The sequence below is a fragment of the Lactuca serriola genome, chromosome 2 (assembly GCF_051521515.1).
Source record: "Lactuca serriola cultivar US96UC23 chromosome 2, Lser_US96UC23_V15, whole genome shotgun sequence".
Taxonomy (NCBI): domain Eukaryota; kingdom Viridiplantae; phylum Streptophyta; class Magnoliopsida; order Asterales; family Asteraceae; genus Lactuca; species Lactuca serriola.
Window position 1 is genome coordinate 154,787,482 of NC_136409.1, and position 72,089 is coordinate 154,859,570.

The following is a 72,089-nucleotide window of genomic DNA, read 5'->3' on the forward strand; positions in this document are numbered from 1 at the left end:
ATGAACATAAGTTTGGATGGACACAGGATGAGACCCGATGCCATCCTTCCTCCCGTTCTCATTATTCGATCCTAACCCTAGGGCACCATTCAGCAGCCGCCACCCCTCATGAGAAGCTCCCTCAGCCGCCACTCGCATCGTCGGTCCGACAGCCTCCTCTCCGCTTTCCGCCTCGCTAACGAACACCACCACAACAATCCTTGATTCCTGAGACATCACATGTATCGCCGAAGACCTGCCAATGGAGTCGAAGCGCTGTTCATCGTTGCGTGGGTCGCGAATTTCTGAGGAAACGCCTAGTATGACCATCTACCACTTCCCTTCCTCCCCTCCTTCGTTCAGTTTGACGGTTTGTCTTCGGGTTTGTCGGCTGTGGTTACCGCCGCCCGATTGGCTACCGTTTTTGCTGTAACTCGCTGCCACCAGCCACCGTCGGAGGTGGCTATGTGTGCGTTTATAAGTGTATGTTCATATGTGAATGCTGCTACTGGTTTTATCGGGTTATATGTATGCTTTAGTGGCAGGAAAACCCACTACCACCACCTCACGGTGGTGGTTGCCACCCATTGACCTTTTCTGCCACCCTTGGCCACCACTAGTCACCATAGGAGGTGGGTGGTGCACGGCCTAGTAGGACCCTAAGGGACCTAAAAGCCTAATGTTGGACTTGGTTGGTTCGTTATTTGGCTAAAAACCCTAATTAGGGTTTAGAAAACCCTAATTGTGAAATTGTTGGATTGGGCCTATTGGGACTCGCGTTTGGACTAGAGGACTGAAGTTATGACTCATGCCAATTCCATTGTGTGATGACTTACTAGAATAATGGACATAATGGGTTTAGTGAGAACACTTAACCCTAATCATCATTTCATGTGAAAACCCTAATTTGTTAGGTTTGGAGTTAGGCCTAGATGTTTTTGGGCTATTAATGGACCATCCAGGAACAAGTATAAGGACTAGAGTATTGGACTGGGCTACAAGATAAGGCCCATTGGTCAGGCTTGGGCCCAATTTGGAAAATTGGGTCATAACTAGGCCTTGAAGATTATGAGGTATTGGACTATTGGATGGCCAAGTGTTTGGACCAAATAAATGGTAGGGCCTTTTAAGTAAGACTATGTGAGGGATTTGGGCCCAATATAGAAAATTAGGCCATAGTTGGGCTTTAGTTGATTATAAGACTATTGGGCCTTTGGATTGGGCCATGGGCTTGAATCAAGTTAAGTTAGGGGTAAAGTAGTCTTTTACCCAAGCAAGGACTTATGGATATATATTTGGGATCGAATTACTAATTGGGATGTTTGGATGTTGACAGCTTGATGATCTGTCAGCCAGCAGCCGAGATTTATTCGCGGGACTTCAGTAGTGCGAGGTGAGTCCTCTTCCAATAGGAACGGGTCTAAGGCACCAAGGTCGGCCCGTATATGAGATATGTTAGTAGCCGAGTGTGGTCGGGGCCTGTATCTCATTATTATCTGAGTATAGATATTAGTCAGATTATTGGATTGCTATACTTGTTGTCTATGTGATGCTTGTATATGTTGTTAGGAATGCGAGTGTGGGCGGGGCTCATATCTCATAGTAGCTGAGTGTGGGCGAGGCCTATATCTCATAGATATATGATATGGTATATATTTATATGCTAGTGATATTTGTTGTTCGTTTAGAGCTTGTATGTATCTTCATGACTAGTGAGGGTGGGCAGGGCCTGTATCTCATAGTAACGGAATATGGGCGAGGCCCGTATCTTTTATTAGTCGAGTGTGGGTGGGGCCCGTATCTCATAGTTGTACTTGATTATAATATATGATATATGACTGAACGATATATTAGTTATACATGTTGTCTGTGTGATACTTGTATGTTTTTGCATAGCAGCTGAGTGTGGGTGAGGCCCGTATCGCACAGTAGTCGAGGGTGGGTGGGGCCCGTATCTCAGAGAGAGCGGAGTGTGGGCGGGGCCCGTGTCTCCTAGATAGCGGAGTGTGGGCGGAGCCCGAATCTCCATGAGTGTGGGCGAGGCCCGTATCTCCTAGTTGCATGTTATATGTGGATGGTATGTGGTAGTTTGTGGAGACTCGCTAAGCTTCGTGCTTACGGTTTTTAGTTTTGGTTTAAGGTACTCAATTTTCAAAAGAGGAGCCCGAAAAGATTGCGGTGCACACACCATTTGTTCAGCCTGGGATGTTTATACTCTGATATACTTTGACATGTGAATTTGATACATGACTTATGATTTTCATATGATGAGTATATTTATGGTTTTACTAATGGTTTAAAACGAAATTTTTGGACTGTATTTTTGGGATGTTACAATAATGCTTTTTATATAAGGATTTTGATTGCCAATTTATATAAAATAAAGTCATATCACATCTTGTTAAAACATAAAATGGCCAACTGTACTATAGAAATATTGTACAAACGTTTGTATAGTTTATATGTAAAACTCATAAGTTTCGAATTTATAAACTTTATAAAATTGTGTCGTAGTATTATTTATGTATTATTTTACTTAATTTAAGAACTGACACTTAACCAGTGGGGAAAACTCCTCCCACATACATAGTGCGTTTTCGCACAAGAACAAATGGTTTAAATAAATAACTTATTAGTTGTAAGTTATTAAATCTTAAACAATCGTGTCATGATATTAATTAAATGTTATATAACTTAATTTATGGTATTAAAACTTATCGTTTTGGGTCACAAACTATTCCACTACCTACAGTCTCTTTCAACTACTATTAGTGAACAAAACTCCCGTATAAACCAAATGTCGATTTTATACGATAACAAAACAAAACTGGGATTTTATGATGAAATCATAACCGAAATTATGACACCACATTTTTACACCGACATCATAGTAGGGCCTACTTATATACCTTACCCTGTTATAACACGTGGTTATATACAATGGTACTAACGTCAACGCCAAAATCCGTCTCATCAGATGTAGTTATAACTAGCAACTCTCAGGCGGATGGTCGAACCGTACAAGATCAATAGTATGACACATATACATGTTGTTAGTCGTTCTATGAGGATTAACGGTTATGAAAATAAACAGTTTTCCCACTAAGACACATAGTCTTCGTATACCCAACAACATAGCTCAAACGGCTTAGGAAACGAACCTAACTCATATGGCTTTAGAAACAACATGACACCAATAGGGAGGCCCTGGAGTATTGGATCCTAACCATGTATCTAGGCATCCTAGTACTAAACTTCCCGTTATAAGATTATTGAATATTTATGATTTTGTTATTTAAGAATAATATTTTATTGAAGTCTTTTACTATTAAGATACGCAAGACTTAATGGATTTCCAAAATTTCTATTGTCTTTTATGATAAAATTTGGGCAGTATGACGGCTACTTTTATGATATTTTCTAGGTTTTAACTAATGTAAACCAACAATTTCCATGATATTCACGTGATTAATACTATACAATATTTCGCAAATAACAATTCTTAAGTCGTGAAGTCGATCATGTTAAATATTGCAACAAAAATCCATAACTTAGTCAATTTAGTTATATTTTTTATAATTGGTATTAAAATATATTAATGAATTTTCCATTCATTTTTACATAACCTTATATACTAAAAGTTAAATTTTATAATTTTAACTAATAATCATACAATTTCATAAACTGGGTCTTTCCATCAAATATGACAACGTACTTTCGTTTTATACACGAATAATATTTTTGGTCATTTTTATATCTTTTCATGCTTCTATGGATACTTTAACTTATACATATAAAATCATCATTTTTGTGAATTATAATATCAACTTGTGTTATTATAGCAATCTACTTATAATCTTGTGATTTTTCTTAATAATTCTATGCATATTTCAGATAAGGTATAAACATATCATCTTTTAATAATCTACTTTAACTTAATAGATTTACTAGTGATTTATCACATTTTTTATTGCTATTTCATAAACTTATGACCAATAATAAAGTATGATGCTATTTTATATATAAAACTTGAAAATCATTACAACTTTAATAGACATGCATATATTCCCCTCTAAGTATTAAAACCGTCAAAGAGGGGTTGTAGAAACTCACATTCGATGTGTGATCTCGATCTAGGTTCGTTTTGGCGAAGCTTTTCGTGAACAACCGCATCTTGACGTTTTTTTAAGTTAAAACAAAGTTCAGGACTATCTTTAGTAATGTTTTAACCAAAGAGACTTGTATTTAAATATTCTACATTTGAAAATTGTTGTTTTGTAATTTATTTAACACCAAGGGACCGTTTTTGTAATAGATTAATCAAACGGGACCATTTTTGGAAATGACTATTTCAAATGGGACTTGTTTTGATTAAATATCAAAACAAGGTTTGTTGTGTTTAATTTTTAGAAACCGTAGGGACTGATTTGGTCTTTCGTTACAAAATGGGGCTATTTAACCAGCAAATACAAATGAGGGTCATTAATGTTCTTTTAAAATTAATGGAGGGACTAGTTTGGTCCAACACGCAAACAATGGGAGAAGGGTCGTCCTCTTCGTCTCTTCAACTTATCAGGAACGAAAAACATGAAGGCAGTCGATGGGGAACTCCGATGTGGCTGAGAAATCGTGAGGATGGGCAGGCGTTGATCTCCGACAACCCTCGTGGTTTCGATCTATTTCTGATCGGGAAGGAGAAGCACGAACGGAAGTAGTCAGTTGAGTAGCACCTATCGTAGCTACATAAAAATCGTGAGCAGGGGAGGGGCAACCAACCTCCGGCGAGCTCCTCCTCGGTCCAATTGCTTCATCACCGGCGGTCACAAATCAAGAGGAAGAAGAACAGAACGACTGAAAATGGAGAGAGGGTCGTCTTATCGTGTTTGATCGAGGAAGGAAGAGAGGAAATAGGAGGTATCAGTCGGGTGGTTGTCGTCGACAGTGGTGGGGGTGATGGATTGTTCTGACAGTCTCTTGATCGTTCCTTTTCCGATCCGGTAGTAAAACACCAAGGGAGGCAAAGTAAATTGTAAAACATCGAGTGGGGTACTCGGTTGTTGCTATTCAACGAGGGAAAGGCAGAAGCATGTGCCAAGTATATCTAAAATTTAATGGATAAATCATCATTCGTGTTCTCGATTATCATGTTATCACACCATCTTATAAAATTTCTCTTTAAGTGCCTACTTATTGTCTCGGTGGCGGTGATTTCAAAAATGCACATGGAATTCAATTCGTCGTGATTAATTGTATCCGATTCGACAAATATTATGAATTTGATTTTGTTTAAGATTAAAAACGCGATAAAAATATAATAAAGTAATATAACATAAACTAAATTCAAAAACATGCTCAAAAATAGTTCATGAGACTCGTTGCTATTCCAAACGATGCAACGCACTGTTTGTTTCGGAAAAATCAGGTAAATATTGATTTTTACAACTTAAAAGAGGCGTAACTTCTTCATATGATCTCCGTTTTGGCTGTTCTTTATATCCACGGAACCAGGAGAACGTAATCTACTCAAAAATCTTATATATAACTCTCAGATACACTTACTACAAAAATTTTATTTTTAACGTCACAAATAAATTTAATATTTGGTGACTTTCGATTCGATCTTCAACCATAGAAGTTTTGAACATTTTGAGATGTTCTAAAAGTATACCTTTAATATAGATTATAAACACATAATTACACACAATTGGTCCTTAACAAATAGCGGTTCGCAATGGTTTGACCACCAAACACTAACCAATTTTTACCAATTGATCCCCCCGTTGAAAGGAATTTCATCCCGAAATTCAATGTGTAGATATAATATTATAAAATAATTGGTGGATTTTTCATTTTGCTTGATCCAAACATGATTCTTCTGTATCCGTTTTAAGTCACATAACTCAAGATTGGGTACTCAGTCGAAAGATGGCTCTATTCTAATCCCACTAAAAGAAAGGAATATGGAATTAGATTGAATTCACTATTTTAAAGGTTATTAAATCTTATATACAATTTTATTGCGTATACTTTCACAAATATGAAACGTTAGCATTATTTCTTAATACACTTCATTGAAAGATATAACCAGCGTGTTATCAGACAAACACTCTTTAAGATTTGGTGCAAGAAAAATGTCGTACAAGCTGCTTAGTTCTCAAGATAACTTGATATAAATATTATGACCAAATTTTGTTAAGAATTTCGAAGGTTCTTTGAGTCATGGTTTAACTTGACTCGTTCTCTAAGTCGAATCATTCCTCTTAAATGGGAAGGCTTTTAAAGCTATACAGTCTCTGATGTACATATTGAAAGACTTATGTTTTTCGTTTACACAGCTCTCTTGTCATTCGTGTACATTTTGTAATCGTTATCAGGTTCACATAATCTATTATGTAATCTCATGAGTGATTCTTGGATCAAAATGTAGCGTATCACATGCATGCTCTTTGTTCAGTTTCGTATCTCCAACAGTTGCTCAACATATCGAGTATTGGCGCTCACATACGTATAAGAACTTAAAGGTATAGCCTTTATGTTGGCGTGACAACTATTATCGTGGGAAAACTCAATTAACATCCATGAGTACCTTATGAAATATTCAAGTCCATCATACATGTTCAGAGCATATTACTCATGTTGAGATAGTTTTCTCGTTCTGACCATTGGAGATGATAAGTTATACTTATGTCTGAGCACGTACCTAATGATTTTTAATGACTTTCAAGATTGTTAGGTGAATCTACTATCTTAGTAAGAGATGATAGAGATTGGCACCTCGCGCAGTCTGACGATTTCTTTGGCAAGTTCTGGTCAGGTTTTCCATTTCGTTCGTTCCTTCTATTAGTGTGAAGTGGGAGGACTTAGTCAATATGTGAACCACTACCTGAATAGAATCAAAACCATTAGGTTTCTTGGGTAGCTTTGGTATAAAGTCCATTGATATTAGTTCCCACTTTTACTTAGGTATTTCTTTATCATTACCCTAGTCCTAGTGTTTCTAACATTCTATATTTGGTATAAGCTTGTTATTCGCCAACTTAAGTGGTATTCTTTTCTTTCGTGCATGATCACCATTTCAATTTCTTTAGATATAAGAACATTCATGTGTTTTATTATTTTACATGTTTGGATCTATCGATCTTATTAGTTTTAATCTTATCAATTGGTATCAGAGCAGGAGACTGTGTAAACTATACGCATCTCTTCTGTTAAAGAGCTATTAGGGTTTCCACTTTTATTGGATCTATTCTCTATTGGCTTCATCGTTTTTAACGACTGTTGACGTTGGATCTAGATCTTGATTCTACCCTAAACTCGATTTAAGTTTTACACATCTAGTTCATTACAGGTTTTTATTGAATCGACATCATGCACTCAAAAGATTCTCATACTCTTTCATTCAACCTATCCAAAGTATTGGTTCTACAACAAGAATCTCGATTCTTTTTCCACATGAATATGAGGTGTGGGCGTTACACTTCGAGGATTACGTTCTAGGGCTTAAAGATAATGGTTCCCTGATATGGGAATCCATGATCATTCAGACGTTTACGCATACTAGTACAAGAAGAACTATTAAAACTCAAGCCGATTATGACAAGCTTCTTATTGAAGTCATAGACATTCCACGGGATGAAAAAGACAAATTAATTAGTAATATAAAGGCAATGAGAATAATCAGATTCGCTTTGCCTCCAGACACGTTCCATCTGGTGAGTTCCTGTGAGACAGCAAAAGAGATATGGGACAGGCTAAAAGAACTCTATTGTAGTGATGCTTATCTTGAGCATTCTATTCAGACGCTGCTTATCTATGAGTTTGGAGCCTTTATCCAGAAGCCTGAGGAGGAACTTGATGAAACGTTCAACCAATACAACCATATTTTAAGTAGGATGGTGAAAAATAAGATTGAACAGGAACTGATTGAACAAAAGGTCACGTTCATGAACGGTTTGATGCCTGAATAGAAAGTTGTGGTATCAATAGTTAAAGCACACGAGCAGTTTAAAACCTATTCTTTAGAGAAGCTTGTGGAAATTCTTAGGTCACACAAGGATGAAGTTATAAAAGAAACAAATATTTTTTTGGGATGGGTTCTTTGGCCCTAGTTGCAAAGAGCAAGCAGGTTATAGAAGAAGAAGGTTCGGAGACTGATCTCTCGGATTGTGAACTCTCAAAGGAGGATTATGCACTGATGGTGTCAAACCCTAGGAAGTTTGCCTAAAAGAACTTTGGACGGAACAAAAATAGAAACTGGCAAGGAAGTTACAGCTCTGAGAAGACGAAGGGTGAGAGTGTCAACAACTCTCAAAAGGAAGAAGTGAAGAAAGATAGCAAGCTGGTGGGAGATTCTGGATATGACTGTAATTACTGTCATGGAAAGAATCATTACGCAAAAGAGTGTATGTTGAAAAGGCTCAATAAGAAGAAGGATGAAGGAGAAGAAAAAGATGAAGCTTACTATCTTCGGAAGATAAAGGAGCTCAAGAAAAAGAAGAATGCTGATAATGCTAAAACTGCTTTGATTGTGCAGGAAAATGACGACGAATTTCGAAGAGTTGAAATTTGGTCAACTGACTCGGAGGATGACGAGGTTCGTAGACTGACACATGGCAAATGCTTTGTTGTGAAGGATGGTGCTTCGGAGTACAAGAGAAAATGCTTCATGGTCAAGAATGATGTCTCGGGAGAAAAGGGGATATACTTTGGACAGTTGCTTCGCTGCGAAACCAGTCACAGAGCAAATCAGTGAGTGTGAGTAGATGATAAGCAAGGTAAACTATATTCTCAAATATTTGAATATTTTTGTCTCTTGGTATGAAATTGAACTAGAAGATTCAGAATTTATAGTTTCTAGTTTAAGTGATAGTTTAAAGAGAACCCGTTTAAGTAATACTAACTTAATTGATCAAATCAGCAGGGTAACATCAAAAAGTGAAGAGAGGCAGATGTGGATTGAGAAGTTAGAGTTGGAGTTATTGAGATCTAGGGATGATTTAATTTATTCGCAAAGAGACAACTTAGGGTTTTTGAAACAACGGAATATTTTTTGTTTAATTGCTGAATGTTTTTATTTTAATATCACTTAGTTGTAGATTGACTTTGAAATAGGGAAGAAAATCGATAAAATGATTTTGCCCTTTCTAGAAATGAGAGAGGACGAAATTAGTGCGGATTGTTATAGGTGTGAATCCATTGTCTCTTCTGATAATATATCTGATGCTTACAAAGTTGGACTGGATAAAATCAAAGCTTACATACAGTCCAAAGAAAATAAAGAAATGCTAGAACAACTTTTGAGTGAAGAAGATAAAGAACATATTAAATCTTATTTAATCAGGAAAAAATGGTAGAATAGGTAACGTAATGTGAGAGAGTGGGGTTGAGGGTGTGTTTATTTAAATAAATTGAAAAATAAAGGGCAAAATAGCCTTTTTAGTTAAGATAGGAACCAAACGTGTAACAAAAACAAACAGTAGGGACCTTCGAAGTTAAAAAATAAGTTAGGGACCAAACGTGCAAATTACCCTAAACCATAAGGACCATTTGTGTAATTAGTCAAAGTAAAATCCTTTTTATCACAAAAAATCGTCGCTAATACCCATCTAACCACTCATTCCGCGGAGAGGTTAATGCCTCTGCAGAGCCCTCGTCACAAGCTCCGCTTAGGTCCAAATTGTTGAATGTCACTGCGGAGGTAGCTCTGCGAAGAATCTTTATTTTGTACGTTATCGTACAAAAGTCATTGATCCGCAGAGATTTCGTCAATCCGCGGAGCCCATAGACTGGTTCTCTGCGAAATGCATGTCTGTAGCTGGAATTTTGGATTTTTGTGACTAAATTTTTGAAATACACCCCCAAGTGCAAGAAATAACAATGCACTTTGGTATTTCTTGTATTTAAGGTTCTTTAGCACAAAATAAGTAAATTGTTTTATTTCAAAATCTCATATATCTATATAATGATCAATAAATGTATGTTCATTTGGTAATTGTGATTGTAATCTTGTTTATGTTTCGAGTGCAAGAAATAACAATGTACTTTGGTTTTTTGTCCCTAGTCTAAAAATAATAGTGTATCTGAATAAATACATGTTGATTTAGTAATTGTCTCTATGTTCCAAGTGCAAGAAATAGCAATGTACTTTAGTTTTTTGTCCATAGTTTAAAAATAACAATGTACTTTGGCATCAATAAATGCATGTTGTTTTTGTATTTGTGTTTATTTCCCAAGTGCAAGAAATAACAATGCATTTTTGGTATTTATTGTATTTAAGTGTATGAAATAGCAATGTAGTTTGGTAGTTCTTGTTTATGTTGATAGTTCAACTTATAAGTTTATGTATGTTGTTATTTATTATGTAGTTGGAAAAATCTTCGTGCAATGCTTAATGATCCGGCATATAGGGAGGAACTTCATAAGTTTTTTTATTCGAGGAAACCAAGTGATGATCAAGGAGATGATGACGATGGTTCATCGGATGATTAGTTTGTGTTTTGTACGTTAAACTTGTTGTGACACTTTGGTATTTGTTGGAATTATAACACTTTGGTTGTTTATTTGGGTATGAAATTATAACACTTTGGTTGTTTATTTGGGTATGAAATTATAACACTATGTGGTACCTAATCGGTTGTCGTTATGTAATTTTTTCCCCGCATTTAAAGTTGTTGAGTATCGATTTTTTTGCACCCAAAAGTGTTGATTTAAAAAAAAAATGAAAAATGTTATTACCGGCGACAGGAGGAATTACCGGCGGCATTGTTATTACCAGCAACAAGAGCATTAACGGAGACAAATATCTTTACCGGCGGCACTTTGAGCAATAGTAATAGAGCAGTGCCGACGGCTTTTTAGCGGCGGCACATCGCTGCTATTGCCTTTACCGACGACATCAATGAGAAACCATAACATCTCTTTAAAATTATAAAATTAAGAAAAATAAACTCTTTGGTGCTATATAATTTGGGTCGTAAGGGTGTTTTTTGGGTTTGGGTTGTTAGCGATGGTAGCAAGCAGCAACGACACCATTGTACGAAAGTAGAAAAATGGGGGCGTGTTGAGTCGGGTTGGAATGACAGATGAGGTTGGTTGAATATACATTGAAATAATAATTGTTAAAATAAAAGCAAATATGTTAGAGGTAAGATAATATTTTTCATAGATTCAAGACGAAAATCTAAATTTTTGATGATATGGACTTGTGCTATTGATTTTTCACAAAAGTTAGATTAGAAGTATCAAATTGACTAAAAAAAAACATAAATTTAAAAATATTTCATCATTTCAATGGAAATGATATATATTGGAAATGAGATACAAAATCACGTTAGGTAAAGAGATTAGGTGTAGGCATGCATATGTATTACAAAAGAAAAGGAAGAAACAGCCCTTGTAAATTTTAAAACTAAGGGGCAACAATGTAAATACATATATTCAAGAAAAGCAAAAGCATGCAGTACCAGGTTCTCTCTCTTGGACAACTTTTTCTCTGACAAAATCGTCGCACAGAATCTTCTTATTCCTTTGGCAAGTTATCACACTACACCATTTTATAGGGTTTGTACTCATTGTATTCATCTGTTGCAGTTGCGCCCGTTATCGTATAAACTTATAAGCCAGGTATGTAAACTGTTCTTCATTCTGTGGGCTACGAAGGAAATCATGAATATTGAAGTGTTTGTGTTCTTTGTTATATGTATGATCTGTTCTGTTTTTTTATATTCTGTTCTTCTTTTCTTTCTATGTTTGATTCAACGGTCAAACGCGTAACCCACCTTCATGCGCTAAGTTCTTCATATTCTGTGTGTACGGACTAATTGAGTTCTTTGTTATATGTATGATCTGTTTGTGTATATTCTGTTCTGCTCCTTTTTTTTGTTGCTTGATTAGAGTTTTCGATGCGTGTTTAAGTATGTGTATATGTCTATATGATGTTTATTATCTTTATTTTCCTTGATCATTATACAATATTTGATTTAACGGTCAAACACGGAACCCACCTTCATACGCTAAACAATCTTTGATTCAAGCCACCTCCATGTGCTATAAACCTAACGAAATGTCCAAATCTGGAGTAAGGCAAACGTAAGTGACGGTCACTACTAGAAAAAAGGTCTTTTACGACGCTCATTGCGCGTCGTAAAACGCTCAGACGACGCGCAAATGCGTGTCAAGGAAGGCCCTGTCATAAAGAGAGACGACGCGCATTTATGACGCGCATTTACGACGCGCATTTACGACGCGCGGTTATGACACGCAATGCGTATCAAGGAAGGCCCTGTCATAAAGAAAGACGACACGCATTTGCGTGTCGTAACCTTACGACGCGCGTGTTTATGATACGCAATGCGTATCAAGGAAGCCCCTGTCAAGAAAGGCCATGTCATAAATAAAGATGGCACTCATTTTTGCGTATCGTAATTTTAAATGTTAAAAAAAATATTATTTATAGATTTACTAATTTTCAAATTAAATTTGCATTTAATACTAAATGCAAATTTAATTTGAAAATTAGTAAATCTATAAATAATATTTTTTAACAACATATTGAAATTATCATAAGAACGATAATTCATTTCAAAAAAATATCACATGTCAAACAAGTTACCTAAGCATTACATGTCAAACAACACTACATGTCAACACTAATAACACTTAAAAACATGTTTTTTCCTGCATTTGGAGCATCCACAATTCCTATATCAGCAACCAACTTTAGGTCCAATTCTAACCACCTGTAAAAGAACAACATTGTAAAAGAACATTAGAAGATCAACATTTGCTTGATTTGACGATTCAACATTACTTGCCCTTGGACCAATTTTAGGTGTAGAGTGTGGTGTAGCAAGTTTTGAAGGGTACCTTTTTGATGAGAACGCCCTTGCATTTTCGTTCCCCCTAAAGATAAACATGAAGCACAAACTAAGTTTGCTCTTGTCAGAAGCTGCAATTTCTGCTGTCATGAGTTTGTATAAGTTTTGAAGGGTACCCTGAGACATACAATCTCCTCCATCAGACCATCTCTTGTCCATTCTAAAAAAGAGATAATTCCAGTGAAATTCCTTCAACTATGCCCATGTAACTTATAATTCCAATGCAATTACTTCAACTATGGGTGTTTTAGTCTCGGGTGTCAGGTTCACTATTGGGGCATGTGTATCTGTGTTGGTTAATACCCGGGCAGATAGATCGGGTAGTTGTGATTCATTAGTTCCAAAAGTGGCAATTGGGCTGTGGCAAACTGGATACCACCTGAACACTATCACCGCATTCTTATCCTAATAAATATCAATCAGAAACTTATCAATAAGCCTAATCATTATCATTAAAGAGGGATAAAAGGAGGGAGGGGTAATTAAGTAAATAAACCTGGCACCAGTTGAAACTTATCAATAAGCCTAATCAGTGGCAGACCCTACAACACCATAACTGCCTTTTCCAACCATGTCTTGAACTTCATATCTTCCTGCCTCTCCATATTCGGTGAAGAACTCTCTTTCGAGCTGCATACAAGAAACAATTACTTGGTTTTTGTCAACAGTAACAGTCTTTAGTAAACAGTAACTTTAATTTTAAAATTAAATTTCACATTAGAAATAAAGAGATTTTACATCTTAAATGGGGTTGATTCAATATTCAAGATTCAAGGAATGGGGTTGATCTTACATTCTAAGGTGAAAAAGTTAATATTTTCAAAACATAATGGTTGTTTTCACATATAGGGTTGATTCAAAATTCAAGATTCTCTCTCTGCTCAGATTTATATTTACTTTTACTACTATAAAAACTTGTAAAATGTTTCTAAGAAGATAGTGTATGTGTGTATCAATCATTACTTTCCATGGATTCTTTCAGCAGAGAGACTATAAAATGTTTCCACCAATAGTAAATTGGGACAACATGGATTAGTCTACCAGGAGACCACAAATGGATTTCCCTGTTCAGGTATTGCACACTATATATATATATATATATATATATATATATATATATATATATATATATATATAGAATATAAGAAAACCATACCTCTTCAAGAAATCTAAATCGATGATAGCATGCAAAACGAACATTTCCAACAAAGATTATTTTGAGAATGTGATGCATGTCAATGAAAAAAGTTTTTGCACTGCTTGCAACAGGAAAGAGATCAACAGAATCTGAGAGTTGAAAACAAATGATTAGTATAAGTGTAAAATCATAATTTAATTTACAGACTTACCCTTTTCACTTAAACATGTATAACTCCATCTTCCATCTTGAAATGAGAGTTTGCAATCAAGTCCCATACAAGAATATTTCCATTTTGATCATCATATATCAGCTCAGTCTGCACACCCAAAAACAAACCAATAAACCAAATTATATATAGGTACATGGCCAAAAAAACAAATCTAATTTTCACAAGGAACAGAATCATGGACACCTGATTTGGATACAAAACCATAGTGTTAAAAGATTCAAAACTAGTAGAATTCAGCCAAACCTCTTCACCATCGAAGGCCAAACCAATAAACCAAATGAAACATATGGGATATGAAAAGCCATCGACTATTGTCTTAAAAGTTATAAGGGAACAAGTGGAAGGATCTGATCCCAGCTCAGAAACTAGGTCAAAAATTGCTGATTTGTTAAGCTTAAGAACAAATCAAGAACTTCTAATCGAAGCTGTTGCACTTGAAAACTTGAAGGAGAATGCTGAACAAGCAGAAAAGATTGGGGATTTGGAGTATATTGAAGAAATGATTGCTCTTGTTACACACATGCATGATTGCTTTGTGCAGGGCCGGTCCATAGGTTTTCCATGCCCTGGGCAAAAAGATTAATAATGCCCTTCTTTTATACCTTAAAATGCACAATAGACTTAAGTCATATACATCATATACTTATAAAAGAAAGGTGAAACCAATTTTTTATTTAAAAAAGCAAGGCATATACACACTAACACTTCCAAACATTATCTAATCAGTATCTATATATAGTCATTTGCAAAAAATCAATTACCCATAACAAAAACTCAATTGTAGGCAAGAAGTACAAAAAATCAATATATAAAATGAGTACTTGAGTGTTTACTTATCATAAAAGCTCATTGGTTTCAGGCATGTATCAAAAACAATGTATCTAGAAATATGCATAACTTACAAACTAAATCATAAAAAATCAAGAGGCACTACTTATGACATACTAAGATGGAACAAACACTAAAAGCTCTTAAGTGTATGTATGAAATTTTTAATACCCCATGGGATCTCCATCATATTCTCTTACACAGCCTGCTAATTACAAAAGGAAGTCGTTAAAACAACTGAATAACAAAAAATAAGGTATGGCGTTCTCTTTCTAGCCATATATTGAGTAAAAATCAATGGTACTCAAACAAACAAACGTCAAAATCTCAACTTTCTCATTGATATATTTGGTAAAAATCAATGGATATTCAATGATTTGGAGGGTAATAATAGAATATTCTCCTAGAATGACATAATCATACAATTAAAATAACTAAACAAAACAAAGAGATTTTACTATGTTGGATTTTTTTTTAATGAGAAGCAAATCATTAGAATAAAAATCACCTGCAGCTGCAGGAAGATGGAAAAGAGTACAAACACAAGGCTACTACCAACAAAACTACAAACGAGGGAAGCTACACAAAAGCAACAGAACACTAAAAATATATGATTTCAAATGAAGAGATAAAAGCGTCAAAATCCCTGAAACAGCAACACAATAGTAAGACAAAGCAAATGCATCATGTCAAAAAAAACCATGTGGACCTTCAAAATAGTTGTAGAGACTTGAAAGAGCCTATGGGCAAATCTGTCAAAAACCCAAAAAAACACTCACGAAATAAAACAATCAGAAAGCTCTAACCTTGTTCCAATTCCTCCAGACTTCTGTTGTCCACTGTCACTTGAATTGATGACAGACCATGTGATTGTAGCTTCTAGGCAGACATATGAGCGGGGGTATATTCGTAATTGGATCGATCTTGGACTCAATGTTTGCCCTAAAACAATGCAAACTCTTGTTCATAATAATTTGATTCCTAATTACACTGTGAAAGCATTGATTGCTAATTGGTGTGAATCCCACAATGTTAAACTCCCAGATCCTGTAAAGCAGCCATTAAGGTTAACCTTGAATCAACCTACTTCACCTAGATCGAATGGAATCCATCAGGAAGAAGCTTCTTCTCCAGTGCATCGTCATGTTCATTCATCTTCAGAAGATTCTGGAAAGGGGAATGAGTTTAATACGGTTGAATCCGGTGAGAAAAGTTTGGATTCTGGTGGACCTGGACCTGGACCATCTGGAGTGGATGAAGGATCACCACCGGAGGCACCTGCAATTGAGTCGTCTTCTTCAGCTCCGGCAACCGCTTACAACAGTGATGCTTCAGGGGAGCTGGCGGCAGAGCCTCAGGCTGCCATTGCTGCTTCCCAGCATGCAGTTTCACCTCGATTTGGAAACAGAGCACGAAACCAAATATGGCGGAGATCATCTTTTGGGCCGAGAGTTGTTTCTTCTGCTACTGAAGCGAGAACTGATCTCACGGAACTCGAAACGCAGGTGAAGAAATTGGTCAGCGACTTGAGCAGTGCTTCCATTGATACAGTCAGGAACGCCACCGGTGAACTCAGATTACTTGCGAGACAAATGAAATTGAAAGGTGAACTCAGATTACTTGCGGGATCAAAGATTTGGTGATATCGCGATTTTGTTGTGGGAGAAAAGAGGATTTGTGATGATATTAGGGTTTTTTTTTGGGTATTAGAGTAAGAGAGATAGAGAAAGAGAGAGAGTGAGTGAGAGAGAGAGAGAGAGAGAAGAAAGATGGAAATAAGATAGAGGATAACAATGGCGGCATTTCAAACTTTTGGGATTTTCTTTCCCCCCAGCTGCAAAAAAAGAGAACGCGCCTTTCATTCAAAAAATATAAAGCGACATTTCTAGACGACGCCCATTTTTAATTAAGTGCCCTCCGTGTTTTTAATTTTTTTTCTTGGACATTAATTTTAGGGCACGCACAAAAGCGTGACCTCTATCCTTCAAAAGTTTGAAGAGATGACATTATTTTTAGAGCGCGCGCTTTTGCGTATCGTAAATCACGGCGTGTCATTGTTTACGCGTCATTAAAGGCTGTTTTTCTAGTAGTGGGTGTACGGAAGCAGAAAACGTAACAAGAAAAGAGGGCAAAATGTTTTTTCGATTGTTACAATTTCGATTTTGAAGAGGGAGGAGGAAAATGGTTGATTAGGGTACAAATAGGTTTCTGGTTTGAAGGAGAGTGAGGAGTTTTCACAACTGAAAAATTGGTTATTCTATGGTACCCATCTATGTACAGAAACCAACATCAACAATTTAAGTCTTGGGAAGCTGATTATAAAGGGGTGGGCTTAAACTGCTGGACCTCGGAATGCCTTGGAAAACAAGGAGATTAATCAAAAGACGATGAAAGGGAGATTCGTCACTGAGAGTTCGTTCGGTATTAATTTTTGAAAGAGGGACTGTGATGATGTTGTATACACATGGGGACAAGATAGCTAAGCGTAACTCACTCTTTTTTTTTTTTTCCCGCCATGATAGTTTTAACCATTTGGATTATATTCCTATGATGAAAGTTCCTGGATTCTTCACTGATTTTATTGATTGGATTGTTGGTTTTCTTCTTACAAGAATGTACATCGCATGTATCTTTCTCTTGCTGGTTATGTGCATTGTGTATATAGCCAATAAATGACAAAGTGTGATGACATTAGCTAGTAGATCATATAAATTTAAATGATTTTAATAATTAAAAGCTAGCTGGGTGTTACTGTTACAGGTTTTTCATAATCCAAGCCGCATGGAACACGGGTAATTATAGTAACATGTTCCTATATATTTAATTTTAATAAATTATGAAAACCAGTAGTTTCTTATACATCCTATTAAATGAATGTAGAGTTGCTGCGATAGTCTTCAGTCATCTTTCGGACCAGGGTTGCCATTCGGAAGCATGGCTTTTTGCCGAAAAAGAAAGCTTTCCAGGATATGTTGCTGAAAGCGAGGAATGGTTAGTTCACATCTTATTTAAAGTTTTTGATTACAGATTTAGTTTTAATTCCCATATATGGTTATATTTCATTTTTTTCTTTTTCTTTTTTTTTTTTTGCAGTTTACACGAGCATATAATTATCTGGCTGTGGTTTAGTGGGCATGGAATATCAGCCATAAGATATGCAACAAAGCATGGCCTTAAAAAGGTTGTCGAAAACCTTGACGCAACTGGTGTTAATGTTCTGGCTCCATATGCAGTGGATCAAGGGTAATAATTTTGAATTTTGAAAAAACTAATTTTAATTTTGAAAAAAACTAATTTTGATTAATCCTATACATACATGAATATAGGTTGGCAGCCATAGTGTATTGTCTACTGAAGAAAAGAGATTCTGACTGGAATGCAAGTCTTTTTGCGCAAAACGCTGACTTCCCGGAAGATCAAACCGAAGAAAGATTAGTTTAACCATTATTAGGAATTAGTTTTCAATTCTCTTGTTTAATTATATATATTTATTTTATTTTTTTTGCAGTATGCATGAGAAGATACTTACATGGTTATGGAGAAACGGGCACAAGGCGTCGGCAACAGCATACTCCATACCCCGGGACCTCAGGGCCAATATTCAAGCGTTTATCGTGGATGAGTTTAACCATCCCAATTCATATATTTTGATCAACAAAATTTATAAATTATAAAGTTAACTTTTAAACGTTACCAAAATTCAATTAATATGATATAAAAAGGTTGATTGTGGTTCTGGGTTTTGAAATTAACAGGTCTTGATTAGGTGTAAATAATTATAATAAGCCTTTCACAAAAGTTATGAATTTAAAAAAAAAAAAAAAAATCAAAATTTAATCTTCAAATAAATTAAGACAAATTTACTAAAGATGTCTTGATTGTTGATCCTAACGATATTACTAGTCCCACTATTCTTGTTGAAATGAAAGTGTAAATCTTTTAACATTATTTTAGGAAGTTGACTTTAGGGTTGGTGCATTGCCCTTTACAAGTCCCTTTAAAACTTATTCTCGGGAGTAGTCATTTAATTTTCCAAGTCTAAAGTATTATTTTGTTATGTATTCAGATTAAGTACTTTTTGGAGATACAGAGCAGAGGAGCTTGGATTTAAGAAGACTTTTTGGGAGTGTAATAGCTAGTACTTTGACTATTGTTGTTGTGGTCGTAAACAACCTCGCACCTCCTAAACTTGTTTGAACATCACTTTTGGGACTTTAATTTCCGCATTAAACTTTTGAGATGAATTTAAATGATTTTAAAGCTAATAACTTCTGGCATGTATTTCATATATTAGACGGTTAGGGCCTAAAACTAAACTGTAACCTAACCAATTGGATAAACCATATGCTTAACCATTAATGGTTATTAGCGGTTTTGGTTAGCAGTTTTGTTGGTTAGTTCAGTTTGATTATTAGCGGTTTCAGTTAGCAAGTTTTAAATCTTAAACAAGTGAAACCTCAAATAGTAAAATTATTGTATTATAACGGTATACAATTCCATGCGTGATTAAGGTTTTTGACAACAAACATAGGACACATTTATTTCTTTGACTTTGATGTTTTGCATTTTCTTTCAAAATGTATGTTTGGCATACTATATTATTTTGCAAAAAAAAATGTATGTAATGTTCAAAAGTTAAACTAGGATTGTTTCCTGGGGCAGAGGAAGTCTTATTTTATTTAATTTATGTCATTTAGCCTTAGAAGTTGTTTATCTACACATCTACATTTGGCCTTATGTATGAAAATAGTTGAATGTTTAAACTGTATAAAGTATGACCAAAATCAAGATGTATTCAAATAGACAAACTTGTTGGCATGAACTTATGAGTCTTCGCATAATGGGGAGGTTCAAGTATGCAATCCTCAACTCTCGTATACTTTTAGGCCGGAGGGTATCATACTTGTTCTTAGCCTTACATCAGTTTTGTTTGCACACTTTTATGATTTTTTGGCATTTAAAGGTTATGATTTGCCATTTTGCCACAGTTTTTTTTTTTTTTTTTTTTTATCTTTTAAATTACTTTATTTTAACAACTAGATTTAGATAGAAATTATAATTTTCATCTAATGAAATAAAAGAAATACATAAAACCAATTAAAAACTTCATAAATATAAAACTTAAAATACACAACTAATAAAAACTACAAGTCTTAGTCCGAAAATTGACTTTCCAAATCGTCTAGGGGTTCCATGTTCAAGTCAATATGGTCAGTGGTCCAAATATTTTCCGGTCAGTCGCTACAAAGATTGTGATTTCTATATTAGATATCACCATATAGGTTATATGTTATTTTCAAGAAAGAACAATACTCGAGCCAAAGCATGAAGTTTTCGAAAAAAACAAACGATTGTATGCTATCATTGTTTCTAGGAGATCAAATATAATATGTAAGTTCAGATAGTCTCTGCCCATCAGATTTTTGTTCATGATCAATTTGATGCAAAATTATATTTATATGATGTTCTAAATGATCTTAATGTTTCATGTTTGCCGAATCATAAGTTACTTTTAGAAGCCGGACTTCTAGTTATGCTATTGAGAAACATTGATAAGAAAAATTGTTTATGTAATTGCACTACACTATATGTGATATTTTTGGAAAAACGTGTTATTGAAACAGTTATCATATTAGGAGGTAATATTAGAAGCCATACATTTATTTGAAGAATGTCTTTAACTCCTTTTGAAAAAAAGATCTTTTAAATTTCAAAAAAGATAGTTTTCATTAGTTGTATGTTTTGTCGTGACGATGTTTATCAAAGTTTGGTTTGTTTCTCAGACAAACTATTTTAAAAATGATAGAGTTACATATTCGATTTCCAATATTATTTATAAAGAAGTGTTAACAAATTTATAAAAAAAATAATAGAATTTTATTCTTTAGAAACACTTTTATTTATTAGTAGTACAACATAGTTTATTCATTATTTTAATTTGTAATTTATTTTCTTTTGTTCATGTATGTTTCATACATTACCTTTATAATTTCTCATACATCAAAGTTATTTGCATGATTGATTGTCTTTATTTTTTCAATCTATTCAATTTTATATTTTATTGTACAACATTATTATTTTATCACTAATATAGACGTATCTTCAAACCCCTTTTCATATTAATTTCAGTTGGTCGTTATAAAGTTACAGATAAAACCTTTAACCTTGTAAATACATAAGTGGTTGTAAATCTATAATTAATGATTATTTTTTTTTAAGTTTATATTGTTTTACTTTGTCAATTGTGTAGTACGAGTTATAATTATCGAAACATTAAAATTATAAATTTACTTTTTTGGTAAGTATTCAAACAAGTTATCTTTCTTGGTTCCTACCTACACAAGTATAAAAAACGATCAAGCAAATATAGTAATGACCATATATATTTTTTAACTATAGGTATGCACCTACGCAAAGCGATGGCGAAAGTTAGTTTTTTTTGGCAAGTTCCAAAGAAAATGCAATGCATCAAATGATTGAAGGTGAATAATTGAAAAGGACATTTTGTGCTTATTTGATGATATTTTCATCTACTGTTTTCTTGTGTGTTCGTTGGATGATTTGTTGCATGATTTTGCCTTTTTGAAGATGTGATATAATCCTCTGATCAAAACTGGGGATTTGTCAATGGAGATGAGAATCGACGATGAAAATGGAAGTAAAAAGAAGTGAGGGTTACGTAGAGTAAATTGCAAAGTAGTAATCGAAAATCTTAGCCATCAAAAATTTCTAATCGAAAATCTTAACTGAAGTAACCCAATTCTCCTGAAAACAAAATTATTTCATTTAAATATCCACTTTGTGTAACGAACCTACACATTTTAGTCATTGAAGTTATCATATCAAAATAAATTTAAATTAAAGTTTCTAAAGAAGTATTGTTTTGCTCCGGTTACTGAATGAAATGGAAATGTTATTTATTTAGAAAATGAAATGGAAAATTATAAAAATCAAAGTTATGTCAATGTTTAAAGAAGTAATTAATTATAAACTTATACATAAAATATACACCTACAAATTGAGGAGTTTTATGATTAATGTTAAATATGTCCTTAACTTCATGTCACTAAATCTGTTTCTAATGATATTATGTTGTTATTATGTTGTGTGGTGGTACTGTAGGGGAACTCATTACGCATTGACTTACAATTTTAGGTTATGTTTCAGGTACTTTGGATGACCGCAGGAAGACAAAGGTGTGACCGTACACATCCTTATGTTTTGACGTATGATATTGGGAGATTCTGATGTTGAAAATATTTTGAAAACTATGTTTGTAAAAAATTTGTGAATTTGGGTTTTATTTATTTATTTATTTTTGATTTCTTGTGATTTTTATGAGCGTTACAGTCATAAGTCGGGTTCTTACATGAAATATGGATTCTTGTTTGAGAAGTTTTTAGCCCAAGATATTTAAATAATATTGTAGAGCTCTTTAATATCTTTTAGTGGATATAAAGAACGTTGAAAATGGAGTTTGAACAAAGAAGTTACGACTATTTGAAGTTTTGACGATTTTCGAGTTAGCCGCGTACACTGGGCGTACTAGGTCAACCCTAGTATGTTAGGCGTACCAGGAGTAGGTTGGGCATACACAATCAGTGCTCAACCCCTATTTTTTGTGGTTTTAGCCATATTTAAGCTCCTTAACTCCCCCAAACCCACTCCATTCCCAGCCTCCACCTCGCCAACACCATATCTTGAAACCCTAACCCTAGTTTGAGCATTGTGAGCAAAAAGAAGGTGTTTTTAGGTGCTTTGGAGTGTTCTTGGTGCACCTTGGAGAATAAGGAACTCATTGAAGAAGTGTTGGTAGCATTGGAGCTTGTAGATCCAGACCTTGTAAACCTTAATCTTTCTTCTGGAGTTATAAAGTTTGAATCTTGATGATGAAATTGTTAGATCTAGCTAGTTTTGGTTATTATGAGCTTTTGGCCACTTTAAGTGCATAAAGTTTAGATCTTGGAATTTTGTGACCTTGTTATGGATAAAGTTGGAAACTTTATCCATCTAAACATCATATCGATTCAGATCTAAAGGTTGGACACTTGGAATTAATGGATTAAGTTGAAAAAGATGCATTTTTGGTCCTTTTGAGACTTAAAGGCTAGATCTTGGTTGTCGGGACCATTCTAATGGATAAAGTTAAAAACTATATCCATTATAAAGCTATTAGGAACCATAAAAATGTATCTTTGGTCCTTCTATCCCTTCCATGAAAGAGTTGTGATGTCTTAAAGAAGTAATATGTTAGCGTTTTAGCTTTTGGACCTTCCCTAGCCATGGAAAGTCATAAAGGTGGAAACTTTATGACGTAAGACATTTTTTTGAGGCTAGATCTGAGTTTGGGTGAAAAGTCCTTAAGAGAATAAGTGCTTAATGGATAGGATGGAACCAGCTTGAGTACGTTGGGTGTAATTTTCGTATGTTGGGCATACTAAGTCATCCCATGTATGCGCGACGTAAGTTGAGTATGTAGGGCGTACTCAACCAACCTTGGACTTTGACTTTTGTTGACTTTGTTGATCGTTGACTTTTTTACTAAGTTTGACTTTAAGTCAAACTTGAGGGTTTTGATTGGTGATTAAGATTTTATATATATGGTTTTGATGTTAGTGGATTTGTGGAAGTAAGCAGCATTGTAGGGAGCATATCACAGTGTTCTCGGGTTTCTTCATTTCAGGTGAGTTTCACCTCACTATACCCGTTAGTCGAAGGCACTAATGCCAATCCACTAGTTTTGGTTATCTGTTAGTAGAGGGATGCCTTAGGGACTGTATATAGTCATTTAGGATAGACTGAGGACTCTTGATCTAGGCTCTTTTACATGTTCCTTGTTTGGTTGTGGTTCCAGAGTAAGATCACCTCTCCAGGTGTCTATCTCACCTCTAAGTATATATGGTCATGCATTCCTTGGATTATTGATATTTAGTATGCTGCTATGTTGTAGTGATATGTTAGATCTGTATCCTGATATCGAGTATGCTACTATGCTGTAGTGATCTGTTAGATTTGTATCTTGGTATCGAGTATGCTGCTATGTTGTGGTGATCCTTTAGATATGTATCTTGGTATCGAGTATGTTGCTTTGCTGTAGTGATCTGTAGAATTGTATGTTATTTGTACTTGCTGGTTATCATATAGTGGAGTGCCTTAGGGACTGCCTGTGGTCATGTAGGATAGCCTGAGAGCTCTTGATCTAGGCTTTCTTACATGTTCCTTGTTTAGTTGTGGCTCTAGAGTGGTATCATTTGTTCAGGTGGCTATCTCACCTCTGGTTACTTATGGTTACACATTTCATGGAGGTTAGCCGGTAGCGAGAATTTATATTGTGAGAGGACTAGTAGGCGGTAATGAGTTGTATGATTGATGTTGGCATGTATTATGTGCATACTTGATCCTTGATTGTTTATATGTCGACATATGGTAGTGGTGGGTTGAGGCGGTCCTGCTTTGTACTGTAGGCAAGATACAGTGCGGGTCGGCTGTAAGCCGAAGGCATGGAGGCTCGGGAGGAGTAGTTGGGTTGAGGCGGTAGGCCAACAAACCTTGGTATTTCGGCCCGGATAGACTGAAGGCCTATGAGGCGGTCCAATTAAGCCAAACGCCCACAGAGTGGCCGTTATGCATGCTTGTATGTTTATCATATGAGGTATTTTGGAGGAAACTCACTAAGCTTTGTGCTTACCACAACTGTTTATTGTTTCAGGTATCATCGATCATCATGGGAAGGCGAATACGTGACTGTACACATTCATCAACAACAATGAAGATTTTGCACCTTAATATTACTCTGATTTTTATAAATATATTTAGAATAAACATTTTTCTCCATAATAGATTTAAAATTGGGAAGATTCACTTAAATAAAATGAAAATTTTTGGTTGTGAAATGAGACTTACAATAATGTTGTTTAAATAAGGTTCAAACCCTAAATTTTCAGGGTTTATCCCCTGCATGCTTACGCCCCGCATACTACAAGTTTTCTGGTAGAGATGGCAAAAAAAACCTATACCCAACGGGTACCCAAACCCCTAACCCGAGTTGACCGGGTAAATCCCCGACTTGACCGGGGATGGGTATTACCCGAATAGAAAAAGCGGGGATGGAGATGGGGATGGTTTTACCTGTCGGGTACCCATACCCGTACCCGAAACCGGCCCCGATGGGTACCCGATATATATATATATATATATATATATATATATATATATATATATATATATATATATATATATATATATATATATATATATATATATGTAACGACCCACTTTTCATGACCAAAAATTTTGTTTTAAAAACATTGCTTTTAGAAAATATAAAAGGCTAAAACATTGTCTGATCGAAATATCACACCAGTGAACCGTGTCTAAAAGCCAATTCGTACATTTAATTAAAATATCAGAGTACAAATCCCAGTGAAGCTCGTAAATGCGGAAATCGGAGAGTGTGTGCGTGACGTGCCACTACCGCGCCGGCTCCTTTCCCCTAGCTGAGGAGGTACCTGAAACCAAACTGAAAACTGTAAGCACAAGGCTTAGTGAGTTCCCCCATAATACCACATACCATGCAACATATAACAATCATTATTCAGCTAGGAGTTACGGGCCTTGCCCACACTCGGGAAGATACGGGCCCTGCCCACACTTCGCTAGCCGGGAGATACGGGCCTCGCCCACACTTGTGAAGATACGGGCCCTGCCCACACTTCGCTATCTGGGAGGTACGGGCCCTGCCCACACTCCGACCTCGGAGAGATACGGGCCCTGCCCACACTCAACCACTAACCCATAACATACAAGTATCACACAGACAACAAGTATAAGCAATTCTATCATGTTAGCACATTTATCGTACTTAACTACAACAGAGATACGGGCTAGGCCCACACTCTAGTACTAGCATCTCGTCTACACGGGTCGGCCTTGGTGCCTTAGACCCGTTCCTACTGGAAAGGAAACTCACCTCGAAATAGTTGCTGGTCTGTTGTGGGAACTGATCACCTACTACTGCTGCTGCTGCTCTGGAAACCCTCCGGCTGAAATTCCCACGATATACTCAATCAAACACTGCTCACTGACCTTTGGGTAAAATGACCATTTTACCCCTAACCTTGCCCTAAGTCAAAGTCAGAGTCAACTTTCAGTTGACCTCGACTCGCCGAGTTGGCTTTCCGACTCGCCGAGTCCCTACGCAAACGACTGCCCTGAATCCCGATCCTACCCGTCGAGTTAGGCGACGACTCGACGGGTTCGCCTTCATGACCAAGATACAAGTCCTTCATCCTACTCGCCGAGTTGTATGAACAACTCGTCGAGTTCATCTTCATCCGAAGAACACTCATGCTAAGACTCGCCGAGTTGTATGAACAACTCGTCGAGTCTGTTCTTGGTCTAAGGAGATTGCCTTGAACTCGCCGAGTCAGGGCATTGACTCGCCGAGCACCTCCATAGATGGGTTAAGCTTCCGACTCACTGAGTCACACCCTGTGACTCACTGCTCACTCAACACTACGAAAAAGGGGACAAACTCGAAGACTCGCGAGCAGACTCGCCGAGTCACATGAACGACTCGCCGAGTCGTTGCCATGCACTCCTAAAATATACCGATTTGCTCGATTCCAGTCCATGCCATTCATAGATCTGGACTTCTAGGACACGAATCACACGTAAAGTTTCCAACTTTACGTGTGGATATTCACCAATATGGATTTTAGGGCTCAAAATGTCTCAAAAGGGTAGATCTAGGGCTAACAAGCAACATGGGGCCAAAAAGCTAACAGATCTGAGCTCCTGGAGCTCAATCTTGCCTAGATCCAAAGGCCAAACATCTTATTACGACATATAATGCACATACAAACTTGGGGATTTGACCAAGAAGGACCCAAATGAAGTTCTAAGCATAGAATCAAGGGGAAAACGGGTTATACCTCAAAGGAACTGCTGGAAGAACACAAATAATGCTTGGATGGCTTCCTTTCTTCTGGATCTACTTCCTTCCTCCTTCACAGCCTTCAAAAGCACACAACAAAACTTCAATCTTCAAAGAACAAGCACAAACGAGGGTTGGGGAGCTCAGGGGAGAGAATGGGGGCTGGCCTGGGGCAGATAAGTTGCTTAAATAGGGTGCAAACCCCTGAAACTTAGGGTTTCATCCAACAGCTGTGACTCGCCGAGTCCAGGACATGGACTCGTCGAGTCGACAATTTAAACGCGTCCCGGGTCCCGCATCCACTCGGCGAGTCGGACCTATGACTCGCCGAGTCCAAGGCTAAAAGAAAGGAAATACATCAAATAACATTTACGTACCAGGAACCGGGTGCTACAATATATATATATATATATATATATATATACAGTATTATTTATGTTTTTATTTTTAATAATGCATAAGCAAATGTTCATTAGACAAAATAAGATTTTCTAACAATCAAACGTATAGTTTTAGGAAGAATTTTTATGTCTTTTTTTGCAAAGAATGATTTAATTTGTAACCTTGAATGTTATTGTTCGTGTTTGAAGACATTTAGTGATTATAGTGTTTTATATTAGTTCTGTTAGTTTTTGTTTTGTTGGTTAATATATAATTATGAGTTATTTTTCATAAAATTTCAAAACTTTGTAACGGGGAAAAATCCCCGATTACCCATTGGGGATGGGGATGAGGATAGATTTTTAATCCCCGATGGGGATGGGGTCGGGGATGAGGATTCGGGTATGGGGATGGGGAACACGAAAGCAGGTATACCCGTACCCATTGCCATCCCTATTTTCTGGAAATGGAAAAACTTCCCCCCACGGACCAAATCTGCAATGTATATACATGTCAAGGGTAAAAAATGAAAATACCTTGAATCGGGTGTTACATGTGATTTTGAGGCTTTAAGCATATCAAAGATAATCCCCGAAGTCAACCTATTCTGGTGAAACAAATGGCGAAATCTTCGATGGAGAATTAGCTGACGGTGGAAATCAGGGAGTCCGACGATTTGTAAGCGTCCAAAAATGTGGATCGGAAGAAATTGAAAGGATTACGATGAACAAAAAGAGGGACGACGACGGTTATGGATAAAGTATTGCAGTGTGCATGAAAGATTAACGTGCTGCCCTAGAAATGGTATGGAAATTAATGTGCTGCCCTAGAAATGGTAGGGAAATTTTTAATAAGAAAAAAAAGTAAAATTAAATCAAGCAACACTAGGTTTACAAATAGGCGTATAACCCTCTATTCCGAGAAAACGGAGGTACTCGGAGGTGTTAGGTGATGTTTTGTAGTGATCTCGTGCAGTTTTGCAGTAGAAGTATTGCAGTGTGCATGAAAGGCTTCAGCAAGATTTGCATCTTGAGATGAGGATTTCTGAGAGAAGGTATGTAAATCAGGGCATTGACTTGCGTAATGCCCTTCCTTCCGGCATAACTGGCAATGAGGTGGTTGCTTATGACCACAACCTCTACCCCTATTCGAGTAACCACGAGAGGAAGATCTGCCACGACCACGTGAGGAATCATAACTGATGCGAAAGGTGGTGGTGTTGAAAGCAACCTGAGCAACAGCGAAGGCGGTAATAGATTGAAGAAACATCTCGTAACTCTCAGCTTGGGAGATGAGATCACGAAACTTAGGCCTCGGGGTAATAAGACGTTGGGTGGTGGAGAAGGTTTCAAAAGCAGAACCAAGACCTCGAAGAAACCGGTGTGTTTTGTCATCTTCAGAAAGTGGGTGACCAATAGCTTGAAGTTGATCACAAATACCCCTGAATTTACGAGAAAATTCAGAAACAGTAGTAGAGCCTTTCTTAAGTTGATGAAGAGACTCAGTAAGTGTGTGAGTTCGCTCAAGAGAGTCATGTTGATAGATGGCTACAAGAGCAGACCAGACAGCGTGAGAGGTGCTGTGACCGAGAGTCTCAGCTATTGCCTCTTTAGATAGAGAGGACTGAATCAAGATTAGAGCTCGTTGATCAGCAGTCGTCCATGAGGCATAGGCAGGATTTGCTGAAGTCGTGTCACCAGTGGTAAGGGTTGCCGGCAGTGGAGGAATAGTTTCATCAACGTAGTCTGTAAGTTGCTGGTAGGCCAGAAGAGGAGCCATTTGTTTGTGCCAGAGAAGGTAATTGTTGGAGGAAAGTTTAATGGTGAGCATGTGGAGAACAGTAGAAAGAGGAAGAGGAGCATCAGTGGTGGTAAAGTCACCGGCCATGATTAGAATCAAGAAGAGAGAAAGGAGAATGGCGGCCAGAAAGATTAGATTGATACCATATTAGGGTTTAGAAATCTAACGTCAATGTGAGAGATGTATATTGATTAATATATATAATACAAGTATAACAAACTTAACTAAAATACAGGATATATACAATCTCCTACAATTTTCTAAGATTTGATTGAATCATTCCTATTATTTATCCTTGTATTGATATCTGTCCATACTTCCTACATCATCCCTCTTTGATCCTCATTGTGTTTTCTTCTAATTTTGATCGATACAAACACACATACACCATAGTGTGTTCTTGTTGTTTCCCAATCTAGAAAACCCACATTCACAGGGTTCTTCTTAATTTTTATTTTCAATTTAAGAAAAATAAAAAAGATACAAAGACATAAATTAATTTAGAAAAATGAAAAGAAAAAGAAAAGGCATGTAGATTAAATTTGATTTGTTTATTTTGAAAAAATTGAGAAAAGACCAAAGGTATCGTAAAACTCAAACTAAGTTAGAAGATTCTCCTATTTAAGAAGAAAAAAAAATTTGTTACATTTTAGGTCATATTCCCTTAAAAAAAATTAAATAGCAAAAAATTAATGTGCTGCCCTAGAAATGGTAGGGAAATTTTTAATAAGAAAAATAAAGTAAAATTAAATCACGCAACACTAGGTTTACAAATAGGCATATATATAACCCTCTATTCCGAAAAAACGGAGGTACTCGGAGGTGTTTTAGTCCATCGTTTTGCAGTGATCTCGTGAAATTTTGGTAAGAATCATTTTACTTGCTGCTGCGTTTAAATTGTTGTTCCGTTTAATTAAGGGATGGTTGTGTAATGGGGATGAATCCCCGATGTATGGACTATGGACGTGTTTGGGTGGAATATCCGATCGACCGTTTTTTGGGCCGCGTGTGGCGGTATCCCCGTGAGGATTAATGTTACTGATAAGTAGGAAACGCTGTCCCCTCAGTGCGTTAATTATATACATATTAATTAGTTTGAATGAAATATTTTTTATTTTTTATTTTTTTAAATGGAATTCAACATATGTTGAATGGTTTGTTCCTTCCTGACTCGATTTAGGAGTTAATTAATGGCTAGTGTATTACCTAATTATATTATGACCCTTGACATTATTAGGGAGAATATGAATTAATGTTCAGTGTTTAAACGTTACCTACCACCAGATAATTATCCCGTGATGTGGTTATATGGACTAAAGGAGTGCATGACCATACAACCTAAAAATAGTGAAAACAAACCGAGCTCAACATTACATATCTGCTATTCAGTTTGTATTTGTTATGATTATAGCTGTGTAAGGAGGTTTCTTGACTGTTTGTTTGATTCCCATAAAAAAAATGAGCTTATGAACGTGTTTCTGTGTGTGAACTTAAGTCATCCCATTCCCAGTTAAACAAGCGGTACGTATTCTGGTTATTATTAATTTATTAATTATTTGCAGTTTCTACTTTCTAGGATATATACAATGGACGCCAGCAATTTCTGGGAAATAATGGACACCAACGAAATTACGAAAGACGATATAGTGCTGTGAGTCTCTTAAATATTATTTTTGTAACCATATATATGATGATCAGTTACTTACTTGTTATGTCATACGTGTGAGTTTTATGATTTTGTTGTTTTATTCTTCAGGTTGACAAGGTACCTCGTGGATTCCTATAGGACAAATGGGTTTAGGTTGCCTGCTGATAACTTTTTCAAAGAAGCAAAAATCGAACAAGTTGGAGGTATACGTAATTCCTTTAATTTCCTGTTAATAATCTTGTTTCTATTTGACATGGTGAAGTGATTTGGGATGTTTGATTAATCTGATTCTTTTGTAATAGAGCTCAAAGGATCATACGTGGACTATCATGAGCCGTGCATGAAACAAGGTGCTGGTGTGGGTTTATGGATCTTTTTCTGTCAAGAAATCCTAAAGCACAAGGGAGTCAAAGAAAGGCCAAGGCTGATGAGACACAATGAAGACACTTCTCAGGTGATATAACTTATACAAACATACACACATTGGTTTTTCTTATAGTGGAGTTGGTGCTTCAACGTTCTTATATAATAAATGTCTAGACAACCACAAATCAACAACCCGTGAATGCTGATCAAGACCATGTATTTACCTTTCCTTGTCATGAAAGGCCATGGCTGATAACACATCAAGAGAACACTTCTCAGGTGATATATACATACACATACATTGTTTTTTTCTTAGTGGAGTTGGAGCTTCAAGGTTCTTATGTTTTCTACATAATAAATGTCAGAGTCAGACTACCACAAACCAACAGGTGGTGAATGTTGATCCAGATCATGGCACTATCTCTGGTGCAAAACAAAATGTATTAAGGAAGTGAGTTATCTAAATCTTGATGATGATTGCATAATAATTGATTTTAACAGATATTAATCAAGTTAGTGGTCATTTATTACTGTAAGAATATCCCTATCTATAGATTATGTAATTAGTTGTCATGTGGTTTTGTTTTTAATAGGCTGTTCAGATACGTTTATAATTACTTCAACAAAAATATGCTTTTGGCTGACTGTTTTGTCCAAAAAGAAGAAACTGCTGAAGAATCTGGTATATATATATATATATATATATATATATATATATATATATATATATATATATATATATATATATATATATATATATCTGGACACATTGCATTTAATTTCTTTGATTGCTTTCTTTTTTAAGTGCAGTATTTTCCGTATGCAGTTGGATCCAGAAAACGCAAACGCAGTTTTGAAGACGTCGAGGTTTGAGGAAAAAAGGGAGTTGAGACTGTTGAGTCGTAGAAGGGTGACAGCTGAATATTTAAAATGACAAATTAAAGTCTGATATCATCTTCTTGTTCTATCCTGGTAAGTCTAGATTTTTGTTTCAAGTCTTTATGGTACTTGTTAAAAATGTTTGTTTTGAGACCTCGTCACACTCCTTGTTGTCTTTTGCTTTTTAAAATGTTAAACCATGGACATGAATATGATTGCCATCACTCACTCTTAATTTCCTGGAATACTGCCCAACTACACCGCCTAGGGATGGATAAATGCAAGAAATAGCATACTACTTTCATTCATTTGTTTTCTTTGTTGTGGTTTCAAAATTTGTAACAATGTCATCAGAGGTGAAACATTGTGCCAGAAACTAGTGTAAGCAGGATGATGCTATAAGCTAACAAACACAATTATGTTTCCATCTATTGCAATTAGCTCGATATAGGTTAGATGTTAATAACGTGTTCCATCATTAAGACGTCATATAAACCCACTTTTCAAAGAAACAAGTGTAGACTTTTTAAAGTAAACATTTTAATAATGAAATTAGGATGTCGTAACACAACAAAACAATGAAAGTATGTTACCATTTCTTTCATTTTAATCCAAAAAAACCCAAGGCAACTCCTCCACGCCATTCAATGCATCGCAATTTTATGTCCAGATTTTACAATCAACAATGCACCATTCTTCTTGGTAAGAACTTCTTCCAAACCCAAAAGGGTATGGAATCAACACCTCTCCACACGTCTAGTTCCACCGTCAAAACTTGAAAGTGCTATTTTTTGTAAGCAACTCGATTCAAGGGTTTAGATTCCAAGTGGCGTCATTGTAATTTATTGCAGCTCCGGGGTCAACCATATTCATTATATTATAACTATTATAATCTAACGATCATCCTATAATTTCTCCTTCAATATACACGTCTTCTCAACTGTTTTATGGTATTCAAAGCATATCGAAATATCATTCTTAGTTCCATCATCATTTGGATACTTTGAATATCATAAGATATGAATATTTTTCCCACCATATTTCCGGTCATTGTATAAGGTTTTAGTAGAATATGATTTCAATCAACATTTCAAGATATTATCACATAGAGTACACATTCTAAAGTTCGTCGTTCAAGCTGAAGACTAAACCGATAAGGGTTGGTTAGTAAGATCTAAAAATCAGTTTCTAGCCACCTTATCCTATATGAAACAATTTGCAAACCGATCCAGGTAATTCTAGGTTTTATTTGTTGTAGATTATGAATTTAATTTACCAGAATGGCAAGTTCATTCTTATCTGTGTAAAAAAATACTTGTTCAAATGTTGATTTGGGACATTCTAATATGTAGAGTGTACAAATTAATAATCATTTAGAACGTGTTCGGCAAAAGTAGTTGATAGCGGGTAACGATTGTAGCTGGTAATGTTTTGTTAAACACTACGTGAAGTGACATTTGGATTTGGAGCGTTTTGGTTATACAAAACGCTAGAAGCTTTGTCAAACGCTCTACATGAAGTGCTAGAAAATCGAGAGTTTTGTCAAACGCTAGAAGCAATAAACTCTCAAATGCTACCAGCCGAACACGCACTTACTCGTTGAGGGTTTGTAACAATGTTGATATTAATTTCCATAAATTATATATATATATATATATATATATATATATATATATATATATATATATATAGAGAGAGAGAGAGAGAGAGGGAGGGAGTTGGGTTCATATATAAACCATATTTATTGTGTGAATGTATGGTCAATTCTAGGCCAATCATTTGAAAATAGTAATTGCATAATTTTATTAATTTAATTAATTGTTATCTAATATTAGTTTCCTAGCTAGTATTATGGTAACTAATTAGTGTTTACCTATAATTAAGGTTTATAGAACCCACACCCAATCAAACCCTTCTGTCACCAATCGCTAACCCACCATAATATAGAGAATGAGAAAAAAAGGTAAGATTAACATCACACTATCACCTCCATATATCTTCATCTCAACCAACATAATCTTCATCGACTATAATCACCGCCGCCACCACCACCACCACCACCACCACCACCACCATCATCATCATCATCATCATCAGAACTGTTACAACTGACGCCACCACTATCTTTATGCCATTTGTTAATGCATGAGACCTTTTGTTTCCTCACATTTAGTTTTTCACCTGTTTTAAATCTTTACTTTAAAGTTCTACATCAGTTAAGAAGATGTTAAGTTATGGTTTAATAAGAGACCTCTGAAATACTTCACATCAACTATAAATAATGTTCCTATTCAATTTGGTGTGATCATCCTTTCATGAAATAAAAAGAATAAAGCTTTCCTCTCTGTTTTCACCCTTCTTAGAATTGTCTAATTTCTAACAAGTGGTATTAGAGCAACAATGATCTTAAGGGCCAGGAAATCAATCCAGTTTGCAAGAATAGCTGGTACGTTTGCAATAACATTCTCTACGACATCACCACCTGTCTTTGATGGATAAAATTATGAATACTAGTGCATCAAAATGAAGCTCTTCTTAAGAGCGAATGCACTGTGGGAGATAGCGGAAAATGGCCTTCAACGAAAAGATGAAGAAGTCAAGTATACAGAAGCTCAATTACAGAAGTTGAAGGAGGGTGAGCTTAAAGACGCCAAAGTTGTGTCGTATATACTTAACGCTGATGAGTTCTTTGCAAGTACACAATTAAAAACTCAAAAAAGCAACAGAGAGTTCATCCAAGAAGCCTTCCGGTTCATGGATAAACAAAAGCAATCAGTTCCTAAAAACAACTCTTGGAAGAAGAAAAGTTACGGAGATTTCAAAGAAAATCATAAAAAACAAGCACCACAATCAAAAGGAAAATTTCCTTGTAACATCCCAAAAATCAAAGCCAAAAATTTCATTTTTAATTAAGTGGTTTATAAAATAACTTATCAAGACATTGCCAAAATCATGTCAATACATAAAATCGTAGTATCATGTCTCAAAACCATATCATCTGAAGTAATAAAATATCAGAGTACAATCCCAGAAAACTCTAAGCGGAAATCATGTGTGTGTGATGCGCTGCTACACCGCCGGCTCCTTCCCCTTGGACGAAGTGGTACCTGAAACAAAAACTGAAACTGTAAGCATAAAGCTTAGTGAGTTCCCCCATCATACCACATACCATACAATCACATAGCATACATACTACCGGGTAGTTCTGGGGCGCCCGTCCTACCCATGTCAAGCCATTATGGGGTGCTGACCTACCTAGGTCGAGCTATTCTGGGGTGCTGACCTACCCATGTCAAGCCATTCTAGGGTGCTGGCCTACCCATGTCAAGCTATTCTAGGGAGCCGACCTACCCATGTCAGGCTCTTCTGGGGTGTCGACCTACCCATGTCAGGCTCTTCTGGGGTGTCGACCTACCCGCTGGTCTATCTTAACCGAACATGGGGACTGTTTCACCCCCTACTACTAACATATAATATCATATCATAATCATCCTGTCGCACATATATGGGGCGTCCGACCTACCCATTGGTCCTATCGACCAAATCGGGGACTAGTCCCCTTCTACTGATACTATCTCACATAACATAGCAACTAGCAACTAGCATACTCACATATCCAGCAATCTAGCATACTCACATATCCAATAATAACAGACCAGACAATTATCACAAAGATAATCATCCCAACTAACAATTACTAGTGGGCCGGCCTTAGTGCCTTAGACCCACTCCTACTAGAAGGTAACTCACCTCGATATCATGTAGTGTCTGAACTGTCCTCGGCGTGAAGGTTGTCTCTCCTCGATTCCTCAATCCCTACACGACAATCCTCAATTCATCAAATAGAACATACAACCCTAACCAGGGTCAATACCATAACCAGTCAAAGTCAACACCCAGTTGACCTGACTCGCCGAGTTGGTCCACCAACTCGTCGAGTCCATACTCCATTAACCTGATCCAACCCCGACTCCACTCGTCGAGTCCAGCAAGAACTCAACGGGCTCTTCTTCATTCAACCCATCGGGACCATCTTCATCCGACTCGTCGAGTTCCTCTTTGAACTCGACGAGTTCATCTCCCTCATAAGAATGTGTCCGGTCTACCACTCGTTGAGTTGTATGAAAAACTCATTGAGTCCATCTTCAAAGATTGGGAGATTGCCTTAGACTCGTCGATTCTGCTCATACACTCGTCGAGTCCCATGATTCCCAGGTCCCTTTTTGTGTCTAAACATCTAAGGGACTTTCCTCCCTAACAACTGGTCCATCCACAGAAAGGATTTGGTGGTCATTACACCGCGACTCGCCGATTCCCAAGAATAACTCGTCGAGTCCATCCTTGAGCAACACTATACAGTCGATTTAAATGGGCCTTAACACCACAAAACCATAGATATGACCCCTAATGTCCATTTCATACGTAAAGCTCCAAACTTGGTGCACATGCATGGGGGTTTTGGCACAAAAGCCATAAAAGGTGCTCTACAAGATACATGGGGCTCTTATGGCCATAAAGTGGGCACCTTTATGCCATGAGACCCTTCCAATGACTCAGATCTGAAATCAAGACTCCATATAACACTCCACAAATCCGAAAATGGATTTGAAAGCCCTAAATGTGCCCAAAATCCAAGTCTAAAGATTAATAAACACATAAAAGACCAAGTCAGGGGCATTTTACCTTGATTGTGCTGAAAATGGAACTAGATCTCTGAATCTCTAAGCCCCAACTCGAAGTCTCAGGCTTCTTTCTTCTTCTCAAGCTTCACAAACCACTAAAAGTACCAAAATGGCCTTAGAACACACAAAAACGGCTAGGGTTTCGATACACACCTTTTTGGGAGTGATAAGGGCGATGGAGGCTAAGATAAGGTGTTTAAATAGGGTGCAAACCCTCAGATTTAGGGTTTCACTCAACCAGTACCTACTTGCCGAGTCAGTCCCCCAACTCGTCGAGTAGCTTACTTAAACTATCCGCGGGTCACAACTCTACTCGACGAGTTGGGCCTCCAACTCGTCCAGTCCTAGATAAGAACACAAGATACTTGCATAGAGGGCATACCAGGAATCAGGTGTTACAGATCTTCCCCACTTATCTTAGACGTCGGCATCGAAGCCTGCTGCTCGATCATGAAAAGCTCAGGGTAATGCTCCATCATCTCGTCCTCTGGCTCCCAAGTCCATTCCGAGCCGTTTTGGTGCTGCCACCGCACCTTTACCAACTCTACTCCCTTGTTCCTCAGATCCTTTGACTTTCTGTCAAGGATTGCCACTGGGCGCTCGATGTAGTTCAGGTTGTCATCAACCTGAATATCCTCCAAAGGCACCACCACTGAATCATCCACCAAACATTTCCGTAAGTGGGAGACATGAAAAGTGCTATGACTCTGACTGAGTTCGGATGGCAGATCCAGCCTATATGCCACCTTGCCCACCCGGGCCATAACCCTTAAGGGTCCAATATACTTGGGGCCCAGCTTGCCCCGCTTCCTGAATCGAATGACGCCCTTCCATGGCGACACCTTTAGGAGTACCATATCCCCGACCTGGAACTCCAGGTCCGACCGTCGCTTGTCGGCATAGCTCTTCTGCCGACTCTGAGCAGTCTGAAGCCTGCTCCGAACCTGCTGGATCCTCTCTGTAGTCTTGAGTAGCACTTTGGTACTCCCCATGACTCTCTGCCCAACTTCTCCCCAGCATATCGGGGTCCTGCACTTCCTCCCATACAACATCTCGAAAAGAGGACGGTCGATACTCGCATGATAGCTATTGTTATAGGAGAACTCCGCCAACAGAAGGTAAGTATCCCAACTACCTCTGAAGTCTAAAACGCACGCCCGCAGCATATCCTCTAGCGTCTGGATGGTCCGCTCACTTTGACCATCCGTCTGCGGGTGAAAGGCGGTGCTAAAATTGCAGTCGAGTACCCAACTCGTCATGAAACTTCTTCCAAAACCTGGAAGTGAACCGTACATCAGAGATTCGCTCGAGCATACTCGCACTCGATAACTCAACCCTACTTGTTCCCTGGTACCCCAAGGATTCTTACTTGGGTTGCGCACTGCTCCGGTGTCTTCAGTAGTACGGGCCCAATACTACCGTCCACACCGCATCAGTATTCATCCCAAGTCCTCCTCCCAGGATCCTAAGTCCCAAGTACTCCACTCTCTTTATACACAGTCTACCCTCTAGCAGATCTCTCATAAGCTCCTCGCTGCCATCTATTCACTCTCAAGCATCTCCTAGCAGCAAAATCCCTAGGCTAAGGCATCATAATTCAGGCCACTCTAGCCCTAATAAGAATACCTAGCCTACTCTAGCATGCATATCATATCATAACATATCGTATAAATCATAATGTAAGGGTATTTTGGGAAATCACTGTTCGGGCGTTGGCTGATCGTACACACTGCTCTGCTCTGCTCTTTCAAAAACCTTTTTCTCTTGAGAAAATTTTGTGAATTTTATTTTGAAAATCTCTCAAATCCTCAGTTTGAGTTCAGAAACGCCCGAAGGTGCACCCGAATCCCTCAAACCAAGGCTCTGATACCAACTTGTAACACCCAAATTTTCAAATAATTTTTCACATTGTTAAAAACACATTTTCATTCATAATTGCTATAAAACGTCATTGTATCACATAATCAATTCATAACAACACATCCCAAGATCAAAATATGTAAAATGCCCTCGAGTGTGTACTGATCAAGTCGGCGCTTTCCCGCGATCCTCATTGGTACCTAAAACACATAACACAACATTGTAAGCATAAATGCTTAGTGAGTTCCCAAAAATACCACACGCAACACATATTTTCCACTCGAGGCTATAACTCTGTTTTGACCCTCTGGTCAATGTGTCTCAGTGGGACCTTCCGGTCCCATAACTCTGGTGGGCCCTCTGGCCCTAACTCTGTGGGCCTTACGGTCCAAACTATGTAACATGCGTAGCATAAAACACATAGAAATCTCATCATGCAAAAACATACAAATACAGTATCACATAACTCTAATTACCACTCTAGGTAAGGTATAGTGAGAAGACTCACCTCAGGTAACTCGGTAAATCTCGAACTCGGTAAAATCCGATCTAGCCTCCGCCTAATCATATGAAATAAACACTCTAAATCAATACATTCCTCAAGGCTAGACTATTCCCTCTCTTAGTACTCTCAGAAGGGTAAAAGACCATTTTACCCCTCTCATGGCCCTAAGACCCTAAAATTGGCCAAACCCTAAAAGTCAACAAAAGTCAACTCTTCGGGTTACGCAGCGCGTACCAAACATGTACGTTGGGTGTACCCGGTGTCTTCACGGAAAACGGGGTGTGCGACCCCTTACGTCGCGCGTACTGGGATTACGCCCCGCGTAACTCCCAGTTTCAAACTCTAAGCTTTTTGGGGTCTTAATTAGTTAAGACCCACGTCCAACTTCTAGATCTGACCATTTATAACCCTCTTAATCCATAAAGTTGGTGACTTTAAGCCTTTGCATGGCTTGACAAGTCACTAACACCCATAATATTCCATTTCCTAACTCTAGAAAGCTCAATACTCAAGCATGACCTCATATCAACGACCAAGATGGAAACTTTATGGATCTATAACACAAATACCACTAAAAAGGGACAGATCAAGGTCCATGGAGCACTTTACACTCATAAAGTCTCCACCTTTGGGACTTTTAACCCTACAAATGGCCCATGCAACATCAAACCAAAATGAAGTGGAAAGTTTTGAACTTTATACCTCTAGATGCAGCTCCTTCCTCTATAGATCTCAGATCCAAACTTTCACTTCAAGCTCTAGCCTCCACAAGCTCCTCTCCTTCTTCTTCACTAACATACCAAGGCACTTTTAGCTCCAAAACACTCACTCTCTATAACGCCCGCGTTTCCAGGCTAGACATTTTCGTTGATGTAATAGTCTAGGTTAACCCTTGTAACTCTTTTGAAGTATTAATGATGAAATATTTGAATATTATGTGAATGATGTGAATTATGTGTTTATTTTCTTAATTATTATAATTTAATGAATTAAGAATAAAATAAGCGTCAAATTTGAAGTTTGGGATAAGCCTAATATCTTTGCATAAAGATGTAGTTGTCGAAACAAGGATTCCGAAGATATAAAGAATGCCGAAATCCGAGTTATAACGAAGAAGTTATGACATGTCAAACTTTCGCGACAGAACCGACAATGCTGAATGACGTAAAAAGTGAAATTTACGTTAGACCAATATTTAGCCTTAGTGATCTAAACGAAAGTCGTAGAGTTCGTTAAACCGTGAGCGTGCATAAAAAGAATGCCCAAATCTGACTTTGTATGAGGAAGTTATGATTTTTCGAAGTTTCGACTTAGCAGTATGCAGCCCGAATACTCGATTTGAGATTGAACGGTTTTTAGCCGAAACAATCTAAACGAGAATTGAAGATCTCGTTAATTTTAGTGAAACGATGAAAAGATAGGCGAAAACGGACGTCGGATGAAGAAGTTATGATTTTATAACGGAGTTTTCCTATCCCGGCCTACTAAAAATAAATAATAAAAATAAAATCAAAATTAGCCGACGGAATTTTCTCGCGTTATTTGCATCGTTTTTCGTGCAAGAATTATCCCGAAGCCCCGGTATCATTCACGAGCCCCGAAGCAAGTCCCGAAGCCCCGAAGATCCCGAGAAGTGTGATTCCTGAGCCGAAGCTCTGCCCGCGAGGAGTCCGGTTTTTGTGAAGATCTTCCAGATCTGCCGAAGAATACTACTTCTGTAAGCCGTAGTGTTGTCCGATCATCTTCTGATCAAGTGAGTGTGTGGTTACTTTCTTCTAACGCATAATTATAAAGTATTTTATACGAAATACGTGTTATGAGTATATTTTGTGTTATATGTGAATGTATATTCACTCTCTTCTATCTCATGGATCTGATTTGTCTTCTATGAAATACGTGTTATGTGTGTGTGCCTCATCTGTTATGTGGAATATGTATTGATTAAAGCATGCTATACAGGTTTTTAAACTATGTATAAAAATGTATATCTTTATCTACTAATATGTTGGGTAGAACATGGGTAGATAGTTGGTGGGTAATAAACAGATGAGAGGCCTCGTTGTTGTTTTGATTCAGTCATCTAGCGGAGTTTAGATGACGACCACAGACTTTTCTAGACAGTCCTGTGGAACGCTAGCAGGTTCGCCACCTGTAGGTGTTAATGAACTTGGGTGTTCATTCGCTGTACTCCATCCCCCTCATGGTTGCCTTATTTGACTTATATTGCTGAGAAACCCCCGAAGCATGTGTTGTCGCCCCGATGAAATATTCTTAGACTAGGTCCTTTGTGCTAGTTATTTTAGGGACATAAAGTGAGAATAACGGGAATGGGTAATTGGGTTATTGTTGGTTGATGAAAATTAATTTAATTATTTATTGTGGATTGAAAACCCTATATGCTCACCAGACTCTCAAGCCTGACCCACTCAATTTTATTTGTATTACAGGAAGTGGCGCAAGGGCATAAGATGGATGAACCATCAATTTGTTTTGTTTACAAGTCTGTATATGTATATATTTGTTGAATGACTTGTAATGTTATCGTTTATGCTTTATGGTCTGTATCGGAACATGACATCCCGAGTTTTGATTATATAATGAAAATACATTTTTTTTATGAAATGCTTTGGTAAACATTGTTTTATCACGTTTTGTTTTTGGGAACAAATTCCGCAACTCTTTCAAATCAAAAGGATTTACTCTGAAATTATTTTAAAAACATAAATGAAAATCGGTCTTTTTTGGCGGAGATTTTGGGGATGTCACAGTTGGTATCAGAGTATTAGTTTAAGCGAACTAGGAATTTGTAGGATTTCTATACTTAAACTTAGAATGCTAAGTGAAATTTTGAGATGTGTGTATGTTATGTTTTAGACACGAGCACTAGTTTTTTTTAGGAAAGTTGCCTAAAATGCTTTTATGTGCTAAATGTTATATGTTGCCATATATGATATTATTTGTTCGGATCTATGGTCTGTTGCCGACCGGATCTGGAAACCTTATGTGTGTAGGATTCTAAGCGTATGTCTACGATATTAGAACTAGCATGTACACGTTTTGGAGTGATAAGGATGATTTGAATATCTATCGTGAATGAGGATCTAATTTCACCTTATTCAGTGTGTAGATCAAAAAATGGTGAGAACAAGAAGTGGAGTTGGAATGCTGATGAAAACAGGAATCAACCACCAGTGATTTAACAATTACATGTTGTAGCTACAACACCGGAGCCAATAACAATGGCTGGTGTACAAATGATGATTCAAACAATGTTGGATCGTCAAATGGAGGAGACTAGGTGGTTGCTTCAACAGAATCGTGAAGAACTGTCAATTCATGTGGAAGAGCCCGAATTAAATGAAGGGCACTCTGAAGGTGGAAACTTCAGTGGATCTGTTGGTCAAGCCAACCCACCGATAGTTAGGCAAAACAACCATGATGGAAGGAATGATGGAATGGGATGCAAGTACAAGGACTTTCTAACTTGCAAACCATTGACCTTCACTGGAAAGGAGGACTCGATCGGAGTGATGGATTGGATCTCTGAAATGGAGTTAGCCTTCATGACTTGTGGCTGCAGAGGCAAGTTGCAGACTACCTATGCAGTGCGTCAGTTCCGAGGTGGAGTTGTTCGTTGGTGAAACACTCTAGGGAAGACTTTAAGCCCTAATGAGCCACTGCAATTGACATGGGCAGAATTCTTGGTGCAGTTCAAGCGCAAGTTCTGCTCGGCTCAAAATCTGTTGGAATTGGAGAATAAGTTTCTGACATTGACGAAAGGCAGCATGTCAGTCGATGAATACACTAATAACTTTACAGAAAAGATGGAGTTTGCTTTGCGCATCGTTCCAGATGAGCTGACAAAGGTTGAACGGTATGCAAAGGGACTCTCATGGGAGTACACAATGCCAGTTCGTCAGGCACCTACTCTAGAGGCGGCTATTTGGGCTGCCAAGTCTGTTGAGGACATGATCAAGGGAAGATCCGCCAGCAAGGTTGAAGTTGGCGAGAAGAGAAAGTTTGAAGGAACTTCAGGTTCCAATAAGAAAAGCAAATTTTCGAAGTCTGATTCGAAAAAGTTTGGAGGAAAAGGAGGCGAAGCGAAATGGTGTGATAAGTGTAAGAAAAAGCACTTTGGGAAATGTAGTGAGGTTGTAACCTGCTACAAGTGCGGAAAAATTGGGCATTTTGTCAATGAGTGTCCGAACAACAAAAGGATGTGTTTTGGTTGTAATGAAGAGGGGCACATTTTGAAAGACTGTTCGAAGAAGAAGGAGGCAGCTAAGCCCAACATTCCACCAAAGCCGAAGGCAAGAGCCTTCCAGATGACACTTGAGGTTGTGAAAGATGAAGCTGATGTCGCTTCAGGTACCTTTCTCGTAAACAAATTACCTGCTCAAATTTTGTTTGATTCTGGAGCCAACTACTCCTTTATTTCGCATGAGTTTGATAGGAAACTAGCTTTGCCTGTTGATAGACTAGATAATGCTTTATTAGTCGAAGTTGCTAGTGTCAAGTTTGTACCTGTTAGCCATCGTATGAAAAACATCTTAATCGACCTTAATAGGAATAAGTTTCACGAGGAATTATTGTCTATCGAACTAAATGGTTTTGAAATCGTTTTGGGAATGGATTGGCTTAGCGCCAATGATGCCGAAATATTGTGCAAGAAGAAGATAGTAAAAGTAAACTCGCCATGGAAAGAGTCATTTTTGGTGTATGGGGATAAACGCAGAGTGAATTCTGGAATCATTTCCCTAATGAAAGCCAGAAAGTGTTTGACCAAGGGATGTACATTATATTTAGCATTCGTGATTGATGCTAAGAAGGAAAAGAAGGTGATGCAGAGTATTCCAGTGGTGTGTGATTATCCGGAAGTATTTCCCGAAGATCTTCCTAGATTACCACCTGATAGACAAGTGGAGTTCAGAATAGACTTGTTACCAGGAACCACGCCAATAGCAAAAGCACCGTATCGATTAGCACCGGCGGAGATGAAGGAGCTGATGATGCAACTTCAGGAGTTATTGGACAAAGGTTTCATTAGACCTAGTTCATCACCCTGGGGAGCTCCGATGTTGTTCGTAAAGAAGAAAGATGGAAGTATGAGGATGTGCATCGATTACAGAGAGCTGAACAAGGCAACAATAAAGAATAGATACTCATTGCCGAGGATTGATGACCTGTTCGATCAACTTCAAGGTTCAAGTTATTTCTCAAAGATCGATCTAAGGTCAAGATATCATCAACTAAAAGTAAGAGAGCAAGATATCGAGAAGATTGCATTCAGAACTAGATATGGACACTACGAGTTCTTGGTTATGTCGTTTGGACTAACCAATGCTCCAGCAGCATTCATGGATTTAATGCATAGGGTTTGTAATCCGTTCCTTGATAAATCCGTGATAGTGTTCATAGATGACATTCTGATTTACTCGAAAAGCCAAGAGGAGCATGGCAGACACTTGCGAGAAGTGTTAGAAGTCTTGAAGAAGGAGAAGCTGTATGAAAAGTTCTCTAAATGTGATTTTTGGATTCGAGAAGTCCAATTCTTAGGTCACATGGTCAACCAAGAAGGGATAATGGTTGATCCAGCAAAGATTGAAGCTGTCATGAAGTGGGAACAACCGAAAAGTCCCAAGGAGATCCGAAACTTTTTAGGATTAGCCGGATATTACCGAAGGTTTATCCAAGGCTTTTCTTTGATTGCTACTCCATTAACAGCTTTGACCCACAAAGGAGCTACTTATGCTTGGGGTGATAAGCATAAAGAAGCATTCGAGAAGCTATGCGAGGCACCGATACTTTCTCTACCTGATGGAGTTGAAGACTTCGCTGTCTATAGCGATGCGTCTGGGGTTAGATTGGGTTGTGTTTTGACCCAAAGAGAAAAGGTGATAGCATATGCGTCTCGACAGCTGAAGGAGCATGAAAAGAATTACCCGACTCATGATTTGGAGTTGGCAGCGGTAGTTTTCGCTCTGAAAATATGGAGGCATTACCTCTATGGCACGAAGTGTAAACTTTTCACTGATCATAAGAGTCTCAAATATCTCTTTAATCAGAAAGAGTTAAATATGAGGCAACGACGCTGGCTAGATTTACTCAAGGACTACGACTGTGAGATACTTTACCACCCCGGTAAAGCTAAGGTTGTTGCTGATGCTCTCAGTCGGAAAGTCAATGTTGAGAGAAAAAGGCCAAGAGCGTTGAGTATTGAAGTTGTCTCGACAATTGTGGGGAATATAAAGAAAGCTCAAGAGGAAGCTTCTGAGAAGAATGACCGAAAGGAAGAACGTTTGGGCAAAACGTTGGTCTACGGTATAAACAGTCACGGACTGAAGGTGTTCCAAGATTGGATTTAGGTACCTAAGTCAGGAGGAATTAGAGATCTTCTGATGGAAAAAGCTCACAAAACCATGTACTCGATTCATCCTGGTAGCACTAAAATGTATAGGGATCTGAAACCCTACTACTAGTGGCCAACGATGAAGCTTGATGTTGCAAAGTATGTGGCCGAGTGTGTGACTTGTGCGAGAGTCAAGACACAACATCAGAAACCATATGGGAGTTTAGAGCCTTTACCTGTGCCTATGGGTAAGTGGGAAGACATTGCAATGGATTTTGTCACTAAACTACCCAGAACAAAGAATGGTCACGACATGATTTGGGTGGTCGTTGATCGATTCACTAAGAGTGCGCATTTCATAGCAGCTAATGAGAAATGGTCTATGGAAAAGCTTGTGAATTCTTACGTGAAGGAAATTATGAGGCTTCACGGTGTTCGGTTAACGATTGTATCGGATCGTGATAGCCGTTTCACCTCAAGGTTTTGGAAAAGTCTACAGGAGGAAATGGGTACCAAGTTATGTTTAAGTACAGCTTACCATCCGCAGACTGATGGTCAGAGTGAAAGAACAATACAAACACTTGAAGATATGCTGAGAGCATGTACCCTGGAATTCCTAGGTAGCTGGGATGAACATTTACCTTTGGTAGAATTTTCCTACAATAATAGTTTCCACTCGAGCATAAAGATGGCACCTTATCAAGCCTTGTACGGACAAAAGTGTCATACGCCGTGTTGTTGGCTTAAGGCTGGGGAAAAGCAGTTTATGGGTCCCGAGATGGTCCATCAAACTGCTGAGAAGTTGAAAGTGATCAGGGAAAGAATGTTAGCAGCTTAGGATCGTCAAAAGAGCTCTGCTGACAAGAAGCGAAGACCGATGACTTTTGAGGTTGGAGATTCGATTTTGCTTAAAGTCTCGACGTGGAAGGGACTTATAAGATTTGGTAAAAGGGGAAAGTTGAGTCCAAGGTTTATTGGACCGTTTAAAGTTCTTCAGAGAATTGGGAACCAAGCTTACAAGCTCGAATTACCCGAAGAACTGAATGGAATTCACAACACTTTTCATGTGTGTTATTTGAGGAAGTTCACGGGAGAAGTTCCCGATATAATTCCAATTTCTGAATTGAGAATTGATGAAAACAAGAGGTTAATTGAAGAACCAGAGGCAATTGTTGACCGAAAGACTAAGAAGCTTCGACGCAAGATGGTCGAATTAGTGCTTATCCGTTGGAAACATACGAATGGGTCAAATCTCACCTGGGAAACAGAGAGTGACATGTTGAGTCGCTATCCGCATTTGTTTGTCGATGTGTGATTCTGGGGACGAAATAATCCTAAGGGGGAGAGAATTGTAATGCCTGCATTTCCAGGCTAGGCATTTTCGTTGATGTAATAGTCTAGGTTAACCCTTGTAACTCTTTTGAAGTATTAATGATGAAATATTTGAGTATTATGTGAATGATGTGAATTATGTGTTTATTTTCTTAATTATTATAATTTAATGAATTAAGAATAAAATAAGCATCAAATTTGAAGGGTGGGATAAGCCCAATATCTTTTCATAAAGATGTAGTGGTCGAAACAAGGATTCCGAAGATATAAAGAATGCCGAAATCCGAGTTATAACGAAGAAGTTATGACCTGTCGAAGTTTCGCAACAGAACCGACAACGCTGAATGACGTAAAAAGTGAAATTTACGTTAGAGCAATATTTAGCCTTAGTGATCTAAACGAAAGTCGTAGAGTTCGTTAAACCGTGAGCGTGCATAAAAAGAACGCCCAAATCTGACTTCGTATGAGGAAGTTATGATTTTTCGAAGTTTCGACTTAGCAGCATGCAACCCGAATACTCGATTTGAGATCGAGCGGTTTTTAGCCGAAACAATCTAAACAAGAATTGAAGATCTCTGTAACACCCCATTCCTGGTACGTTGCTTCCGTGGCATTTATTTTGAGGTTTTTAAGAGGGACTCGACGAGTCTATGGCCCAACTCGTCGAGTAGGGACGGGATTTCGAGCACGTGTTAGTCGGCGACTCGGCGAGTCCATATTCGGGACTCGGCGAGTCTGCCTGCCAGGTAGAAACCCTAAATCCCCGGGTTTGCACCTTATTTAAACAACCTTATGAGCCCCCAAACTCGTCCCCTTCACCCTCAGAGCATCATTTAGCAAACCCTAATCGTTTCCTTGGTTATTTGTGCATTTCTTGTGTGAATCTTGAAGTTTTGAAGAGAAGAAGGAGGCTAGGTTCAAAGGAGAAGAAGAAGATCCAAGGTCTTGCTTCCATTTCAGAGTTCATTGAGGTATTTCTCGGAATCCTCCTGTTTTATGCTTAAAACCTCCATTAGATCATTTCTAGGGCTAGTTTGATGTATTTTCAAACCTTATAGTTGTATGAATGCCCTAACAGGTCGAGATATCCCTAGATCTGTTCATTTATGAGTTGTAGAGCCCGGATTTATTGCTTTTTTGAAGTTAATTTGCATAAGAGCCCTAGATCTAGCCTTTATCATGCTTTTTGAGCCTTATAATCTTCATTGATGCTTTTGGACACGTAAAGATAGAATCTTTACGTGTTAATCGGACTAAGGAAGCTCAGATCTATAGATTGTATGCGGTGGTTTTGATCAGAATCGAGTTTTTAGGATCTGCATGCTTGTGACTCGGCGAGTCGTTCTTCGGACTCGGCGAGTCCGGTCGCGAGTCCCCGATCTTTACCCTTTGAGTGATTCCGAGTGGAGGCCAGTGAGCTGTAGGATGGACTCAGTGAGTCGAAGGGTAGACTCAGTTATGGTGGGACTCGACGAGTTGTTCATACAACTCGGCGAGTCCAAGGCAATCTTCTTAGATCGAAGAACAACTCGTTGAGTTGTTCATATGACTCGGCGAGTCGGATGCAGATTGTCTGAGTTCTTGAATCGAGAGGGTACTCGTCGAGTCGATGCCATACTCGACGAGTAGCCACGAGTAGGGTTGAGAAGTGAGACTAGAGACTCGGCGAGTTGGCGGCCCAACTCGGCGAGTCAGGTCAACTGTGGATTGACTTTGACCGAGAGAGTTGACTTTGACCAAGGGTAAAATAGTCATTTTACCCCAGTACAGTGATTAGCATTTGATTGAGTGTGTCTTTGGATTTGTAGCCGGGGAGATACCGGAGCAGCAGCAGTTAGCTTCCAGAGCCATACACACAACAGCCAGTTCACGAGGTGAGTTTCCTTCCAGTAGGAACGGGTCTAAGGCCACAATGTCGGCCCGTTCAGTTAGCCGTAGTTTCTGGGCTTCGGTCCAATGCAGTAGTTAGTATGTTTGACGCCTCCGTGGCTCAGACAGGATCTATGTGCTTATGCTAATTGATATGTTATGCTATGCTCAGTCAGTCAGCTTCGGACTTCGGTTCGATGTAGGGGACAAGGTCCCAGCCAGTCAGCTTCGGACTTCGGTCCGATGTAGGGGACAAGGTCCCAGTCAGTCAGCTTCGGACTTCGGTCCTATGTAGGGGACAAGGTCCCAGTCAGCCAGCTTCGGACTTCGATCCGATGTAGGGGACAAGGTCCCAGTCAGTCAGCTTCGGACTTCGGTCCGATGTAGGCGACAAGGTTCCAGTCAGTCAGCTTCGGACTACGGTTCGATGGAGGGGGCAAGGCCCCAATATGTGCTTTATATGTTATTGCATGGTATGTGGTAGTTTGGGGGAGCTCACTAAGCTTCGTGCTTACAGTTTCAGTTTTGGTTTCAGGTACTTCCGCAAGCAAAGGGAAGAGCTCAGGATGATGGCATCGCACACACCACAGCTTTAGTTTTGTCCTGGGAGTTGATTCAGTTTTTGATATGTTTGGATACAGTTGTGATACATCTTTCTCACAGTATTTTATTATGGATTTTGAACACGCAGCATATGGTTTTTACTATGTGATACTCAGTTTCATGGTTTTGTTATAATAAAAATCGAAATTTTTGGGTAGTATTTTTGTGTCGTTTCAATCTCGTTAATTGTAGTGAAACGATGAAAAGATAGGCGAAAACGGACGTCGGATGAAGAAGTTATGATTTTATAACGGAGTTTTCCTGTCCCGGCCTACTAAAAATAAATAATAAAAATAAATTCAAAATTCGCCGACGGAGTTTAAACGAAAGTTGTAGATCGTAGTCTCACCTACGCGTGGATATAAAGAACGTCGAAAACGGAGTTCGTATGAGGAATATATGAACTTTTGAAGTTTATTAAATATTTTCGATATTTAATTTAAATATATATTAACCGATATTATCCATGGGGGGAGTCAGCGACCCTATCCTCATTACACCCAGCGTAATTTCATATTACGCCCAACATAATTCGAAGTTCCAGCCCCTATAAAAGGATGTCGAGGGCAACCGAGTTCTTTGCTCATTTCTTCCCTTTTTCTCGCGTTTTTTGCATCGTTTTTCGTGCAAGAATTATCCCGAAGCCCCGATATCATTCACAAGCCCCGAAGCAAGTCCCAAAGCCCCGAAGATCCCGAGAAGTGCGATTCCCGAGCCGAAGCTCTGCCCGCGAGGGGTCCGGTTTTTGTGAAGATCTTCCAGATCTGCCGAAGAATACTACTTCTATAAGCCGTAGTGTTGTCCTATCATCTTCTGATCAAGTGAATGTGTGGTTACTTTCGTCTAACGCATAATTATGAAGTATTTTATATAAAATACTTGTTATGTGTATATTTTGTTGTTATATGTGTGAATGTATATTCACTTTCTTCTATCTCATGGATCTGATTTATTCTCTATGAAATACATGTTATGTGTATGTGTCTCATCTGTTGTTTGGAATATGTATTTTTGACAACCCAAGTTTGTTTCGTTACATTTCCCCGTTACCGTTAACGGAATATTCCATTTTTGTAAAAAGTTCCGTTAATTAGAGGTCGTCAATTAAATAAATATTTCATTGTTTATATTTTATGTCGTTAAGTCGTGATAAGAGAAATAAAAACTTGTATTACACATTTCCATTTAGTTGGAAAAGTTAGTTTTTATTATTACGACCACTAAATCGGGTGCGACCAAAAGCTCCGCTAAACGACAGTATCGGATAGAATTCCACCGTGTCCAAAACTTAGACACTATATAAAGTGTTCAAAGCTTTCATTTGAAGCTTTTGACTTCATTTCATTACTCTCACTCTAACCTCTCTCCTCATCCAAGATTAAGGTCCAAAAACATAGATTTAAGGCTCTAAATCAAAGAGGTAACATTCCTAACTTGTTATCTAACCTCTTTAGCCTTCAAATTAATGTTTAAAATGAGATTTAGGACTTGGAACAAGTGTTTACGGCCAAGGCACATGCTTGGGCTGTAAACACATAAATATGGGGTTTTAGAGCCAATTAACCCTTCCAAATCATTGTTGGGACTTAGATACTGTAACGACCCAAAAATCTTTCGGTTAACGATGTTAGCTTTCCGTTACTCGAATATTTATTACTATAAAATTATTTTGGCTATTAGGTTGTAAGATGAAATAATAAAATAAAAATGGCGTTAATCAATATTTAACAGAATTAGTTATTGATTAAAAGGTATAAATAAATAATTAATTAAGGTGGGACTATTATATCATGGATTTGGAAGGACCATCTAGATGAAATTTTGATGAAAGATATAGGGGTTAAAGTTTAATGTGGAAAACTATATATATTTGTAATTGAAGGTCGAAAATAATTCAAATGATAGTGGAAGGATCTATTAGACAAAGGAATAGAAAGATGAGGGGTAAATGATGTAAAATAGGGTTTAAAGCCAATTCATTCTTATGTTACTTTTCCTTTCCTTTGACAGTCGCAAGATATTGAAAAGAAAGTTGAAGATGGGGGACCAATAATGTAAATTGGTATTTAAACAAATTGATGGTTACGTAACTTTTCCATGTTAACGTAACGTTGTCTATTAATGTCATAGAGGGGTCGAACCGATTCTGGCCCCTCATCCGTTTCCCTCTCGTGCGAATTAAGAAGTGATCCCACACCTTCGGTTCCCGCTTGGCGTCGACAGTAAACGAACAAAAAAAAATCCCGATACTCTGGCCATCGTTCCAGCAGGCGTCGATCAAGGAGAAGAAGCAAAAAAAAACACACACGATTGGCATTGAGGGGGAGGTTGCGATCGGCTTAGTAGGGGCTGTGGGCTCCGATTTTTGTTTCAAACTCGTTGGATCGATCACACACCTTGGTAATCTCTTGAATCTCCCTTGTGTTATGTTAATTCCTTAATTGGGTTGCAATTAATTTCGACTTTTAGGTTGAATTGCTCCTCAATTGACTTCTTGTACATGATCTCAATCATAGTCCACTGTATGATCGATTTTCAAATGTTCCCTCATATAGTGGAATCGGTATTCCTGAATTGATTCCAATCTTGGAGACAAATTGATTTGCTTCGGGGAAAATCTTGTTTTTTTTCTTGTCTTCAAATTTAGTGAATAATTTCCTGCATTGAATTCATGTTTTGAGTACCATTTATAACCCTCAAAACAGCCCCTAGAAGTTTTGATATGTGGGAATTTGTGTTGTTGTTTGGACTAGCAAAGATTTTATCAAAAGACTAGCTTGGAAGTCCTCAAAATTCTTGGTAGTATTGTTTGTATTTTTGGTCTTCAAAACCATGAATTGGAGGCTGAAACAACAAACTTGAAAACCACATAATGAGTGTATAAAGTTCACTAAAAGTTCATCCCTACATGTATCTTGATTTGAACTAAATGAAGTCTTTATTGGTGTATGTAGATTTTTGGTGTTGGTGCATTAGGGCATCTTACTTTCAATAATCCTTTAGTCAATTCTTGGTCTTTTCATAAACCACTTAATTTATGTCTTAATACCTTCATTCAAGCTTTTGGTGTGTTAAATCATGTGGCTTTAATCCTTTGTCCAAGGTCTTGAATCATACGTTGATTTTTGGCAATTATTGGAAATCTGCACAGCAACTTTGCCTCATCTTGCGAGGGCTGTAGCTTCTAATCTGAGCAGAATTGACCGATTCCCCTCTCTGGATAATATGTAGGAAATCGAGTCTAGTTTTCAGAAAGTCCAGATTCAGCTCAATCGGAGTTACAGATTTTGTTTTATGACCAAAACCCTGAACAATGGTCAAGCTGTGAAACTTAAAAAAATATGTAACCCAATAAGAAATTAAAGGTGTTAATGAAACTTGGACCCCATTTTGATGATTGCTTGGTATGTGTGATTATTAGGTGAAAACTTGACAACTTCAAGAAGGGTCAAGGCTTGAATTAGAAAGGAGAACTCGCTTCAAACATAAGGTGAGTCGACAATTTTTGTTGACTTTAGTGCATAACCGGAAACCACATCTCGTATGTAGATTGTTGATGCAAATTAGGATTCATGCTAGATTTTTATAAATGCTTGTGATAATTATTGAAAATATGTTGTTTGCATCTTGTGTGTGGTTATTCCTTGGTATCAGTTGCTATGGTGATATTCATGCTATGTGAACGTTGTAAGTTGCATGCGGATATGATGTTACATGAATTGGTAGTTATATGCTAATGTATGGTGATACCTTAATGAACTTCATTACATGATAATTACTCGTTTAAGTTGTAAGAGTAACATGATTATTATGGTGTATGCATGCTTTTGCAGGGTATAACGGTGACATGGGTAGAACCTTGCAAGTCTAATGGGTTGAAAGAGCTTAAGCCATAACGGTGATTAGTTACACGAACTTTTCTAGATGGTCGTGTGACACGTGGTTCATGTGCACCTCGGTGTACGGGAACTGGAGTGGTGTTGGCTTTATGGTGTGGCCAGATCAAACATCACGTGGGAATCGGGAGGTGTATCGTTGGAATTGGCACCGTTTGTACCGATCCTGAACGACACCATAAAGTACTTGTACTTTGCAAGTCGGAGTAGCGAAAGTGGAAGTCTTGGGGTTGGTGTATTCGGGTGGAAGTCATGAGCCACTTAGAGCACTAAACTGGCTGAGCACACGAGTAGTGAACGGGGTTAAGTTGTTGGGTAGACCCTCCCTAAGGAACCCCAAAGTAGTTAATCGGTTGAATTAGAAATTACATATAATAAACGGTGAATTAAATTATATGTAATAATCGGTTGAGTTAAGTTGAAAACTATATGATTGAAATAAATTATAATATCATGTTATTTGTTTTTCTTGACTATGTTATTATCACGATTTGCATGGATGACCCTTACGGGAATTGTGTGTTCTCTTTTTGGTTGTGTACAAGTTGTCGGCTCACGTGGCAGTTGCTAACACTTGTTTCTTTGTTGGATGCCTTTTGATTGGTACAGGTATCTTAGGAGCATGGCTTGGTGAGGTTGGGTTCCTTTTGGGTAGTTAGTTTTAATAAAGATGACACCTGAACACGTTTGGTTTTTATTTTCCTTTGAACTCCTTTTTGCAATAATTAAATGGTTTAATGTTGTTTATGAAAATGGTAACGTGTGGTTTTGAAAATGTTTTGAATTAAAAAGAAACTAAGTCTTCCGCTAACGTATTTTGTTAAATAAATGTTTTAAAAAGAAAAAAAAAATTATGGTGAAAATCACGACGTTACAAGTTGGTATCAGAGCCATGCTGGGAGTGAACTGAATGCCGGTGTTCAGACTCACAACTTAGTTGGCTCAGTTAGGACCTTTACGTACTTAAAGGGGGGAGGGTGTGTGTTGAGCGTTTTAGGATAATGCTTGTAAAATATTTCAATTCCTAATATTTGTTTATGTATAAAAGAAATGAAACTCTTTATGAATTAGGATAATGTCGAACGCTATGGAGAATGTGAATGATGGAGAAGCGGGCGGCAGCCAGAACAACCGCACTCCCGGGACGCCGCCGTTCATGTTTCAGACCCCACCTATTAACCGCCAGCCACGAGCCCAACCATCACGGAGTGCACGCAGCACATCAAGTGTCGCCATCATTGTTGATCTTCAGGAGCAGCTCCAGGAGCGGGATAGGACGTGCGTTGGAGCAGATGCGGCAGGCGATGCATGCCGCCGAACTCTTGCCACTTGAGGGCGTGAACGAGGGTGGAGATCAATCGTTTGATGATGAGGCACATAGTCGTTCCGTGTCAAGGCAGGAGGTTGTTGGAGCTGCTAGACGTCGAGGGAGTTCATTCAAAACCTTCATGGATTGTAAGCCGCCTACCTTTGAAGGAGGCGAGAGTGTCGTGGCGTGCCTTCGTTGGATTAGGAAGATGGACCAAACCTTCCGATCTGGTGAATTTAATGAGGACCAGAAGGTGAATTATGCGGTGCAAACATTTGACAAGGAAGCACTCGAGTGGTGGGACGCTATTGACGCACGACTCACTGAGGCTACTCGGAGGGCTATGACTTGGGAAATTCTTAGTAAGAAGGTGAAAGACCGTTTTTGCAGTGAGGGTAGCATACAACAGGCCCAACGAGAGTTTTGAATCTTCAGAAAGGAAGCATGACGATTGCTAAGTATAACACTACCTTCACTGAGAAGTCACAATTCGCTACTGATTACTGCCCAAGGTTATATATAATAAGGATCCCATAGGCTAAGAATGTGTGGTTTCGCTCTACTTCCTTTTCCTCGTTGGGATGTGGATATAGAGTAGTATCACATATTCGAAGGCCTGTCGGATCTAAGTTATATATGATTTGTATACCCTGTGTAATCGTAGCAGGACTCGATATGGATCATCCAGTGAAATGTTAATAATCTCTTAGGATTCTTTAGACATTTCCATTCTCGCGCGAACCCTGTGGACAACCCTAACCACTTCAGTACACGGCAGAAGAGTTGATTCAGACCTAGAAGAGGTTCATTGAGAAGATTTCCTATTCGGAAATAAATGAACTGGGTCGAGACTATTGAATGCACCAAGTGCCTATATTCTTCTAGGGACGCCGGTGCGAAATTTGCCTAAACTTCCGAGATTCCCAGTCACTCTTTATGAGGTGATGACACCCATTGTCGGATTCGGAAGTGAGGTAAAATAGAAATTCAATATGTCCATACGAGAAGAGAACCCTAGGAAACTACCCGAAGGAAACCAACGCCGATTCCAGTCAAAGATACGAGGCAGACCGAGGGAGCCAATACATGGAACCCGGGAAGTGTCTTTTCCTCGTGTTCGTCACGCTAATACACCCATAAAATAATACAATTTAGTGAGTTAGTGGTTACACTACTCATGCTATGTGTTAGGTAAATCGTCGTTTCCCGTTGCCAGATACACTATTAGGGCGGATCCCCGCACCTCTATTGAGAGTGTTTAGCCATGAACCTCTCCTTCCGCTATTTCGTTCCGAACCGTTCTCAAATCTCTCCAGACCGGAGAGTGAAACCTTTCCCAGTATAAAGGTAACGTAGTAGGAACGACTCGCATCTTATAGCCTTCTTCTGATACTCATACACCTACCTTGATTTCCAGGACTACATCATAGGCTCAGACAATCAGTACCCTAGGCACATAAAAAATTTATACCTAATACGGTCAGGACAGATAGGTCCATGGTTAGCCATCGTCTCTTATTATCTCGTATTCCTTTCCGTGTAGGAGAAACCATGCCACCGAAGAAGCGTAACCAGTCCACAAGCAAGAAACCTACTCTCTTATTCGATGAAGCTACGTTCCAAGCTGAAGTCTCGGCAGCCGTAGCAGCTGTCATGGCTCACCTGAATGCTAACAACGCCAATGTTAGCAAGGTGCCTGTCGGGGTTTCCGATTCTAGCAATGGACAGCAGCAACCAACACTTTCATACCCAGTCACCCAAGAACCTCAACCGAACCCACTAAAGAGAAAACTCAAGATTGAGAAGGGAAGTACCTCGGCTCAAGGACCTTCCGAAGGGCAACGAGCTAAGACGGCCAATGCTCCTGTAAATCCTTCCCTCCCGACTCCAAGAAGATTGTACCTAGGAGACCTTCCCCACTGCAGCAAGTGCAGCTACCATCATCATGGTGCCTGCCGGGAACTCTATTGTGCTAGGTGCAACATGAAGGGACATACTGCTCGCGTATGCAGAACTCCAGTGGAGCGTATTGCATCAATCACCAATGTGACGACCAATCCAGTTTGTTGTCTATGTGGTGAGAGTGGACACTTCAAGAAGGATTGCCCAACTGAAGGAAACAACAAAGACACAGAAGGAGCCTGACTCTACTGCTTAGGGAGAAGCGTCAAGGAACTCGGTAGATTTTGGTACGTCTCTCGATCTCAGATAACTAAACTAAATACATTAAAAAGGGCTAATTCAAATGTAAATATTTCCCAATAAGGCGAAAGTCGCAGCACTGTTATAAAACTTAAAATTCATTAGGTAAAACTATAATGGCTAAACATATACGTTACGGCCATGTATATTTAAGATGGACAGACCTAGAGTGAGCGAATGCCACCTCATTTCTTGTTCCTTGTTTGGTTGTGGATTTAGGGCGGGGTCGCTCAGTCAACAGTCCTCCCCGCCTTAAATATACATGACTAGTATATGTGAGGCGATTATAGAAATGCCTTGTGAGAATCCACTCATGAAAAGGTACTCTATTCGGAAACACTTAGAACTCTCTATAGTTCCGCGTCGACTCTATCGGTCCAAGTATCCGCGGTAGTGATACATAGGACGAAACCCGAGACGCCTAGAACTTGTGTGCCTGTTCGGCACATGAATTTATCGATCTTCATTATATATAATGTCGGAGTGTGCCAACTTCGACGACTCTATTGATCATGGTTTGACTTCGTGCAACCATGTGTACATCCTTAGTGCTGTGTAAAAAGAACTTTCTCCATAGCCATGTCGTCAAATAAAGGTTCTCCCGAATCTAAACCTAACACAAATAATCAAACCTAATGCGATCCGTCAATCGTCCCTCTTATCTCAAACCTTCCGAAGTACCCAAGAGAGGGTACCGTGCGCTATTGACCGACCCCTCGTAGTCAGATGGACACCGAAGTGAACGACACTACAGATACTCCAGAAGACGACAACCATCCGAAGCATACTTCGTAGATTCCCCAGAAAGACCCTTCGCACCTCGCACATCAGGTTTGTGAACCCAGAGAATAGAACTCATGAGACTGACCACTATAACCAGGTATATGCGTAAAGGTGGTATACAATTGAGATCAAAAAGATTTAAGGTGTGTGTTTCCTCCCTACTCCCTGTTCCTCGTTGGGTTGTGGGTTTGGGGTGGAGTCGCACAGCTGAACATCCTGCCGACCTCAATTGTATAATGCTTGCATACACCAAGTATTGGTGGTTAAGCCAAGCATGAGCTCTACCACGAACCTCTTCGCAAAACACTTTCACCCTATTCCATAACATAGGAGTCGGAGTCAAGAGAATCACTGCGGGTTGAGCTAGTAAAGTTCCGAGTGCTGAGACCCTATACTCACTAGAGTTGACCTAGACCGAGGAAACTCAAAACCTTCGGAAGAGTAGTTGCAGTAGATGCTCGCACTACTCAGGCACTTCGTCCACCCTGTTACAGACGAACAGTGCCTATCGTCCTCCACCCTCTTGCATGGAGGAAATCGTCGTCGCCCTGCAGACGATAAAATACATTCTCCGAAGTGAACACTAGGATACCGAGAACCACAGGATAACCTCCGCAGCTAAGAATACTTGATCAAAGTGCGAAAGTAGTTGCGTCAAGCCTCATGACCCAGATCCCGAAGAGGTTATAGACTTGACACCAGCCCTGGTGTTAGTCGAAGGGTTATGCAGGAGCATGCGCATTCCGCATTAAAATAAACCAAAGTCTTAGAGATTAATTGGACTATTAGGTGTTCCACGAATACTATCTAACGCAGGGAGAGTAGAACCACCTCCCGAAATAGTCCAACACTTGTCTGGTGAAACTCTATCTCCCCGACCCTCAGGGTTTCCGCATCTCAAGCTTCGTTAGTGCATATTCATTTTGCACAAGCTTGAGATAGACACTTTACAGCAAACTGATAACCATAGTCGCGCAACCCACTCGACGATCTAGAAAGTCTCTATCAGCCAGTTGATAGAAAACACGAAACCAAAGACCACTCGAGATTCCTAAGAACCAACCTGAAGGACTACACACACAGTACGAGTGAGAACATTAGGAACTTCGAATGGCGATCACGCCAGTGATGGTCTTGCCATAGAAGTACACTATGTTCTAAGTACTGAAAAACTCTACCAATTCCGAGAGCTTAGGACCATCTGATAATTCTCATGGAGACTTGGTCCAACCCTTTTCAGGCCGCTACTTCTTTCGGATATACCACAAGATTCACACCCGATCGATCCGCTTCTTAGACTTGATACGTGATTTCCCGACAACACTTTTCGTGCCTCACTCATCTTGATAGAATCCATTGAGAACCCTAACCTTGTAGATACACCAGTTGGAACACACTAGCCACACGAAACGGAATCCGCATCATGTACGTGGTCTGCTGGAATGACAAACACAGACTAGAGTTCACTTGGGAATGCGAGGACAACCATATAGGAAGTACTCTCTTACCTCTACTTGGCCATTCATACCTACTTCCTTGCCTAGTCCTGAATTTCGGGACGAAATTCCCTCTAACGGGGGGATGATGTGACAACCCAAGTTTGTTCCGTTACATTTCCCCGTTACCGTTAACGAAATATTCCATTTTTGTAAAAAGTTCTGTTAATTAGAGGTCGTCAATTAAATAAATATTTCATTGTTTATATTTTATGTCGTTAAGTCGTGATAAGAGAAATAAAAACTCGTATTACACATTTTCATTTAGTTGGAAAAGTTAGTTTTTATTATTACGACCACTAAATCGGGTGCGACCAAAAGCCCCGCTAAACGACAGTATCGGGTAGAATTCCACCGTGTCCAAAACTTAGGCACTATATAAAGTGTTCAAAGCTTTCATTTGAAGCTTTTGACTTCATTTCATTACTCTCTCTCTAACCTCTCTCCTCATCCAAGATTAAGGTCCAAAAACATAGATTTAAGGCTCCAAATCAAAGAGGTAACATTCCTAACTTGTTATCTAACCTCTTTAGCCTTCAAATTAATGTTTAAAATGAGATTTAGGACCTAGAACAAGTGTTTACGGCCAAGGCACATGCTTGGGGCGTAAACACATAAATATGGGGTTTTAGAGCCAATTAACCCTTCCAAATCATTGTTGGGACTTAGATACGACTTTGAGGATTACAAACCTGGACTTGGAACACCTTAAACTTGAATTTTGAGGGACAAAAGAGATTTTACGGCCAAGGCATGTGCTTGGGCCATAAAATCCTCAAACATGGGGAGTAAACACCTTTTTACATGTTAGAATGCCTTGAAACTTAACCAATAGCCTTGTGGTAAATCCTAGAACCATCGAAAAATAGTTTGGGGGCCTTAAACATATTAAAATGCAACATATAAGAGTCTATGGCCATAGAGCATGCTCATGGGCCGTAAACTCCTAAAAGTGTGTCAAATGATGCCCCAAAATCACCCCAAGGCTTGGAAAAATTACTAGAATCACATGTGATTGCTTTAAGTGCCTCAAAACAATTATTCTTGACCATGGGAGAGTTTACGGCCGTAAACTCCAAGTTTACAGCCATGAACTCCCTTTTAAATGGTATAAGTCCCATTAAATCATTCCAAGGCATTTTAGAAATTCATTCCAACAATCCCCAAGTCCAAACAAGCCATTAAACACTAAAAATCACACCAACATGAGTTCACGGCCGTGAACTCATGTATGTATATGTTATGTGGCTATAAACTCCCTTAAATGTTTACTCTTGGGGAGTAAACTCAAATCCCAAGTCCCTAGTGCCATTACACGTCCGTAGATGTCAGCCGGGTCACTCCAAACGCTAGTTTTGAGGTGTTTAACCTCGTTGGAGTGTAATGTTCCATATAATTAGTGAATGTATATCTAATTAATTATATATGGACATTATTACATTTTACATAGGGACATCACGAGTAATCAAGCCCCGAACCAACGTCTAGTGTCCGAAACCGTTGCATTTCCTCGTCTGGTGAGTTTATACCCCTGAATGAACCTTTCAATGTTTTTACATGTTTTATAGGGGGGATACAAGTTAAACATGCCAGTTATCACATCAATCACATGTGATTGATAACCCGCATGCACAAGATTTTACCACATTGTATACTGTTTTACCGAGTAGGACACTATAATTGGTTTTCTAAAAGGTTTTCACTTGTTCAAGTTCTTACTTTTACTGCTTTATCAAAGTTTCATTTCAAACTGATTTATGAAAGGTTTCCAAAGAATTTCTAAAGGTTTTAAATCAAACTTATTTCACAAAGGAATACCAAGTCGTGATTTTCTTAAAATATAAAGGTTTTCCAAGGTTTACGTCTATGTTTTTATACTTCTACTCGATAACGTTTCCACTTCGAGATACACTTATACTTGATAACGTTTCCACTTCGTGATACATTCATACGTGATGGATGCTTATACTCGTTCACACTCTTACTTAGTGATATCGCTCCTACTTCACTTATACTTGATATCACTTCTACTTCACTTATACTTGATACGCTCCTACTTCACTTGTTGAACGCTCTTACTTCACTCGTTAGACACTCCTACTTCACAAGAATCACTCCTACTTGTTACACACTCAGTTGTAGTTAGATGTATGTCTATGCTTGTCTAGATGCATATAAGTAATGAATTGAAGGACTTAGGAAGGCTTGTCCGCCCTATTTCCTTTTCTTCGTTCAGATGTGGTCTGGTGGGATCGGATGGCCGTCCGAAGGTCATTTGATTCATTAGTTATATATTATGTATACGAGTATGGACGTACAGGTATGCTCTAGTCAGTTCAGTTAAGAGTCTCTACCTCTAGTTCAACACTTACATTAAAAACACACTACCCACTATTTGGAAGTCTCTACCTACTATTTGGGATGCATCTTCAAGACACGGCCTTCTCCGTCGTCTAGTTGGTAACCAGAATCTCCTGTAGGGAGAGCGGACATTATGTGTATAGATCTATACGGGATTGACAACCCCGCACCCAGACTGCTAGCTACAGTCCTGGCCTACCAAGCCAACGGGTGACAAATGTCATATTTTAGACGCTTGTAGGGCGTCTAGTACTCTAGTCAGTATGGTTACGAGTATCCCGGGTTACCTTATAATTCATTGGCCTTAAGGTAACGGTATTTCACCAGCAATTTACACTGTATGCTGGTAACCCATTTTCAGAGTCACACTGTTTAGACCTTACTAGACGCATCATTCATTTGGTGTTGTCCGGGGTCTGTATCCACTGTATTCACTGTATCCAATGTATTCACTGTATTCACTGTTTTAGACCTTGATAGACGTATCATTCAGTTGGTATTGTCTGGGGTCTGTGTTCACTGTATTAGACCTTACTAGTTGTACCTTTCATTTGGTACCGCCTAGGGTCTGTGTCTCTTTCTGTTAGACTGAGCCAGGCGTGTCGTTCGTTCGATACTCTCCTGGAGTCTATGATTCCTTTGCCTTAGTCAGCAGTCCTCACTGCTGAGGCACATGTTATTTCCCTATTGTCTCTTGCTTTCTTTAATAATCAAATTTAGTATTTGATAATGATAGCAATTAAGGGAAAACTACTTTTTACCACATAACACTGACCAGTCTTGGTAGAAGGCTGCTTTTATTAAAGAAAATATAGGATTTTCTGGAAAGAACTCTAATACACTGCAATCTCTTAAACTACTACTTTTATTAAAGTTGTTTGAATAAAAACGTCACTAAATGCTTATGAACTCACCATCATTTGTAAAAATGTTGATACTCGCTTTTCAAATAACTTGTATTCTCAGGTTAGCATTAGACAGGTACATCCCCGGAGCTGTTGATGAAGATAGCTTAGTACCATGTTGTATTTATTCTATTACTTGTATTACTTTGATGTATTGTAATGTAACCATGTAAACTATTACTATTAATGCAATGCTTTGTTGTACTTTGATTACTATAATGCATGTGTTGTGATACTTGACATGACGTCATCCACCCCAGAACGTTTCCGCCATTCCGGTTTTGGGGTGTGACAGTATTGAATGAGAATGCTATACAAGTTTTTAAACTATGTATAAAAATGTATATTTTTATCTACTAATATGCTGAGTAGAACATGGGTAGATAGTTGGTGCGTAATAAACAGATGAGAGGCCTCGTTGTTGTTTTGATTCAGTCATCTAGTGGAGTTTAGATGACGACCACAGACTTTTCTAGACAGTCCTGTGGAACACTAGCAGGCTCGCCACCTGTAGGTGTTAATGAACTTGGGTGTTCATTCGTTGTACTCCATGCCCCTCATGGTTTCCTTATTTGACTTATATTGCTGAGGAACACCCGAAGCATGTGTTGTCGCCCCGATGAAATATTCTTAGACTAGGTCCCTTGTGTTAGTTATTTTAGGGACATAAAGTGAGAATAATGGGAATGGGTAATTGGGTTATTGTTGGTTGATGAAAATTAATTTAATTATTTATTGTGGGTTGAAAACCCTATATGCTCACCAGGCTCTCAAGCCTGACCCACTCAGTTTTATTTGTATTACAGGAAGTGGCGCAAGGGCATAAGATGGATGAACCATCAAGTTGTTTTGTTTACAATTCTATATATATATATATATATATATATATATATATATATATATATATATATATATTTGTTGAATGACTTGTAATGTTATCGTTTATGCTTTATGGTCTGTATCGGAACATGACATCCCGAGTTTTGATTATATAATGAAAATACATTTCTTTTATGAAATGCTTTGGTAAACATTGTTTTATCACGTTTTGTTTTTGGGAATAAATTCTGCAACTCTTTCAAATCAAAAGGATTTACTCTAAAATTATTTTAAAAGCATAAATGAAAATCGGTTTTTTCTGGCCGAGATTTTGGGGATGTCACACTCTCAAGCCAAGGACGATGGAAGGCTCTCTTAGGGTTTCACTCACTGATATGGAGGCTGGGAAATGAGCCTTAGCATCCATTATATAGTGCACAAGTCAAATATTAGGGTCTGCGTCTGGACCCATTACGCCCATCGTAACCATGGGTACGCCCAGCGTACCCAGGCGAGTCCGCGTCCAAATAGATGGATTTAATAGCTGGACAAAATAGATGGATTTATTAGCTTTACCTGGATTTTGGGATGTTACACCTTTAAACACTACCTATATAACTATATCTACATTGACATCAATTGTACACAATATAAGTTAAAAGATTTTATAAAATATTTAAAAGCATTTCCTAATATTTAAAAGAGTTTAATAACCATTTAAAAGCATTTTCCAATATTCAAAAGAGTTTATTTATATTTAAAAGCATTTTGATGACTTGATGTCATTTACAACATTTAAAGAGTTTTATTTGTAATAAACACAATTTCTTGTGTTTAGACTTGTATTCCCCCCCCCCCCCCCCCCCTCTTAAAAAAGTGAAAAGTGATAAAATGTAGGGGGTATGAACTCACCTTATGTTTGGTGATCTAAATGATTCAAGTAAGGATGAGAAGTTCCACGAATAAAGTCCCGATACACAAATGAGTCCTAAATGACATATATTGGTACATATATGTATATAATTAGTATATAACATAACTAATCATGAAGGGAAACAACCTAAGGGACTAAGGAACATTGACATGAAGTGTTGAATCACTTGTGATTCATCAAAGGAAAGTGAATGGCACTAACTTGGTGTTTACGACCATGGGTTTACAGCCAAGGGAGTTTACGACCATAAACTCATGGTCAAACATGCATATGTGTGTGTTTTGAGATCCTACAACATCCATTAAGGGTTCAAGGTCTAAGGCTTGGTCATTACACGAGTTTGCGGCCCTAATGTGCCAAGAAGATGGGTTTACAGCCAAGGGAGATCCATGGCCGTAAACTCATGATGTTTGTGGTAAATTGGTTGTTTCAATGATGTTAATCAAGGGCTTCTAATAGAGATCAAGTACATGGAAGAGATACTTATGATTCAGAAGCTAAAAGACTTGATTTCGGGCCCAAGAACTAGTGTGTGTTCTTGGTGTTCTTGGTGAAAGATGATGATCTTGAAGATCTAACCAAAATGAATGATTTCATGGATGAAATCATAGAATGATACTAGATAAAGAAGGATATCAACTAATCAAAGGATGAAATCACTTACAAATATGAAGATCAAAGTGAAAGTTCTTGATGATACTTGAGAGAGAATGGGAGTTCTTGGCTTGAAAATGGAAGGAATGAAGAATAATGAAGGAAATGAGTCTTTAAGGGAGGAGTTTACGGCCCACCTTGAGTTTACGGCCGTAAACTCAAGTGTTGTGGCCGTGAACTCCCTTAGGTGGTGGTTAAGGCTTCAAGGTTGTACTGTGATTCTAGCAGGTACTTCCTAGCACTCATTCCTTGAATGTATTGGGCTCAGAACACTCAAACAGACTCTAAACAGTGCTAAATGATAGCAGAAGTGAGTCCGACTTAAGGTTGATTGGACTGGCTTTTAAAGCAAAAAATTTTGGGTTGTCACACCATGGTCTTTCTTCATATGGTAGTTTGTCTTGAGCTTCCATTATACTTATTGATTGAGCAAGTTTTGTTATTTGTTGCTCTAATCTTTTGAGGCTAGCTTACATTTTTTTTTTGGAAAATTTGTGTAGATGTCGCAATGATTTTCACAATGTCCTCTAAGGACATACTTGGCATTTCAGGTTGTAGAGGAGGTAGAGGATATGCATGTTGGAATTGTGGAGTTGGTTGGTATTGGTCACTTCTCCAAGCTTGGTATGGGCTTTGGTATTGGTTGTATCCCCAAGCTTGGTTGTTGTCCCACAATTGATCATGTTGAGGTTGATCATAACTCCATTGGTTTGACTAGTAGTAGCTCCCCCTTTCTTACACTCTTCCCATTCTCTTTGTAAATATGGACACATATCGGAATGATGTCCATTTTGGGCGCAATTATCGCAAGGAAGAGTTGTGGGTTGCACACTTTGGTCACTTCCAATCATCATAATTAACCGAGTTAGCTCAGAAAGTTGGACTTTAATGCAAGGAGTGTTCATTTCCAAACCATACTTTTTCTTTTATTTTGGGGTTTTAAATTAGAGTACATGCACAATGAGATCTAGGCATAGAGAAACAAACTGATTAAATCAAAACCAATCCCCGGCAACGGCGCCACAACTTGATAACTGCTTGACAAGCTTATTAACCTTGATAAACACTCAAATCTATTCAATTGAATGACATAGACACAACCTCTTGTTTCAGTTGTCAAAATAGTGATTAACATCTTGAATAATTTTTGTTAGTCAATGATTGTCTTGTTCTATATTTCTCTTTAGAATAGAACTTATTGGCCTAACCTTCCAAACAAGCGATAGACCTTCTCTTATATGTAACAATTTCATAATTATTTCCTCTTTTATTATGAGTCAAGAGTCCTAATTATTTTTAGTTAATTTTGCCATTTTATGTGTTGGTGATTTTGTATCATCAGTGTGTATTTAAGTGTAATGGATTTGACTTGTTAACCAAAATCAATTTTGATGAATATTAAACAAGTAAGGAAGGTGCGGAGTGCACATTTATTTAAATTTATTCAAGATTCAAAGTAAACTGTCATTTAGGGGCGAAGCCCCTAATCGAATGGAGGTTCGGGGACAACGCCCCTGGCTGGGATTTTTGGAACAAACCCGACTTTTGACTTCGGTTCGACCCTTATAGAAGGAACCTGGATTAGTGACAGTTTTCAGACATCAAACTGTTTTTTGTGACAGTTTTCAAACATACAACTGTCTTGAGACAGTTTTCTGATGGAAAAGGTTTTAACTAATTTTGATCTTCATTTGATGGTACACTCGGAATTCATAACAACTAGATTTTTTGTTCTTGCTCTCAATTTCTGAGTCTTATCCGATTAAAGATTAGTTTTACCACCCAAATACTTTAATCTATACCCTAAATTTCTAACATTATGTTTTATACAGAGAAATTAAAATTGAAGATTGCTTTTGAGTACAAATATCTACAACAAAGCAATTTCTACAGGATTCCTGGGGTTAATGACGATGAACAGTTATGTATTGTAATGGTACTATATCCATAAATTTGAATAATTAACATTTTTACATTTTTCTTTTATTAAAAAAATATCATTCATTTTCACAATTGATTTGTTGTATGTTGGCAACGCTTGCAAACAGGTTTGTGGCTGTGAAATGCTTGCAACAGTTTTATGGCTGGGAAATCTAAATCTTTTACTTCTTGATGATAAAAGATGTGGAACCTGGAGTAATGAAGGTAATACATATATTTGGGCATTATACTTGAAATCTTTCATCCATTAAGGCATTTTAGTTTAATTTATTAACATGATGCCAATGAAAGTTGAGATGGCAAGTTATAGTTGCATTTACCTCAGTAATTAGCAGTGAATAGTTCTTAATGGGGTAATTTGGAGGTAACACATAAGTTTTTTATTTAACCGACAAAAACTTTTATGTGCTTACCCTTTTTAGTTCGCACATGTCAAACAGTTTGTAGGTTAATCTTTTTGTGGAATTGATATTGGCTTGTAGATTATGCTTTTTGGTACTTGTGATATGATCTAATTATTGTTGTTACTAATTTGTTTTGTTTGCAGTTTCTGGTTATAAAAGGCTTGCTTTAAACACCTTCAATAACACTTGCTTAGATTTAAAGATAATCTATTTGATGTGATGCAACATGAGAGTTTGGGGCAATTGAACCAGTCCATGTTGGAAGATCAGGAAGAGTTTTGGTGGCACCTAAGTGGCTACACGATTAAGTGATAAGCATGTAGTAGATTAAGATAACTATTATTTGAATTTCTAGATAATGTTTGTTTGCAATTTGAATTATTAGCTAGTTGTTAGATGTTACGTATTATATAAATGTAACTAGCTTTGTTAATAAAGATATTGAAAAATTAAGTCATCTTCTTTCACTCGAAGAGTGTAAGTGATTTACCTATTTTGATTATAGGGAAAATCACTTGCGAGGGCAATTATCTTTTTGTCTTGTTCGCCTTTTAGGCAACTTCATTTTTTTGGTATATATTTAACCATTTAACTTGTTAATTTGTTCACATATAACCATTATCACCTGCTATAGCTAGTGATATTGACAATATGTGAACACATATAACAAGTTAAATAGTCAATTATGTACAAAAATAAATAAGTTACCTAAATGTAAACAAAACGATAAAGATGATTACTTGATAAGTCATTCTCCCTTGATCATATCATGATGTTGCTGAAAGGGTACTCTTTTTATTCTTTAATTTTTATTCTTACCTCATCTAATTTATTTTAAAATGAAGTTTTTATTACCAAAGGGCTTGTAGCCTAGCGGTATCAGGTGGTGTCCTCCCTCTTTGAGGTCGAGGGTTCAAGTCCCGTTGTGGACATAGGTGAAATAGGTGTTGTTAGCTTAGGAGTAGATTAGATTTGCCGGTTAAAAAAAATGAAGTTTTAATTAAATTATATTTACATTAACAACATCACTACTTCATCGATAAATGTTTTTTGGAAAGTTGTTATAAATTATACAATTTAAAATCTTTTATTATTGAATCTTAATCCTCAATACGCTCTAGTTAATGAAAAATGTATAAATCTAGTTCATAAATGTATTAACAACATCACTACTTCATCGATAAATGTTTTTTGGAAAGCTGTTATAAATTATATAATTTAAAATCTTTTATTATTGAATCTTAATCCTCAATAGGCTCTAGTTAATGAAAAATGTATAAATCTAGTTCATAAATGTTACTTAGGACCATAGAGAGGAAATGAGGATTCAACTTCTTGCTATTTGAACCATAAAAAAATTTAGATAAATGACATAACTCTAACAAAAAATGGAAATGATCATCTAAATCCAATGAAAAAGACTTTTAATAAGCACATAACATTCCATGGAGACAACTTGATAAATAAATATCAATAGTATTTGAGATTAGTTTGAAAAAAAGAAAATTAAGTCTAAAACGAAAAAAAAAAAAAAATACAAAATATTGAGCCTTTTATGAAAAAAGAAAAAAATGAGTTTAGCTATTTATGACCACCAAGATCTGAAATAACAAATTCCGGATGAACTTTGGGTATTCTTAAAAAAAAAAAAAAAAAAAAAAAAAAAGTTTTAGGTAAAAATCAAAATATAGGGTAAAATAATCCAATTTTTTATGTCTAAAATTTAAAATGTGCCTCCAAAAAATACTGTATCTGTCCATTTCTCTTCTTTATTCCTTGGACAAACGTCTCCCACACTGATAGTGATACCTCAGTCTTCTCCTTCTCATCCGAGTCGATCGTTTCTTCTTACGAAGGTGCGGTTTCTCTTCACCGTTTTCTAGTTTTCGATCCTATTACTCACCACTGTTGAAATCTCAGTACATTTTTTATCATATACTTTGCATTTTCAGGCTCTTAAATACTGTAAAAACCCTAGAGATGGAGTGGAATCCAAAAACCGTACAGTTTCTGTCGGAATCTTTCCTTGGTACACTCTCCCCTCAACCAGAACCCCGCCGCCGTGCTGAGAAAAACTTATCCGACGCCGCCGAGACTCCTAACTACGGCCCTGCCGTTCTCCGCCTCGTTGCTGAAACTTCCGTGGACGAGCAGATCCGACAATGCGCCTCTGTTAACTTCAAGAACCATCTTAAAACCCGGTGGTTGCCCTCATCTGCAACCCGTATTCCTGATGGTGAGAAAGAGCAGATTAAGACTCTAATAGTCCCTCTCATGCTCTCAACTACCCCGAGAATCCAGGCTCAACTTAGCGAAGCCTTAGCTGTGATCGGGAACCATGACTTTCCAAAGTTGTGGCCGGATTTGCTTCCGGAGTCGACGACCAGTCTCGAAACGGCTATCAATGCGGATGATATTGCCTCAGTTAATGGTATTCTCACGACTGTTAATTCTTTGTTTAAGAAATTCCGGTATCAGTTCAAGAGCGATCCGGTTCTGCTTGATTTGAAATACTGCGTGGATAACTTCGCCGCACCGTTATTGAGCACCGTTGAGAGTATTTCAGGGAAGATAAATGCTGCTGCTAGGTCCGTTGCAACGGTCCGTCAATTAATTGAAGCACAGATACTCTGTTGTCGGATATCGTATTCGCTAAACAATTTGGATTTGCCCGCGTTTTTTGAGGACAATGCAGATAAATGGATGAATGAGTTTAAGAATTATCTCACTGTGAGGTATCCGGATATTGAGGATGGCGATGGAGATGGCCTTTCACTTGTTGACGAGTTACGAGCAGGTGTATGTGAAAATCTAATCCATTACATGGAGAAAGAGGAGGAACTGTTCCAAAAGTACTTAAAGGAGTTTGTAGAAGCTGTTTGTAGTCTCCTTGTAATTGCATCAGCATCGCCAAACCGTGAACGGTTGACCATGACTGCCATCAAGTTTTTGACCATGGTCAGCACAAGTGGTCACCATGAATTGTTTGCTGGTGATGAGATATTGCAGCAGATTACTCAGAGTATTGTTATTCCCAATGTGATGTTAAGGGATGAAGATGAAGAGATCTTTGTGATGAATTATATCGAGTTTATAAGAAGAGACATGGAAGGGAGTGACCTTGAAACAAGGAGAATTGCGTGTGAGCTTCTCAAGGGTATTGCCGGGAATTACAAACAGAAGATCACAGAGAGCGTCTCAACACAGATACACAATTGCTTGGCACTGTTTGCTAAAAACCCATCTGCAAACTGGAAATATAAAGATTGTGCCATTTACTTGGTTGTCTCTCTTGCCACAAAAAAGGCAGGTGATGCTTCAATCTCAAGCGATCTTGTTGATGTTGAAAGTTTCTTCAGATGGGTTATTGTCCCAGAGTTGAAGGAACAGGATGTCAATGCTTCCCCAATGTTGAAGGCAGGTGCACTGAAGTTTTTCACAATGTTCCATGTCTTGATACCTAAATCCATTGCCATGGCTCTTCTTGGTGATGTGGTCAGGTTTTCTGGTTCAGATTTTAATGTGGTTCATTCTTATGCTGCTAACTGTATTGAGAAGCTTTTGCTTGTCAAAGACAACAATGGGGTGCATTCACAAGCAAGATACACGCCAATGGACATCGGTCCCATTCTTCCAGTTTTGATGACAAATCTTTTTGGTGCGTTAGAGAAGCGTGAATCAGTATATTATGAGGTGTATCATGCGAGTTCTTGATGGATAGATTTTATATATATATATATATATATATATATATATATATATATATATATATATATATATATATATATATATATATATATATATATATATATACCGATTAAATCCTATTTTTAAACTACTTCGGACTTGAGTGATTAACCTCTTACAAAAAACGACACCTTTTCAATCACAATGACTCTAGAAGTCACCATTTTTTAAAAATAAGACAATGACTCTAGAAGTCTATCATTTTTGCAAAATAAATAGAGAAATTTTCGGATATAAGCAAAACATACATCCTAATGCCAAAAACTGACCAAAAAATAGAGTTTCCAAAAATGACCAAGGAATCTTCAGCGGGTCCTCTACGAACTCGACTTTCATACTGTTGACTTGTTTTAACAATCAAAATTTCGGAGTTTTTCATAATTTTGCTTAGTTCGTAGTACTCTCTGATCTTTTGCGAACTAAACAATATATATTTAGATAAATCATTTTTTTAATTGTTTTATTCCATTTTTGTCTATAGAATGCAGAATTGTTTAGGCAACAAGACAGATATAATGACGAAATCTAGATTTGTTTTTGGAATTCTTGTAATTTTTTTATTTATAGATATGATAGATATGTCACAATTCACTTGAAAAGTTAACAAATCAGGATATAGATAAATATTGTAGTTTTACATTTCCGTATATCATATCTATAAATAAACATTTACAACAAAAATTCCAAACAGAAATGTATACTTCATCGACATCTATGTCTCATTGTCTATATGGCTCGTTGCCTACACACATCTACATTCTAGAGACAAAAAATACCAGGATAAAAAAACGACTTGTCGAAATTTATACCGCTTAGTTCGTAGAAGATACCACGAGTCCGCAAAGAGATTTCTGCAGACTTAGGTGTCGTATTGTGGACTAAGCAAAGTTACGAAAAAGAATCCATAAAATTTGACGGTTAACACGAGTCTGCAATATGAAAAACGAGTCTACAAAGGACCCTCTGTGTATTCCTAGGTCATTTTTAGAAACCTTTTCTTTTGTATATTTTTTTCAATGTGTTGGTTATATTTGAAAATTCAACTAAATAAATAAATAATCAAACCAACTAAGGCTACCAATCACTTCATTTACTAATTTAAAATAGTAAGATTAATGTCATAAAACACTCATTTCATTTAATTCCTTTTTGTTTAAGGTTTAATTTTTATTTATGTGTTTACTCCCTTTAACAAATAGTGTAAAGAAAATATTTAATTGGTTTTTTTAAATCACAGTCGGACAACCTACATTGAACTTGTCTTAGGGTTATCATAGGAGGATAAATTACAAAACATTAAACCATTTCGCACTTTTCATAGTTTGAACTGTTGAACTTGTAACATTATGTTACGAGAAAATGACAGAAAAATGGCTA

At 37.9% G+C, this 72,089-nt stretch overlaps 2 protein-coding genes, 1 long non-coding RNA gene and 2 pseudogenes across 4 annotated transcripts; all 5 read left to right on the plus strand.

The window, feature by feature from the left end:
• The first annotated feature begins 14,501 nt into the window (after positions 1 to 14,501).
• LOC145090518 (U-box domain-containing protein 4 pseudogene) lies at positions 14,502 to 16,855 on the plus strand (annotated as a pseudogene).
• An 858-nt stretch (positions 16,856 to 17,713) lies between these two features.
• Positions 17,714 to 19,245, plus strand: LOC145090519 (uncharacterized). Its single transcript, XM_079028686.1, has 4 exons — positions 17,714 to 17,844; positions 17,933 to 18,043; positions 18,146 to 18,295; positions 18,379 to 19,245. Exons 1-4 carry the CDS (start codon positions 17,834 to 17,836, stop codon positions 18,491 to 18,493), a joined length of 387 nt encoding a protein of 128 aa, XP_078884812.1. The 5' UTR covers positions 17,714 to 17,833; the 3' UTR covers positions 18,494 to 19,245.
• A 10,679-nt stretch (positions 19,246 to 29,924) lies between these two features.
• On the plus strand, positions 29,925 to 32,055 carry LOC145089683 (uncharacterized). The gene is made up of 8 exons (XM_079028085.1): positions 29,925 to 30,032; positions 30,745 to 30,819; positions 30,925 to 31,019; positions 31,119 to 31,270; positions 31,357 to 31,461; positions 31,548 to 31,633; positions 31,776 to 31,864; positions 31,988 to 32,055. Exons 2-8 carry the CDS (start codon positions 30,755 to 30,757, stop codon positions 32,053 to 32,055), a joined length of 660 nt encoding a protein of 219 aa, XP_078884211.1. The 5' UTR covers positions 29,925 to 30,032; positions 30,745 to 30,754.
• Positions 32,056 to 51,409: 19,354 nt separating this feature from the next.
• On the plus strand, positions 51,410 to 54,000 carry LOC145090521 (uncharacterized). Its single transcript, XR_013701624.1, has 3 exons — positions 51,410 to 51,661; positions 52,683 to 52,751; positions 53,767 to 54,000. It is a non-coding gene; the product is annotated as an uncharacterized LOC145090521 (long non-coding RNA).
• A 14,707-nt stretch (positions 54,001 to 68,707) lies between these two features.
• LOC145087097 (exportin-2 pseudogene) lies at positions 68,708 to 70,680 on the plus strand (annotated as a pseudogene). Its single transcript, XR_013700729.1, has 2 exons — positions 68,708 to 68,821; positions 68,918 to 70,680. The product of XR_013700729.1 is annotated as an exportin-2 pseudogene (transcript).
• The last annotated feature ends 1,409 nt before the right edge of the window (positions 70,681 to 72,089 follow it).

What these genes read in the sequence shown, in the direction of transcription:
- LOC145089683 (XM_079028085.1), top strand. Translation starts at nt 30,755, where the DNA reads ATGGACGCCAGCAATTTCTGGGAAATAATGGACACCAACGAAATTACG. An exon ending in ACGAAAGACGATATAGTGCT is followed by an intron (nt 30,820 to 30,924) that starts GTGAGTCTCTTA and finishes TTTATTCTTCAG; the next exon opens with GTTGACAAGGTACCTCGTGG. An exon ending in AAAAATCGAACAAGTTGGAG is followed by an intron (nt 31,020 to 31,118) that starts GTATACGTAATT and finishes CTTTTGTAATAG; the next exon opens with AGCTCAAAGGATCATACGTG.
- LOC145090519 (XM_079028686.1), top strand. An exon ending in GTTGCTGAAAGCGAGGAATG is followed by an intron (nt 18,044 to 18,145) that starts GTTAGTTCACAT and finishes TTTTTTTTGCAG; the next exon opens with TTTACACGAGCATATAATTA. An exon ending in CCATATGCAGTGGATCAAGG is followed by an intron (nt 18,296 to 18,378) that starts GTAATAATTTTG and finishes ACATGAATATAG; the next exon opens with GTTGGCAGCCATAGTGTATT.